Source organism: Lissotriton helveticus, chromosome 9 (assembly GCF_964261635.1).
Source record: "Lissotriton helveticus chromosome 9, aLisHel1.1, whole genome shotgun sequence".
Lineage (NCBI taxonomy): Eukaryota > Metazoa > Chordata > Amphibia > Caudata > Salamandridae > Lissotriton > Lissotriton helveticus.
In genome coordinates this window covers 935357593-935429681 of record NC_136070.1, presented here as the reverse complement: position 1 = coordinate 935429681, position 72089 = coordinate 935357593, and the positions used below count along the sequence as shown (strand labels likewise).

At 45.1% G+C, this 72089-nt stretch overlaps 1 protein-coding gene across 2 annotated transcripts; it reads left to right on the top strand.

Moving 5' to 3' along the window:
* Nucleotides 1–15743: 15743 nt before the first annotated feature.
* On the top strand, nucleotides 15744–70707 carry ABHD14B (abhydrolase domain containing 14B). Of its 2 annotated transcripts, none has more exons than XM_078661162.1 (4): nucleotides 15744–15852; nucleotides 40174–40408; nucleotides 61325–61566; nucleotides 68376–70707. In XM_078661162.1, exons 2-4 carry the CDS (start codon nucleotides 40201–40203, stop codon nucleotides 68556–68558), a joined length of 633 nt encoding a protein of 210 aa, XP_078517288.1. In that variant the 5' UTR covers nucleotides 15744–15852; nucleotides 40174–40200; the 3' UTR covers nucleotides 68559–70707. The 2 variants fall into 2 exon arrangements, with proteins under 2 accessions (XP_078517288.1, XP_078517289.1); XM_078661163.1 differs by having other exon boundaries at nucleotides 15758–15846.
* Nucleotides 70708–72089: the final 1382 nt, after the last annotated feature.

Here is a 72089-nt window from a genome sequence, read left to right as displayed (position 1 = left end):
CGGTCCGAGAAGCGCCAATTCTCCATGGGACCGTAGGCCCCAAAGCCCAGTCAAGTACGCATGACGGAACTCCGTATGTGGCAGCACCGATGCCGGCAACATCCCCCAGGCAGAACACAGTCTCACCAGCCAGGAGGAGAAAGACACACAGTCCGACAATTGGTGAAGCGCCGCCGGGGCAACCCAAACTATGGATCGATGTTGTTTCTCCCGCCGCCGTACAGGTAAAGACCCCGACGAGCGACTCCCAAACACAACGGAGCAATCCAAAACGATGTCACGGACCGGGTCCATCAGCGTCTCCACAAACGTATGCACAGCTGGAGCGTTCATCACTGACGCAAAGGCGGGCACATCGGCGCTTCCTTGTGATTCATCCCTACCCAAGTGGATCGGTGGGACAACAATGGCGGCCATCCTCCTTCCCAGATCCCGGTCGTCCCGGATCAGAGTCTCATGCAGAGTTGTTAACGCAGCCAAAACATCACTGGGCGTGGGCTCTCTCTCATGTCGCCAGACCCCAGGGCTCTCTCGCATATCGGCTTCTCTGCCCGGGTGAGGTATACGGACGAGGGTGCTCTCCGCCATCTTAGCTGCTCCGGCCTCTCCTTCTCCACCTCACCACGGGACCTGGTCTCACAGCAAGGAGGAATAAGGTTCACAATGGGAATCTCACAGGCCAGGGCAGGCTTCTCAGCGGAGAGTCACCAAAAGGCTAAAAACTCCGCCGCACCCTGGGGGCAGCACGCTGACTCCGGGCAAAGTCGGCAATCGGCCCGGTTACAACACCGGAATGGGGGGCTAAGAATCATGCACCTCCCTCGACCCAGCTGCACCACACTCCCCACACGGTTCTCCGCCAGTCGGGCAGGGTTGGCACTGTCTCCATCGGCAAGCAAGTCTTTAGTTTCCTCCGGCCGAGACCTCACCACCACCAGAGGCCGCTGTTGTTGCAGTCGCGGCCGGCCACTCTCCGCACTCGAGACCCCGGTCCCAGCTCCGCGAAGGCCTCAAAACAGTCGGGGACACTCCAACGGGTCCACAGCAAGCAGAAGCCTCAGGAGCAAGCGGTAAGTAAAAGCGACTCTTCGCCTACATGTAGATGCCGTTGTAGCTCAGGATAAGTGCCAGGATGTATGTGCGGGGTGAGGAGGCTCACAGAGCCGAGCGGTTACGCAGCCATCTCGATCGCCATCTTGGCTCCTCCTGACTCTCACAATAGTGGCCTAGATTCTTAAAGATAGAGCAATATCATTTTCTATTGAATCTGTCAAATTAAACAATAGATTTTTTAACAAAAGTTATTCTGAACTAAAAGTACTAAAGTATTTGAAGGTGCTTTTTCATATGCGATAGTGAAGAAAAAGGATTATCGGTAAAATAAAATATTTACCTGCGTTTATACAATTTGTTTAAGAGGGAAAACCACAATTAATGCAGGTTTTCTGGTACAAATCGGCCAATAAATGGGTCTCAATTTGTCTGTTCTTTGTAACTCAAATGGTAATGCTTTGTTTTTACCTCTGTGCATGATGAAGGAGCGAGGTTGGCAGAAGGGCTTTAAGTGGGATGAAAAAACTAGGGTGTCTCTCATAGGGGTGTGGTTAGTGTAATTAAGCGTGTGGCTTAAAGACACGTAAGCTAAAAATCTGTGCTTAGCATAGTGTGCCGCTCGACTTGTATTTTGCTGTTTCTGTCATTGCATCCAGATTTATGATACAACAAGCAACATCATACCTACAACCAGTCAGGATTATTGGCTTTGTCAATGGTTGTTAGTTGCATAAGATAAAGAAGCAGCAACTATGGTTTGTATATAATGTTGAAAAAGCTTCCGCTTAAAGCACTGGTGAAACCACAGCATTGTTGCTGCTTCTGAGTTTCAAAAAGAGAAGGGAAATCCAGAGAGAAAATTACTCTCTTTAAAGGATTTGCCTTCCCCATCAACGCTCAACTGGCATGATGTCATGCCGTAACTGCTCCACTAGTGAGAAGTGAGCAGTGTGAGCACGCGCACATCGGTGTGCCTGCTGTTTCTGCAGTCCGGAAAAAACAAACCGCCCATGCCAGGGCACAAAACAGAGCCCGATAGGAACTCGTTTCGAGGCCCCCTTTAAAAAACTGCTGGTGATCAGCACCGGTGAGACCCGGCCCACTTAAAGCCCAGGGTGGCAGGCAGAAGCCTCGTAAAAGCTTGGCTTGTTATGGGCTTGAGGTTCCAGCAGGACCTCGAGGTGAGTCAGGGTTCATTCAGGATTCAGCCCGGTTTTGTTTATCCTGCTGCGGCTCGCCCACCCCTAGTAAGCAAAGGGCGGGCTTTAAGTCCCTTGTAAGTAAACAAATTGTCTCACAAGCGACAGAGCATGCGCTATTTCAGGCGAGATTTAACAAATTACAGTGCATACTGCTGCCTCCAGGGTGACCAACCTTCCGTAAATTTCACGGACAGTCCGTAATTTCGGCCGTCTGTCAGTTGTCCGTGAAGGATTGTTTAACGGACGCCATTTGTCCGTAATTTTAACCGGGCACCGGTCCCACCACCCTAACGCCGGCATAGCTTCCACCCACCTCCCTTCTTGACTCCAAGACTGTTCCAAAGCTCAGATACCCAGCAGCATTGGAGAGGCACAGCGGGATGGCAACCCTCACACCTTCAGCCCTTGATGAGCTGTTAAGAGGTGCTTGAAGGTGACTGAGAGGGAGGGGCTGCAGCTTCAGGAGCAGGGGCATCGATTCAGATGCAAACAGCCCTGAATGCGTCACGTCTCTGCAAATTAGAGGGGCCTCACACATTCCCTTCCTATGAAGAAAATAGGCAACGTCTGTGGGTTTTTCAACAGAAGATTGTGGTTGCCCCTAGATTAAATGCTGTAATTCTTTGAAATGGCTCAATCATTTTGCACAGGTTTGGTCTGGCTGTGACAGGCAGTAGGCCTGATTTTTATTGATTCTGCATAAAATTGAGATGCCTCGTGGTCTCCTGTTTAGCATAGCCCCATCCACAATGTGAGTTTGCTTGGCAGGAAATGAGAAAAGTAATACAGAAGGAGGGGAGAAACCCTGACGACTCCTTTAAAGCGAAGGCTTCCCTAACATTAAATCACAGTCACAAACTGAACTAAATCTACAGGCGAGAAGAAGTTAAAACCCAAGATCTTAGCTGAGGCTTGTTATTTGTAAAAATAGCCTCCTTGCATCCACAGATCTAGAAACCAAATGCCAGTACATGCGCTGTCCCACCACTGCGGCCCTTGTGCATGCAACAGTGAGCATTTGAGGTAAGAAGATGCATCTCTCCCATAGTCATGAAAGAACACAACACCATATCCTTCTCCAGGCACAGACTGGATCACGCATATTCGGAATCCTCTTCGGCTACTGGTGCTGGTACAAATGTGTGTCAGTAGGCAGCCCTGATGATCATGTACTCTCTCTCCTCTTCATGCTGAAGTCACTCGTAGCTTTCATAAATTGCAGACGAACACCGCAGAGTGGTTGGAGCTGCAATATTTAGAGCCAGAAGGTGCTAGCAGTGGGTGGGCCAGCTATGGAGCCTCTCACCAACCCCTGGCTGTGCAAACATCCTAGAACCGGCCCTGATAACACCGAGGCAGCAAGTGGTTCTCTTCACCGAGCTTAATTACTGTCACTAAATTGTAAATAAACCTCGGTTCTTCAAACATGCAGTCTATAATGTAATAAAAAAAAGAAATGGCACAATCGCACCCACACTGATTAACAAAGTATGGAGGACAATCAGTTAAATCAGTTCTCTTGGAGTATCTCCTTTAAGTACTGTACATCACAGTGGGGGATGGCAAAACTAACATTTAGGAAAGAGCCTGTCTTCTCGTTGTCTTGTCCAGGAGGGGGTGAGGAGCCCAACCCCACCCTGGAAGAGACCAAGATGATACTAAAATACTGCATGCCCACCCCTGTGCCCACCCTGGTGGATCTTGTTCCCCCTCCAGTGTTGGCTCTTGTCCCCCCCATGTGGTGGCTCCTGTCCGTCCCCCCCCCCGCCTGTGATGGCTCCTGTCCCCCCCCTGTGGTGGATCCTGTCTCTGCCCTGGGTGGCTTCTGTCCCAGTCCTGGAATGGCTCCTGCAGCGAGGGTGAAGCTCTTGATGGGCCTCTTCTCAAAAAGGCTCAGCTCAAAATTAATATTAAAAGGTGGGCGAGTGAGTAAGTGAAGGGATGGGTGGATGGCTGAATGAATTAGTGAAAGGGTGTATGGATGAATGAATGATTGAATTGAAAGATAATGAGAGATGATGGATGGATTGATGAGTGAGTGGAAAGGTGGAAGAGAGGAAAGGTAAATAGCTGGATGTATGGGTGGAAGGGCAGCTGGATGGGTAAAAGGGTGGCAGGATGAGTGAAAGGATGGATGCGTGAAAAGGTGGATGATGAGTGAGTGGGTGGATGGATGAGTGAAATGATGGATGGATTGATGAGTGAGTGGAAAGATGGAAGAGAGAAAATGTAAATAGCTGGATGTATGGGTAGAAGGGTAGCTGGATGGGTAAAAGTGTGGATGGATGATTGAAAGGATGGATGGATTCATGAATTGATAAGTGCAAGGGTGAACGGATGGACGGATGAGTGAAAGGGTGGATGTAAGGATGGATGAGGGAGTGAAAGGGAGGGTAGATGGACAAAAGGATGAATAGATGAGTGAAGGAGTGAAAGGATAAATGGATGAGAGAAAGGATGGATGAGTAATAGGGTCAATGGATGGATTCAAGAGTGGATGAGTAGATGGATGTGTGGGTGGATGGGTGGAAGGAAGGATGGCTAAGTGAAAGAGTCGATGGAGAGAGAAAGGGAGGATGGATGGATGACTGAAAGGGTAGATGGGTGGAAGGATGAGTGACTGGGTGGATGGTTGAGTAAGTGAAAGGATGGCTGGATGGGTGAAAGGGTAAATGGCTGGATGGATGAGTGAATGGATGGATGGGTAGAAGAGTGGAGGGATGAGTGTACAGATGCATAGGGTGAAAGGGTGGATGGATAATGGATGGATGAAAGGATGGATGAGTGAAATGATAGAGGGAAGGATATATGATGGATAGGTTTGCAAATGGTTTAATATGTTTGGATATGGCTGGGCTTACTTATATACTATTGCGCGACCTATAATGTGTCTGTAAACGTATTCAATTGTCCTGAAGTTTTGTCCTGAATTTTAACCTGCTGTCCTGAATTTTGACCCTTTGTCCTGAATTTTTACACTCACCATCCTGAATTTGCACCAATGCCAGTTGGTCACCCTAGCTGCCTCTGGTGAGTTCTAATTAAGCGCACTGTGCCCTAAAAAGTAGCCAGTTCATAGATCCCCTGTTCTATGGGTGAGGATGCACTTTGTTCTTTTACCAGCAACTTACGAAGATGAACGGAGAGACAGCTTCCCCTACAGTGCGAAGAGTTTCACCCTGTAACGCCCCACCGGCACTTCAAAACAATAAATCTCATTTGAGGGAGTTTCATTTGTATATCTCAGCCAGCAGATGGCGGTGTTCCCTTACTTTAACGCTGGTTTAAATGTGTTTTTGGTAACCATTGACTTTTGCTGTTGGTGGTGGCTTGTACGATTCATTAGTAGTTTGAGCTACCTTTCCTACTATCACTATAAAAAAGCTATGAGATAGAATAGAGTTCTTAAGTTTCACGAATTTTTAAGAATAACACCTAATTATAATATTTAATGAAATCTTGGAAATTTATGTTACACAACCGTTGACATCAATCATAACACGAGGCGTGGCCAGTAAAAAAAGAAAGGCTAATACAAATTAATGTAAAATGAATAAAACAGCAACTACCACTTCGCTAAACGTACTCTCGCGGATTCCATAAGTAGTAGAGCAGCAATCTGATGTGTCCAAAGTGGATGCTTACATCAACTGAAGCATTCAATAGGAAAGCGATCTTCCATTACGGCCGAATTGCCTCCAGTTGTCTTTACAACTCCTAGAAGCTGCTCTACACACAGCACAGCTTTTAAAAGAGATGCCTTAGAGAGTTCTAGTTCTAGCCCTTCTTATGAGGTGTGACAGCCTCTTGTGAGTGAGCGGTCAAATGTGTGACTCTCACTCACAATGAGTGAGACTTGAGATTTGTGAGATTATGACTACCTTCTTGATGTACCAGATCTTTCCCTAACCACGAGAGGAAGAGCCTCATCTCAAGAAACAGGTGGCTCATTTGTACCATTTTTAGAAAACAGAATGCTCACTTGAAATTTTCGGGAATCTCAAACTTCTGTTTTTCTTTCTATTTCTATTTTTAAGCCCACTTCCTGTCTGGGGGTATATAACCTACGTGGCTATGTAGGGTATGACGCGTCTGGACTTGACATTGCTTTGGCCACAGGATCTTTGATCCCCCATTTTCTCCAGCATTTAGTAAGGGAGGCAGTGTCTGCTGCATGGTTAGTGTCCATGTCTTTGTTTTTAGTGACTCTCAAATTAAAATGAATGCAGCTTCCTGTGGCTGTGCTTTTGTCAGCATGGTACAACAATGCCAAATCTTGGGTTTTTGAGAATAGTGTCTCTGCCACTGATGCTTTCATCTCCCTTCTCTTCCCACTGACTCTTCTTCCAACTAATGACGTAGGCACTGGAGCCAACTACTGCATCTAGGGTGTGGCACCCTGGTGGGTGGTACTCCAGGATATAAATGAACAAAATCTAAGTATTTAGTAAAATATAAATTCTTCTAGGTGAAAAGAGAGATTGCAGAAAAATGTACTAAGTATCCAGCATTGAATAGTGACATAAGGCACCCAAGGGAATTAGCTGAAAGGGTGAATATGGATTGGGATTTGAAGATGGTGCAGGCGCCTTATAATGAGATGGTGTTGATGGGAGCTTTGCGCTGCTGTGCTAACCACGTAGGATATCCATTCCCAAGGGTGATGGCGGAAGATATACCTTTGTTTTTGATGGAACTAGTTCCTTGAGGAGATCAGATGTTCTGTCTGATTGGGATGGATACACCAGCTGGGGCACTAGAGGATGGGCAATGTCAGGAAAAACATTCCCAATCTCTGATGTCCAGTAGTCAAGACCACAGCCTCTAATAACCTCCATCCAAGAAGTTGTTGGATGTGAACTTATCTCCCTCTAGAAGGCCTTTATGGGAGTTCCGAGACAATGACAGAAGTAATTGCGCAATTCGTGACCTGGAACCAAAAAGGCGAGAACAGTTAGCTGGTTTTAGGCGTAGATAAAAGAAATGATGAGATGGTCTTCGGCAAAGGAGGAGTTGCAAAGACTGGCATGCCACCTGGATGGAGAAGGTGATCGAAATGAAAATCAATAGATTCTTCTCAGGCTGTGGATGGAGCAACAGAAGAGCAGTCCACCCAGGTCAATGACCGCCTTTAGGACATTTGTGACAAGGAGAGGCCAAGACCTCCCCAAGAGTGACGTCGATCACATTACACATTGGTGAAGCGGATCCCCCCAGCATAAAGAGGGATTCTTAAAAAGCAGGGCCGGAGGAACAACAGCAGGCACTTGCCCTGAAAGTTAGCCACTTATCAATTTGCTATTCCGAGATCGAGGTGTGGACCCATCATATTAACTCAGGGATATTCAAGCATATAGTGGACATGAGACTAGAGATTTCAAGAAAGCAATACTGAAGAAACGCGAACTGCTGTTCACTTTCTGTTTTTAGTGCGGAGAAGAACAGTTTGTCCATATGTTCCAAACCCAAATCCATGTGTCAGAGAAGTATTAGGTATACTACACTCTGGAGTAGCAGGGAAGCGACACAGCGGACCAAAGGGGAACCAATCCGGACCTCTGAAGAAGAAAAACCTGAACACCAACCAAGGCACCCACAAAGCCTGCTTCAGCTCCTCAAAGAAATACCATTGCTAAGCTGGAGACACCAGAAAGCATGAAGAAATACAGGAGTATGCTGCCATACCTGGTAGCCTTCAAAATGGGTGTTCCAGTGGAATCAGAGGGAGGCCAGTTGCAGGCTACCCTAGACACTGACTCCCAAATTTCTGTCATCTCTGAGATCATGAGCAAGCAGTACCTCGCCAATTGCCCTTTGAACCACTAACAACAGTAGCCATCAGTGGAGAGGGAGAGAGATCGCTCTTGCCCCTTCCTGAGGTACATACACTATAAGAGGGCAAACCAAAAGAGATTGCTTTGGCACATAAAATTATCCTTCTACATGTGCACTCTTAAATGCCAAGTGCCTTCTCTATATTAAATCAGAAATATTTGGTGCTTCTGCCAAAATGTGGCATGTTACGATTGGACAAAATGTTGCAAATATCCTGGGCAAACACTCACTATCGTACTCAGCATGGCTCTAGATGGAGCAAGGCAGGAAAGCACCATAGATGGGCCCTGTTGTGCAAAGTCACCATGCCCAGAGGGCAAGCCATCACCATTCTTACACAAGGATGCCAAATGGTCGAAAAAATTTCTTCTGTGTTGAAGGTCGGCTCCAAAAGAATTGTCCTGTTGAAACTTCAACAAGAGATATCTTGCCAGGGGGTGTCTTGGTGAAGAGCTTCATAGTACCCATAGGACATGGACACATTTAAATATTCCACCACCAACCTCGAACCATATTGGTTTGAAGGCCTCTAAATGGCAACGATTTTTAATGAAAATCAGCATTGCAAGATGGCAGAGTGGCTTGGTGTTTTTTAATAGGCAATTGAGATTTGGGAGAAGCCAGTAATGTTCAGCTCCAGGTCCACCAGAACCCTTCAGTGAGAAGCCCTGATGCATTGCCCCTGCAGATAATAAAGAATTGTGGTGATATCTGCTGGACCTCAGAGCATCTATGGTCATCCAGCAATCCCCAGATATTCATGCCTTACTTTATGTATCAGTCCATTAGAATAAGAGTGAGGAGCACATATGCATAGACCGCCAAAGGTTCAATAATCACACAATCTCAGACTAGTATACAGTGACGAAAGTAGATGATGCACTGGACAGCCTCACTGGAAGCCTTTGGTTCGCTTTCTTGGCTCTGTGACAGAATATTGGTTGGGCGTTCACTTGACCACTGGTTTTCTGTGTGTTTAGAAGGATGCCACAATGACTTTCTGACCCCCAGTCTTGTTCCAGAGATAAAAGGGATGCACCACTGGAAAAATAAAACTAATATAAGTACTCGTCTACCTAAATGGCATGACCATGTTGGGAAAGTCAGGAGCATGAAAAAACCCTGAAAATCCTAGTTCTGCAAGCGCATGTTTTGATGTTGTTTCTAAGAAGAGGCCAGTTCTTCTGATTTATTGTCAGGTACATGGGATACATCTCCTCAGATAAAGGAGTTGAGGTGGACCTTACAAATATCCAAACTCTTAGGACTTGAGGGTACTCCAGATCTTCCTAGGATCCTGCAGTTACGGCTGAGACTTTGTACCTAGCTTTGCTGACATCAACAAACCTCTCCCTGAAATGACGTGGGCATAACATTAACCTTCAAACAAAGTGAAACAGAAAAAGCCCAGTCATTCTCATGAACAGTCTTATCACAAGTTTCGAGAGCTCTTTTGAACCAGGTGGTCCGTTAACTGTGATCTTGCTTTTTAGGCGATAACTGACATATTGTCTCAATCACCTTTCCTTGCTTTAACTGAGCCCCCACTGCCATGTAGATGCTGGCTTTGAATGTTTAGGTGCTGTCCTAGTGGTGGTGAAGGAGAATCAGGCTAGTAGCTAAACCTCTCACAGTCTGTCATAAAGAACTTCCAGCCAACAAGGCTGAGTTCAACTCTTTGTGGTGGACTGGGACTGAGAAGTTTTGCAACTACCTCTGTGGGGTCCTTTCATGGCTCTCAATCCTTTGAAATATGTAAAGACAAGCTGGATCCCTCTGGGCACCAATGTGTCACTGCTCTTTCAGCAAACGCCTTTCAGCTTCAATATCACTCAGCGATATAGACAACCAGTCCATGTGGTCACTGAAAGTGAGATCCCAGAAGCTGTGTCTGACACCTTTCCAGTGACCAAATGCAACCCATCTGGATTGGATCTGACTACTGTACCATGCCTTCATAATTAGGAAATGCTTGCTGCCCAGCTGAGACATCCTATCACCTCAATCATGCTTAATGCAAAGAAGATAGAAAAACAATGTCATCTATCAATGGCACACACCTGGAGATAAGTGCCATCATTCGAGTCTTAGATTGCCTGACTATTTATGGAAGAATGTTCTACCTGAGAGTCAGAATCCTCCATCGCGCATTTTCTAGAAACTAGACCAGGAGTTTTGAGCGATGGTGTTAAAGTCTAAGGATCATTCCAATGGACATCTTGAATTTGATTGAATCATAGATTTAGTAAAGAAATTATATTACTGGGCCCGCCAAGCCTACAATGTGGTTCAACACTGTAAGACGTGAATATACTACATGGTTGGAAGAGGCTACCCCACAGAGGTGCCACAGTGAAGCGTATTTAGAGCTGTGGACTCACAGGCTTTGCATGCATGGACTTCCTGGCTCAGGCTTCAGGCAACAAAGGTTTTGAGAACATCTTTGTGATAACCAAACACTTTACCACTCTGCCACAGCTTTACCCTGTAAAAACTATCACATGTCCACTGTAGTAAAAGTCCTTTGGGAGACATACTTTATCCAAAATACATGGGCAGCTAGACTGCAATCTGATCTAGGTCAAGACTTCGAGATCTACTTCATCAGGTCAGTGCTATAACTGATAAGGGTTATGAATCGAAGATCAACACCCTACCATCCACAAGTCAATGAACAGACTACTCGTTTTCAACCCAACTCTTCTAGGCATGATAGGCATATTGAAGACACCTCAGAATACAATGAATATCCTGTATGTCTCCATGTAAATGCCTGCCTATGACTATACTAGGAACAAAGCCACTGGGATTTCCTATGTTATTAGAAGTTGACCAGAGTGCATGGGTGCCCATCAGTATCTGCTGTGGAATTATTGGCTACTGAAATGGCCCAAAACCTTAGCTGAAGTATGCGATTGAACTAAAACGACCGGTACAGAATGCATACAAGTGGGAGGAGTTTTTTTCTTATCTGAATGTAGAACTAAAGTAGATACCATGTAGCTTTGGTTCAGTTCATGCATGTTTCATTTGCATATTGTTAGCATCCTCATCACTAGCTTCAGAGGGTGTAGCTATCTTATTGAGTGGCATCCAGAACTCAGCAGCAACACTCATCCTCAACCTTCCTAGAAGAACCAGCATCACACCTCATCTCAAAGCTCTCCACTGGCTCTCCATCCAAAAAAGATAGCTCTTCAAACACCTCACACATGCCTACAAGTCCCTCCACAATTGTGGACCCTCCTACTTCAACAGCCGCATGACGTACCACCAACCAGATTCCACTCCTCCTCCCTCGCCCTGGCCCACGTTCCCGACATCCGTGGGAGCTGCTGCGGAGGGCGTTCCTTCTCCTATCTCACCGCTAAGCCCTGGACCGACCTCCCATTCCACCTACACACCTCCCCATCGATTGAAGTCTTCAAGAAAAAGCTTAAGACTTGGCTCTTCGACTGAGGCTCACAGAAACCCAGCGCCTGGAGACCTACCAGGGTGAAGAGCTGCACTCTACAAAAACCAACTGATTGATTATGGACACTACTGGGCTAGTATAGAACTGCATTGCCATTATTTTCTGCATATGGCATATTCTCCACTTTAGGCATGCTGGCGTTGCTGTATCTGTTGCTTCACACAAATTCATTTGCTTTTCAGATTTTGATCTTTTGCATTGGCATAGCTGTGATACATTTGGGAATCTGGCCACAGGTAATGAGGGATAATATTTTGTTGCATATTCCGGAGTACGGACTGGGGATGCAAAGCACTTCTGCCAATTGTGTCTCAGCACTTATTGAGTCTCTACTACAATGAAGTCACCCTACAGACCTTGGGTCTTCCTGTACAAAAGTTTTTTGCGTTTATTGAGCCTGCAATTTGCAGAATGGACTAAAGCACATTTCAAAGTAGAAAAAGTCTTGCCAACTCATAAAAGGGCTTTTACGATCAATTACAAATCGCATACAGGAGGCGCATGGAAAGGCGTCTTCTCCTATTTGGGATTCAAAATGGAATCTTGACACGGAAGTTGGGGTGGTACCTAATTCACAAATTTAGTGGAAGCTATCACTGTGGGATAGATTGTCATTTCTAAATCATGTCAACGAACTTGGGGGGAGCAGGCAGTGACCCAGTGACCCAATGTCTCCTCCATCTCTTCTCAAAAGGGAAACTTTTTTATAACACATTTTTATTAATTTTGGTATATTTTAGACATCTCGAATAATAAAATAGTAACAGAAATTCTGTGGCGTATAAGTCCCCTGTTTCCTTCCCAAAACTCCCCCCAACTGTCTCCCCCCACCAGCCCCCACACCTCTAGTTACATATGAAAATTGTCTATGGGTCATCTCCTGTATGCCTGGACTTCCCAGTCTATTGGCGCTGTCTGCATTGGGCTAGGGTCAAGTGTAATGCTTCTGTAGTCAGCTAATTTCTTCCACATTTTGGTCGTGATTATGGGGACTGCCACTAGCTTCGTAGTAAGAGATCTCTCTGCTCATGCACCAGTCCAGACCTCCCCACCAGACCTCTATGGAAGAAGGGTAGTTATTTTTCCATCTACGAGCGATGTCCTTTTGGGCAACCGTGAGACCTAATCAGATCAGTGTTAGTTCATACTGATCCAAATTTAGGTCCGTAGTGATGAGAAGGAGGTCCAGTTTTGGGTTGAGGGGCATAGTCGTCCCCAGGACTTCACCCAAACAGGCAAACACGCCACCAGAATCTTTCCAAACTCCCACACGACTATGTGGTGTGTACATGTTCCCAGGGGCGTAACACAGGCCCCTGCAGCCCCGCACTTCTGCTGAGGAGCTCTAGATTGAGTCCGGTGGGGGCCCCTTCACGTACACTGCAGGGGGGCCCCCTCAAGGTTTGTTACGCCACTGCAAGTTCCCCTTCTTGGGTGCCGCAGCGGAGGCCGGGGGGAGAAGCAACAACTTCCATCCTCCAGAGTCTGCACCTCATAAGGTAGGTCTAGTGTAGATAGTTCCTTTGGATTAGTCAGAGTAGAGTTGCAATCACTGCATGACGCATGAAGGCCAGGACCTCCGACTAGTCCTCATCAGCCATGAGCTAGTCCTCATCAGTAGTGTCCTGCTGCACATGTTCTAGCCGCTTCGCTGCGGGGCGAATTCCGCCATTGTGCAGGGACATTCCAATTCCGGGCGTGGCTCGGACGGCCCCCGGTCGTCGTGTGCACACACCCACCGTGACTCATGAGCACGGAAGAGGCTGATGTCTCAGCAGGCACATGTATACCAGCCACTCCCTTGAGGGCTGACCGTGCACCCACCCCACAGCCATCCAACACAGGTGTCACCAATCAGCTGACCCTGCCAATAAAAAGAGTCTGAGCGCACGTGTTCGAGGCCAGTTCCCATTACCATAATGCTGTGCCTGTGTCGTTATTGTGCCTGCATGTGGGCCTAGGGCCCAAGACACTAAAGCACCCAAGTCACACTCAATGTAAGCCGAAGGTCCCTGAATGAGTTAGACGTGTGGTGTACAGAGCTCAATAAATCTGTGTCCCCTTGTGGTCTCCCAGGAGCAATTTGGGGAGCAATTTGCCCTCCAAGGGATTATACTCCATGAGGTCTTCTAGACCCGTGACCCCCAATTCGCAGCGCCTAAGGGTAATATTCCGCTGTCTAAAAAACACTCTTGTGAAACTTTTTTTTAAGGCACCACTTATCCACTTGATGGAAATGGGCTGCTTAAAAATACAATATTTCTCATTTGTTAATGCAAACTCAGCGATGGTGGTCTGTTGGCACTTTTAGGCTTCAATCCATGCATTCACAGGCAATCACAAGAGGTTGCAAATCATCATTAGACAGGTTGTTTTGAGACTCCAGAGAATGTACAATTTGCAAAGCAACCACTGCTACTTTGGCTGCATCGCAAATTGAATAAACATTTACAAGCCAGTCAGTTTGCTAATGGGAGCAGCACATCAGGTCCTAGGTCTCTGGAAATGTCTGAGCATACTGTAAAGTTAGATACACGTTGAGTAATTAGTACATTTATTTTAGTATTTATAAGTCAGGCACATGCAGGAGAGCGACCTGCCAGTTGCCTCCAAAGTCGTCACATAACATTCTAAGAATTCTCATAACGGGCATTACTAACAAATACATCATTATATTACATACAATCTTCCATCTGCCAAGGTTATCTCCTCTACTTTTTATTGACTTCTGATGTATTCCTTACATTGTTTCTTTTTTCTGCATCATGGACTTGTATGGTATCACCATGTACCTCAAATAATATCTCAGGTACTTGTACTGTGTTTGATCTTCAAATGTTCACATAGCAGTCTGACAGCAAGACTTCCTCTTGGTACCACTCGTAATCATTTAGGGAATTTCGACAACCCTTTTTTCACTCCACCATTTGTTATATATGGTACTACAAGCTGGGCCTTGCACATGTGTGGCAATGTATTCAGGATTCTGCTGGGGCGTGTTGCTGCATTCCGGAATAATGAGCAAATTGACTAATCTTCCTGGGTCCTACTTCCTTACCCATAGCGCTTAATTTTTTTTTTTTTTTAAGTTTCTTGTCATAATTTGTATATATACTGAGCGCAGGGTGGCAACATGCTTCACAGATCACGGCATAGAAATAAGAGTGAACAAGCAAAAAAGATGAGATAAATCTTTAAAAAAGGATTGGTATTTTGAATAGCAGATTTGGGATGGCCAGCTTCAAAGAGCCAGTACAGATTATGAGAGGTCTTTAAAGAAGAGCCGCTTAGTCCCTCTTAAAAGTGGCGATTGATGTAGTCTGTTGGATGTGAGTCAGTGTAGCATCCCAGATCACTGGTCAATTTCCAGAAGATAACTATTTCATATTGGAGGATTTTCTGAAATTACATTTGGATAGGCCCAATTTGAGCAGAGCTTGGCTTCTTAAAATTGTTTATGCCAGAATTCTGAAGTGTTTGTAAATGAAGCATGCAGTCTTAAATACAGGTCGATGGTCACAGGAAGCCAATTGAGTTTTGAAAGAACTGTTGTAATGATCTGAAGCCTAACATAAGTGTATAGTTTGAGATGAGAGGAAACTTGTCAAACCAGTTACAAAGAAAGTTGTTATACATCATGAAGTTATCCTTTGATTTTAAAGGTGTAGTGCTTAGAAGGTTCTCATTCATTTCTAAATAAGTAAGCAAAGGGTCCAAAGATTTTCCTACCAGACTACCTTACTAGAGAGTGCAGAATAACATAGCTGCCTAGTCTTGATTCTTACTATGCCATCACTCTTCACTTCTTGTCTCATCCTCTCAATTTGGCAAATTCTATTTCAGCCCCGCTTTCTAAAATTGTCTTTGCGTGTCTTCAGTTTGCTCTATCTTTCTTCTTGTTCTGCCCTTCTCTCTCTTTCTGTTAGGAAAAGTCTAATGAGAGAAAATACAAGTGTCAAATTACCATAAAATAGTACTGCGGTCCACCACCTGCAGCCACGGGCACACTAAGCCTAGCCCTCAATCGCTTGCAATGGCTAGCTACTCAGTTATGCTTCATAGGGCTACTCCAACACTCAAAAAACGTGTTTAACTCCAACTGTCCAGCAGGTGGCGCTGCAGCCTCCGCTCGCATTTGAATTGTCTCTTTCTATTCCACTCGTTCTCTCTTCACAGCTCCATGTCCTTGTTCCATGCTATGAGGTGCAACTCGTCTCCTCCCTCTGGACTTTGGATACAGCACTGGACAGAGGAGGACGTGCAGCTTTGAAGGCCCCGGAGGTACAGGTTGGTATCCTAAGCATGAATACTGGTTCCACGCAAGTATCATGGAAAGCTGCACATGGCTAAACTCGAAAAAAAATCTAAAAAAAAGTTTTGCTGAACTCCAGGAAAGTTAATTACCCTTTGCTTCTGCTGCAGGTTTATGAGTTTGGGTAGAATGTTGTAATTGCAGTACTGTAGGTGGTACACAAAGAATGCTTTTCAGTGCATGCACGCAGGTGTAGTATTTCCCTTGCTTTGCTAGTGGTGTGCAATTAATTTCTAGAGGAGGGACTACCTCTGGACTAAGGTGGCCACTTTTCTAAGAAAAAAATATCGGCCATTTGTTCACATTTTAAGATTCTGCAACGACCTGGTCATGATACCTTAATAGGACTTTATAGAATACAGTCTTTATTCATTGTTAACATGGCTTTTCTGTTTTTGTTCACTTTAAAAGTCACAGATCATTAGGCCGGCTGCAGAACACTTTATAAAGTGCTTTTTTTCCTTATATTTTTTGTTTAAAGTATGTGTTGATAAAGGGAATAAATACCTGCTTCAAGTGGTGTTCCTAATTTGTGTACTGGCCAGGTGATTGAAATACTGATCTTTCTGGTAAAAAAAATGACCAAGTGGCAACTCTACCCGTGACACGATTTGGTCCCAGCACAGTCAAGTTATCAAAAAAATTGTCATGCAAATCAGGCTTTTAATTGGTGCAATTAATTAGCAGATTAGGGTACTGCATTTTGTGACATGGACAGAAATATGATATTTTAAAAAAAGCACATTATAAAATTTGAAACTGCAGAAGAACACAGAAACTATACTGTGAATGAATTAAAAGGAGGTTTCGATTTGGATGTTCGCTACATAATAGTGCGATATCAATATTACAAACAAGGTTGCATTATATTGTTTTAAAACTCTTTATAATCAAGATTTTTAAGCATGGCTTGACAGCACAGCTGTTTATGTAACCTGTTGTTTCAATTCTTTAAAATATATATAGAGTGGACTATGGTTCCACCCAGTGCAGTATCTTTTTCTCAGTATATTTTTCTCACTTTCTACTTTTGGCTGTTTGGTGTATAATTTCTCCTTCTAGGAAGTGCTTTCATTGGAATGCATAAGGGACTTATTTTACACCTGTGAAATTCACAGAAGAATATTCAGTGGTGGTCCAGTAGGGTTGTTATCAATTCCAGATATTTTAGGATAATCACTCATATTGTAAATGGTTTCCATTTTGTTTGTATATTATTTTATCTAATGTGAATATACTGAACATCTGGCATGGATTATGCCCTCTTGGCACATTAAAGCCATACTTGTTGGCTTTGCCAATGCTTGTTACATGAAGATCCACCCAATGACTCCTGGGGTAAGGTTGGCAATGTTGGGAAAAGAAAAAGCACAAGTTGAACTCTGTTATAAACAGGGTGAACACTGAAGCGAATGTCACTCACTACAACGTATACCACTTTGTCGAATCGTAGGACTAACTGGATCAAATTAGTCATCAAATACCAAACTATTGTAGCAATTAATGCTTCATTTTTTAGAATGCTTACATAGCACAGCACTGTGGAAAGCCCTTACCTCGGCAGCAGAAATTACAGTTGACCATTAGAGTTGGTTTGAACTGGGTCCAACGGCAACACTTGGGTTGCTTTGACTTTGGGCAGTATATGTCAGCAGAACATATGAGAGACATTCTACTAATTAAATAACATGGCAAGTGGAACTAACTGAAGTTATCGAGTACTAAAGTGCAACTCCATAGGAGCTCAGTAAATGTCCAAAGGTGAACATCCTAGATTACTGATGAGCAAACTGTGGCCAAAGCCTGTAGTTCAGCTCTCCAGAGTAGAGGGGTTGCTCACAATTATGTTTGATTAGTGGGGTATACAGGAAGTGAGGAGAGGTGATAAGGTATGTATAGAGCATCCCTAAGAGTGAGGGCACCATGTTGTTATGGGAGGTTGACTGTAAGCTTCAAAGGATACTGAGCACTATTATAAATATCTGAGAGGAGTGGAAGGTGAGTATGTGGCTGGAGGAGGCCAGAACTTCCATGAATGTGTATTGCGTATTGAGCGATGAACTGGAGGAGTTGCTAAGAACATAAATTGGTACTTGTTTTTTTCACCTTGAGTTCCTTTGTTAGTTGTTGAAGGGAAGGGATTTGGAAGGATTTGCTTGATCTTGACTCTGTGTTAGTCATAAAAACTTGCTTGGAGGGTACTTTTTAGCTGTTTGAGCCAGAACACATAAACTGTGCACACATCAGTGTTTTACTTTCGAGAGGAAGACTCTTGTCTGACAAACAGGTTCTCATGTTTAAGATAAAATAAAATATTTAATTAGCCTTCCTTTATTACGTTTTAATAGAGCCTTCACATAAAACACATGGAATGCAAAATTGACATCTAGATCAATTTTTATGGTTTTGAGGAACACTGCACACCACTGTCAATGCACTCAATCCTTTGCTATTGCAGCCGTCAACCAAAGATGGGAAGAAAGGTGATTAGGGCACTTGGAGATGATGGGGTTTGATCCCAGTCATACATTGGTTTCAAAACCTGGCCGATGATTATACTGACTTGTGCAGAATCTTCTTTAGTGTTTGCATTGTTTTTCCTATATATTCTCCCAGGTTGCTAAGATCACAACGTTTTCACATTGCTAAGATCAAGAGGTTGCTAATTCATTGGAGTGCAGGTTAGCACTTACTCTGTTTCCCTTTACATTCACCCAGCCATTACCTTATTTACCCGTCCAACCCCAGAGCTGAGCAGTTGGTATTGCTGAAGTAAGGGCCTAGCAGCAGACACTGTTCACCTGAATCTAGTGCCTCTCAAAAGTACCTAATAGAGCACTATCTCACATGCAAATAATGTTTCTTTCTTCAGTTTTAAATCCTCAGATTGCATGCTATCTCAATTTTATTTCCAGTATATTCCTGAAACCCTGTTTCAAAATTGTCTCTGACTTAAAACTTTTGATTGTTGCTTCTCCTTTTTTGATTGAATGACCCTCTCTTTACTTTCATCCTATGCGTGCGTCCTTTTTTTGATACACCCTAAGGTAAATCACATACCTCTGTGCCTTTATCTCCATCATTGCATTAAAAAAAATGCCAACACCTCTTTCTTGGATCACAATTTTAAGTTCATACTTTATTAATGTTTAGACAGTCTTTAAAACATACATTCTTTAAAATCAATAACATTTTATATATAATTACACTATATAAATACCAGTTCATCATACTTCAACTAAAATCACAAGCTCTCCTTGTTTGAACCACAACCTAAGAATACCTAATCTCCTTTAACCTACCCACCTTTCCCACCAGTCATTTGCATAAATTCACCTTCCCCTCCTGGTGATAATACCTAACTCCTGTTAATGTAATCTACCACAGGCAAACTAGAATAAATGCATAGAATGATTTGATTTTCTAAGAGCACAAGACAGATCCCAATAACCAATACCACTGGGTTAACCCCTAGTCTTGGGCTCTGGAGCAGCGTGCAATTTAGTGTAAAGCATTTCTGAACCTCGTTAGGGGTATTAGTAGCTTTTTAAATGAAATTACAGAATAGTTGTTTTTCACATTTTATTCTTTATCTCATGTGTATACATACAGAAACCAATCCATTTTGCTACTTTCTTTTGCAGCCATGGCAAAGCAATAGGTCTGGCTTTAATGGGCTAAACATGTGCGAGCAACACAGGCGGACAGTATGTGTGCATTATCTTATTAAAGCCAAACCTATTGGTTTTCTAATGCTTGTTTCCTAAAGCACAAATTAGGAACTCCATAAATTCAGTGATTCCCAAATTAGTGAGTTAAAGAAAATGAGTCCTGAGAAAAAGTGCTCCACTATGTATTGCACACTTTGGTCCCCTAGGAAAGAAGGCAATTGAGCTTGTATTTCTTGCTCATGCCGACTGACATTTGGCAGCTGGACAGTTTTCACCTGACATTGTCAACATTTGTTTCTAGAAGCTGCATCAACAAACCAATTCTTATAAAGAAGGATGAAAGGCACTTAATATTTCCAAAGAGATTAACCGCACAATTACCCCAGCGCCTTAAAGTTGTAGGGACCATGAAGCATTATAAAAGGTGAGGCTGCATGTTTTCCCTACTGATCAGAATGCTGCAGGGTGAGTCTGCAAGCGAGAGCTGAGGCTCTTTCTCTCCTAGGCACACCAGGGTAGCTTAATAGAGCAGCAAAAATGATAATCTAAAGATTGAGACTAGATACAACAGAACATAGCCATTGCAATCACAAAACCATACATTTCTGAACTTGATAATTCCGTGAAAATGACTACCTCTTTAATAAACATCATTAACTTATGGAGGGGTAACAATAAAAACTCACCAAGAAAGCTGATGATTTTAGAATTGATCTTATATATGAACAGACCAACATAGTTGTATTTGCATTCTAGAGGCGGTGTAATCACTGGTGCAGGTTCTCTTCTACAGTGTGCCTTCCGGAACAGTTCGGGAGTTTCCAATAGGGGACATAAGGCCTGGTTTATCCTAGGACATGTCAATACAATTGATCACTCCTGAGCAGTCCATGGTGCTGACATAATTTTACATGGGAGCCTATGCTTCCTCTGGGTCATTGAGGAGGGCGTCCATTTGTTACCTTTGGGAAGTGCTCCAGCGTGTCACCCTGCTGATCTTACCATCCAACATTTGACATATCGTGCACAGCTGTAAAGCTTTCAGAATGGTTAGGAGTGAAAACTAATTGGCACATTTGATGTTATCACAAGAAGTGCTGTCACTAACCTTTAACATCAATGGCTACTTGCAAAGGACCATCAGGTAAATTACAAAATAATTCAAAAGGAAAATAAATTGTGTTCCTTTTATTAACAGCCGTAGGAGTTCGGAGTAAATTTGAAAAATATATTGTTTACCAGAAGTGGAGAAGAGCTTAGATATATCTAAAGTGGCAACTTCCATCTGCTGAATAGTGTGCAGAAGTGATCCCCTTGTGCTGGGATATGCTTGTTCATAGCCCCATTAGCACTCTGGAGCTGGTCAAACCACATTTAGAGCTCAGCTTCTAGCCCTTCTGGCTAGCTGTAACAATTAACTTGCAGCAAGTGACAACTCAGTCTGGCCTCCAAATGTGTAGTTCTGTGGCTCTAGGTTTCCAAGCCAACCAAGCAGGGTTGATATCCCACAGAATCTAAAAATGCCGCCAGTGATTGTATTCAGTGAATTCTAATCCTGGAATTGTCAGTGACTAGGGATCTCTTTTGGTCTACTGTTTACGACTCACTGGTACTTTGAATATGGATATCTCCATCCCATTAACAATAGCAAAATAGTGTCAAGGGCTCCAGCTACAGGAGGGGAGTCACAGAGGCCAGGGTCAGCTTTACCGTGAAACTGCATTACTTTTGGGACCTACGATGTTTAAAGTTCACACAAAGGACATTTTGTGTCCATCAAAAACTAAGGAACATGGGGTAATCTGAGCAAAGGATAGTCATATTGGTTATGGGTGGTTTATAAGAGTTGGCTCAGGGATCCCTCTTTTAGGGCTCGGAATAAAGGATGGTGTTCATGCCACACCTTATGGTTACTAGTGGAAACCAGGCTGGGAGGGAGGCGTCTACAGACTCGCCGAGTAAAAGCCCTGCTTCCTCTAGTAGCCGCCTTGCATTTGCCAATGGGTCCCCTTAGCTGTTCCCGGTGTCTGGTTAGGGCTTTGTAGGCCTTCACGGCGCACTCCTGATCAGCTCTTCAGTATACTTTGAGGAAACAGCAGTAGGGCACAGAGCAAGGCCTCATGCAAAGCTTCAGTCCTAGTCGCAGCCTTCAGGAGAGGGCCAGCTTGTAACTAGAGACATCCAGGAAGGTGCCTGCAGGTCCAAAGGTGAAGTTCTACTGGGAACTAGTGTGTGGTTTCAGCGTCTATCTAAAGGGCAACAATCCTCTATAATTCCTAAAGAAAAAATGCTGTTATGAAATTTGGAGTTCGCTTTGCTATTTGTTGAAGGATTCTCATATCCCAGGGCTGCCTGCCTGACAGCGTTGCTCAACTGTGCAGCATTTTCTGCGGTATTACACTGATGAGCCGCGTTACAGTCACGGCTCCAAGGAAGCTACTCTGGATGGATTCTCTGTGTATTTCACCCAGGTAGCTTTTAAGTAGGTGGAGGAGTGGGGAGGGTTGGCACTATTGTTTTTTCCATGAGCCGCCGCATCCCTTCTTTTTGCAATGCCCTCACGTCTTCACGATCATCTAATAAGGAACGGAAAAGTAGGGCAGTGTTTGTGATCACGCACTGTTGAAGAATGAGAGGTGTTCATGATCATTTACTGGCAAAAGAAAATATGGTCCCCATTGTCCTACTGGTCCCTGACATTTCTAGCAGGAATGTCAGTATCTTCTCAGTGGTGCAGCCTCGTAATGCCCAGAAAAATTGTAAATTACTGCCATCACAAGGACACTGTGGTAAACGAGTTGAGGATTTGACCCTCAAGGGAAATGGGCAGGAGGGGCCATGCTGGATTCCTTCTTGCCCCACAAGACAAGACAACAAGGTTGTTCCTGTGAAGCACTGGAGGCTGTGCTTCATTGACCTCTTTCATTGGGGGTCATCCAATCCCTCGTAAAAATGGTAAAGCAAGCATTGGTGTAACCAATAGGTCAAGGCTTTAAGGTGCCTAACACACGCAGCGCATGTCCATTAAAGCCAGACAATAAACTAAAGGAGACATTATTGCGGTCTCTTTAGTATTAAAGTAGTTCTTTCTGCAGTTTAGTGCATTTACTGGAGAGGAAGCAGAAGGATAGACTAATCCAACCAATAGCATTAGGTGAGAGAGCTCTACTCCACTGAGGTGATGGACAAGTCTCAAGGTAATGCCTGAAAGATACTGGTCGTAGATTGCCAATGATTGAAAAAAGGGGCTTACACAAAATCCACAGATGCATATTGCAGTGGGTCCGCTATACAACTGCACTTTCAAAACCTACACCTAAAAATGCCAGATAAAAAGTTAATGAAAAAGAAATAGCAGGACTTAACATCTGGATATATGGATTCTAATGCATCCCTTTTGTTCTTGTTATAATCCGGAGCAGGTAGTTTAAATCGTTGGCAGTTAACCTGATTTATTAAAAAGCTTTTTCTTTTTACACCTAGTTGTACTGAGCTTTAGTAAAATGATTTCAGTCTCTTCCTATTTTTCTCTCACGTTACTGCATTTTAAAGAGCGGCCAGGTGTATGAAATTCAATTCGACTGCGTTTGCTTGGTGAGTTTTCCTAATCCTGTATTTAAAGTGTCGTTTCAAAGGAAGAAAAACTGCATGAATATCGCATTACATATATGCAATTTTTTTTGTAGATGCTGTTTTTTCTCTTACTCAAATGCACTAGGAAGGGTAGAGGGACAATGTTTGCTCATGTGGGTCTAGCCCCGCCTCTTCGTCGCACTAACGTTTATAAGCTTTACAAAAATGTTTTGCAAAATGGGCGAAACCATTCGCTCTCCAGATAGCGACAGAGAACGAACGAACGAGCAAGGTTTATTGAGGACAGAGTAGGCGTGGAGGGGATAGTCAGTCAGCCAAGGAGGTGAGAGGTAAATGAGCGCAGGCTTCGCTCCAAGGAGCAAAGAAATGCACTTTAGAGAATCTTGTTTTATTGTATAAGAGGCATATCAAATGATTTACTGTACAATTAACGTGTGTGTAAGTGTATAAAAGAGAGGGATAGATTTACAGTAAGCGATGGAGAACCTGGGAACATATAATTGACGTTGTTCCGGACAGAACACGATATTAGTCGACATTTGTATCTCACCTTTACATTAATTATATTTACAATTTTGGGCGCAGGGAGATTTAGTTATTTTCCTAGATACCTCTTAATTTTTCACCCAATGCTGAACTGAGATTAGAACTAAGGACTCGGTCCATGGACCTCCGTTTATTCTCTGTAAACCTAGAATACTCTGGTATCTGCCTATATGTGTCTGGGAAGTTCACATATAAAACAAGCATTGGAAATGCAATAGGTCTCGCAGCATTAGAGTTAGTGCTTTTAGAATTGTTTATGGGTTTTTTTGTAAATCTTTAGCATTTTTGTTTCCTGTAGCCAATGCTAAAGAATTAAAAAAAAAAAACATAAACATTTCTAAAAGCTCTAACTCAAATGCTCCGAGACCTATTCCACTGTGTGAGGGTGAGGGGTTGAGGGTGAGTGAGGGTGAGTGAGGGTGGGTGAGGGTGAGTGAGGGTGAGGGGTTGAGGGTGAGTGAGAGTGAGAGTGAGGGTGAGGGTGAGTGAGGGTGAGTAAGGGTGAGGGTGAGGGTGAGTGAGGGTGAGTGTGAGTGAGGGTGAGTGAGGGTGAGTGAGGGTGAGGGTGAGTGAGGGTGAGGGGTTGATGTTGAGGGTGAGGGGTTGAGGGTGAGTGAGGGGTTGAGGGTGAGTGAGGGTGAGGGTGAGTGAGGGTGAGGGGTTGAGGGTGAGTGAGAGTGAGGGTGAGTGAGGGGTTGAGGGTGAGTGAGGGTGAGGGTGAGGGGTTGAGGGTGAGTGAGGGTGAGGGGTTGAGGGTGAGTGAGGGTGAGGGTGAGTGAGGGTGATGGGTTGAGAGTGAGGGTGAGGGTGAGTGAGGGTGAGGGTGAGTGAGGGTGAGTGAGGGTGAGGGGTTGAGGGTGAGTGAGGGTGAGGGTGAGTGAGGGTGAGGGTGAGTGAGGGGTTGAGGGTGAGTGAGGGGTTGAGGGTGAGTGAGGGGTTGAGGGTGAGTGAGGGTGAGGGTGAGTGAGGGTGAGGGGTTGAGGGTGAGTGAGGGACCGCAAAGCTATGGGGGGCAGAAATACCACAGGAGGGGGCTATAGCATAAATACCACTGGGAGTTGATAGAGCGGGAAAACGGCCAGAGATTTGCAGGGCAGAGAGAGCACCACAGCGAGACAGCAAGGTGCGAACTGTGTGAGATATTGTGACCGGCGCACGGTGGGGCATTCCCAGGGTAGAAACGCACTGGGACAGTGGCAGGACAGAGAACCCGCGCGAAGCTGGAATGGCAAGAAGATCTCTGGGGTTGGTATGGGTTGAGTACCACTAAGGCTGGTAGGAGGGGTGTACCACGTGAGACTGGGGAGTGTGAAATAGGAGCAGCTTTGTGAAAAACGCCGGAGGGTGGTCCGTGGAGAATTTGGAGATTATTGAAAGCATGGCGGCGCCCCCAGATGTTCTTGTTCTGCGTACAGTGTTGTGGACGTGCAAATAGCCGGAAATCCGTGAATTGCTCACGGCAGCAGCGGCGGTGTTGCAGGACTCCTGCATGGTGCTTGCCAGAACTTGGATAACTTCAGAGAATACGGATAAAGTACATTTCAATGCACGCAGGAGACTCCAGGAAAAGGTGCAAGGCGCACCGAAAATGGAACTGCCTGACAGGATGCAGATTTAGAAGGTCGCGTGCCAAATGCAAATAATTAAGACAGTGCTGCATTCCGTAATGTAGCCCGTGAAGCAGCATGCTGGAACAATGACAGAGGGATCTGCTTAGCAAAACAGTCATTCCAGGGAAAACAGCATGACCAGGCGAGAGCAGAATGCTGTGACGCACTTAAAGCAGGCATGGAAATTCTGCCAGGCTAACTCAATCTATCTTCGATGATTCAAGTCTCTTCTGCAGGTAAAGATTACGAAGCGGACGGCACATGAGCGTTTGTTATAATGCAAACCGCTCGAGCTAACTCGACAGACGTCTGAAGCAGGACCAGGGCGCCTAGAAGACCACCCGAGGTGATACACAGTGGTATGCAAGGGATGGCACCCACTCATTCGATCTCACGCAGGTTCACATAATAACAGCTCTCTAACACTCTAGGTCAAATTTTGAAGTGCATATTAGGGAGTCAGGGAGGAGATATGGTGGTGGTGGGGGGGAGGGGGGGTAGTGTTGCTAAAGGAGATTTTGAAAATCGTCAGGTCATTTAAGATATAAATGCGCGAGCGATAAGGATTAACACAACCAAGAATGGGGAAATGAAGCAAAATACACGCAGAATGGGGCAAGTGGCAAGACAAACTTGAAACAAAAGGGGGAGGGTAAGGGTTCGTAGGCATGCTATAGATGCCGATCCTGCCACGCCTCTGTAGCAAACTAGAAACTATATGGTAGGCAGGGACATTCGGAAAGATGTCAGCTACTTTAGGCAGTGTTCTATCTACCGTAACAGCATAAAAAATGTTTTTAAAAACGGTTCGACTTAATGGTTTGACGGTAAGAGCTGTAATTTTAAGTACTGAAAAATAGAGCTTGTGCAAAATTCCATGAAAAATAAACTGGAAATCTTTAGATTTATACAGCAGCTGAGGAAATTGCCCACTTATTTTCATTTTTTTCCATTTCAAAATACTTTTTTTTTTCACGCTGCATACAGACATGTAACATAATTTTGTTAAAGATTTGATCCAAACTTCAAGTTACCGGCAATATTTTCCATTATACAGAAAACCATGGCAGTTCACAGCAGCTGTGCTTTAATGTACAACAAATCGGGAATCTTTTTTTATTCCACTGATACATTTGCCTTTTAGCGGAATTGGAAGTAACATTTTCTTAACAGCTAAGGTGTGTTTAAATTGTGCCTGTGGTGGTGGGCCCGCACACTCGATGGTGACCCAGAGCTAAACAGAGAAAGACAGAAAACAAAGAAAGACCGAGGAAGATATAGATAGAAAAACAGTCACAAAGGAAGACAACAAAGATGAAAACAAGACGGAGGGAAGAGAGGGGAGGGGGGAGGAGAAATGCGACACGGCGGGAAGGGGAGGGGGCGGAGCGGGTACAATAAACAAGACGGAGGGAAGAGAGGGGAGGGGGGAGTAGAAGTGCGACAGGGGAAATGCGAGACGGCGGGAAGGGGAGGGGGCGGAGCGGGTAAACAAAGACGGACGTGCGGAAATTGCCCACTTATTTTCATTTTTTTCCATTTCAAAATCCTTATTTTTTTTCACGCTGCATACAGACATGTAACATAATTTTGTTAAAGATTTGATCCAAACTTCAAGTTACCGGCAATATTTTCCATTATACAGAAAACCATGGCAGTTCACAGCAGCTGTGCTTTAATGTACAACAAATCGGGAATCTTTTTTTATTCCACTGATACATTTGCCTTTTAGCGGAATTGGAAGTAACATTTTCTTAACAGCTAAGGTGTGTTTAAATTGTGCCTGTGGTGGTGGGCCCGCACACTCGATGGTGACCCAGAGCTAAACAGAGAAAGACAGAAAACGAAGAAAGACCGAGGAAGATATAGATAGAAAAACAGTCACAAAGGAAGACAACAAAGATGAAAACAAGACGGAGGGAAGAGAGGGGAGGGGGGAGGAGAAATGCGACACGGCGGGAAGGGGAGGGGGCGGAGCGGGTACAATAAACAAGACGGAGGGAAGAGAGGGGAGGGGGGAGTAGAAGTGCGACAGGGGAAATGCGAGACGGCGGGAAGGGGAGGGGGCGGAGCGGGTAAACAAAGACGGACGTGCACGCGCTTTTAAGCTCAATGCGCATGCGCATTGAGCTTAAAAGTCACGGGCACTGCAAGGAATCGCCACGATTCCTTGCAGTGTGGATAAAGAGCGGATAAGTCCCAATACTCTCGCCTTGCTCGATGCGCATGCGCATCGACAGGCGAGACCTAAAAGTTCTTGTCAGAAAATTGTACTCACAACAAGAAAAACAAACTTCCAATTTGAGTCGTGTCAAGGGCCTTATATTGGGCTTGGAAACACCGTACAGTTAAATGGAGTAACTCAGTGGAGACCTTCAATTATTATCAGTACTTTTAAGTAGATAGTAGGGAAGTGCACCTTTATTGAAAACAGGATCTTTTGCATCATATATTTGATTTATTGGAACTGGACTATAGAGTTGGAAACCAAGTGTTTTTGGAGCCCCGAAAAAGCAGGTGTTTCACGAAACACTTGTTGGCTGTTTACATAAGACTAAAATATGTACTAAAGCAATCCTCTTAAGATGGAAAATAAATTATTAAAAATAAAAGAAATATAATAATTGGTACCTCCATCGTGTCTCTCTTGAATTCAAGAAATGCAGCATTGGGGAACTAAAATGTGTCTGCAGTGTGACTTTACACTAGGCCTCATCTCATTCCCTAGTTTTACTCCCTCTTTTGGTGCATGATACTTTTCATATTCATCATACTTAACTAACAATCCCTCACAGTAGATACCATTAACTCCATACCCCTCCCCCGTCCCCATCACTTGGGGTCACAGTTTATCCTTTGCGTAGTTGCAGTAACTACTTTGCAAATCCATGTGCTGCTGGCACTTGGCCTTATTTACTTTATGGTTACCTGCATATATCCGAGGCTAGTCTCATACACCAGTCATGGGTCTGCTGAGGTCGTCTGTCCATAGTTAGACTTTTCCTGCCCATCTCCCCCCCCATATTTTTTTGTAAAGTTGTTGAAACAACCTCTGCCTTTATAAATAATTTTTTCTCGACCGCAGCAAGTGTTCATTTCTCTTTCCCAGTCCTGCGCTTTCGGTGTAATTGAGGAACCTCGGTTAAAGCACCATTTCACTTCTAGCCACATGGAAGCCCAGGTTAACAAGAAGTTTTTGATCAGCTCTAGCGCCTGTCTCATTTCAAATCCCCAGCAGTACCAGCTGCGGTCCAGGCTCAATGCACATCCCCTTTGCACCCTCTAGGCTCCGCACGATCCCTTCCCGGAATTGGTGAAGTTGCACATTGTGTTGCAGAATGTGCACTATTGTCCACATCCTCTTAGACACCTCTTGTTGTTCCCAATTTTACAGATGCGGACCCCAGTGTAGTATTTTAAGCTGCATCAGTCGATAACACACCCTAATCACCACTATTCTGCGGAACTGCAGTGCTTCCTCCCAATCCTCGTCCTCTATTATTCCCACTTCCCTATGCCCTAGGTCTCCTTGAGTGTTTCTGTGCAACGTTTGTTGTGGGAGAGCGATCATCTTAGTGGTCATATGGCCATCCAACAGTCTGCTGTCTAAGGGGAGGTCTCCATCATGTGGAAGTGGGTGGGAACACACTGCTTGCATGTAATGGTGCTATTACCCCATAGCCTCTTGGTAGCTGTAGTTCAGTTTTCACACAAAGTTCATATTATTCTTCAGCTAATGTCATCTTTCGAAATCGTATCTCTATTCACCAGTGTCAGGTACCCTGATAAAAGGCTGTAATGAGCCGCCCTTAAGCTCACGAGCTTTGGAACGCCTTCATGCTATGAGTGGCTTTATCTCTGAGAAAATTGGCAGCATGTCCAACAACCTGCAAATATTCTGTACTGGTGAGGGAGGAATCCTGAAACACTGGTGTGAGATACAGTGTCCTTTTGAATCTGCTAGGTTATTATGGAGTGTACGAAGATTGAGCCTTGTTAACCCGTGGGACACAAACCCATTTTGGTCCAGGGGTGCCAGGTCTAGTATCACTCCCCTCAGTCCGTTGGCTAGGGCCCTAAGCTAAAATTTCAGTATCTATATTTAGTAGGGAGATAGGTTTATACAAGGCCCTTTTGTCTGCCGGCTTCCCCTGTTTGAGTATTGGTATAGCTGTCACCAATCTTACATTTCTGGTGAGTTCATAATTCCCGTGAGCCCCCACATATAACTTATTTAGTGGGGCTGCAATTTTGGTGGACTGCTACTTTAGGAGTTCTGCTGGGAGAACATTTTGGCCCGGAGCTTTCCCGGCATGCAACTGAGAGAGTGCAACCCTTATTTCGTTCTCGTCAGATCTGCCTCCAGTCCCAGTGCTTTCTGGCGCTCCAGTATCCTAGAGGGACAGTATCAGACAAAGTTGAGCAGATCTGACCCCTGGGCAGGCCTCCTCCTTGCATAGAAGTTACGTTTATATTTTATCATGACCTCAGGGATTGTTTTACTGCTGAGACACACTCTCCTGTAGGCCCTAGGAGTGTGCTAATGTATGTACCGAGCTGCGAGCCAAGCTAAAAGATTACCCGCCTTATTTCCCACTTCATATATCCTCCTTCGTTGGGTTATATGTATTTTCTTAATGTTATTAGTCAGTAGAGCTCTGTATTCTTCCGCTTTCAGAACTATCTTTTGAGTCAGTTCTTCTGTAGAGATTTGAGCATGTTCGTCCTCTAACTCGTGGAGTTCCCTTTCCTCCTCCTCACACTCCTGCATTGTCTGTCTTTTATTTCCTACCTCACCCGATATTAACCCCCCCACCCATATGGTGTCTTTACAAGCCTCCCATAGGGTAGCCGGCTAGTCCACAGAATCAGTGTTTTCTTTAAAATATAGGTCTGTGACTGTAGTCAGCCTCTCAACTACTAGGTGATTGATTAAGCGCCTGGTGGCCAATCAGCATTCACCTTTCCCCCTCAGAACTGAGGAGGTGTTTGTAATGTAATCTTTAGTGGGGAGTGATCAGAGATTACTTGCACTATATATTCCGACTCTGTGAATCTCTGGAGCGCTGGCAATGGTGTAAAGAAGTAGTCTTTTTGGGTTTATGTATTGTGGGCTCCCAAACAATAGGAGTATCCCTTGCGTGATACATGGTGTGTCCTCCAGACTGCTCCCAAACCCAGTGCCTGAACAAAGCCCTCCAGTTTCCCTATGTGGGGTTGCTGCACAGGTCTCCTGTGCGTTCTCTCTAGTTGTGTATACATAATCATGTTAAAGTCGTCACCCGTGATATGTCCGCCAGAACGTGTCCCAGGGTGCGATGGGTGTCAGGCTGCAGCCCTGATGGAACATACACATTGAAAATGTCCATTGTCCATTGTCTGTCCATCCCATTCACCTAAAACCATGGGATATCGTCCCAGCATATCCGTCCACACTTTCATCCTTGGAGGGCGATGGATTTTTTGATTAGTGTTGCCACCCCTCTAGAACCAGTGGTAAATCCTGCATGACCGCTTACACTGTATTTCCCTCGCCCCAGTGCTGGTTCATTATTACCTTTTATATGTGTCTCTTGCAGGGAGACTACATCTGCTGAGTATCTGCAAGGGCTTTGATCACTGTTCCCTCTTAATGTTATGGCCCAGGCCATTAACATTCCAAGTCAACAGCCTGAGGGTGTGCACTGCCATTTTTGTAGGTGTTTGTCCATTATTTCCTGAGTTACGCCATTGCTGGTCCCTTAAGAATAATAACAATTGAAACTTTTGAACTTGTCCCTCCTTCAAATTCTGCCACTCCTCACCTCACCATGTCGTAGCCTTGGAGCTGGCCACCACCCCAATTCACAGTGTACTGATCTCCCCTTTAATATCTATGTCGTATAGAGAACTACCATGCCCTGTGTAGTGGTCCAATCGGTGTCCAGGTTAGCTCAGTTGGGAGTATGATTGTTCTGTCTCCGTCTGCTCCCGTAATTTGTGCCCATTCATCAGGGCAGGGAAGAAATGTTCAAATGTTTCTCACAGTTGACACCTGGATCTCATTGGCGGTTCAGATCATTTCCTCTGAACTCTTTGGTGTCACCATTGGTGGAGGTGTGCTCTTCTGCTCCCCGACCCCTGAGTCGGAGAATTCCTCTCCAGAGTCCTGGCACTCTAGGCATTTCCCAGAAGGACTTCCCATCTATTTCTTGTTTCCCAATGCTGTTTTTGGTGGATCGCTGCTACCACAGTCACCTTTTTGGATTCCGCTTGGTCCTTTGATGGGTCCAGGTGAGCACCCTTCCGCTGTCTTTGCCACCGTTTATATTCCTGCCACCATGGCGCTGATGCTGCTCCTCTGTCCTTCTTCGTGGGTGCTGGATATCCCCGCCACTCCAACTATTTCCACATCTCCTCTGGGGTTGCAAAGAAGTAGGTTTCGCCTTGTATCGTTATTCGGAGCCTGACGGGGAAGAACAATGCACATTCTATGTCCAGGCTCTACAGGTACCTTTTGACATCCAGGAAGGTTTCTTTTTGCTGCTACACCAGCGTGGTGTAGTCTGGGTAGATGTTAAAAACCGCCCCCTCCTCTTGCCATGGTCCATGTGCCCTCGCCCTTTGCAGCATTGCGTCTTGGTCTCGATTGTTTAATAATCGGACCACTGTGGCCCTTGACATTGCTCCTGGCTCCGGTGGTCTTCCTTGGGCTCTGTGGGCTCGCTCCACTGTGAACCATTTAGAGGTCTTACCCTCCAACACCAAAGAGTATGGCCAATCTACTAACAAAGTTCCATAGATGGTCCCCCTGCCCACCTAGGGAGTCCCACTACCCGTATATTATTGCGGCGCGATTGCCCTTCTGCGTCATTGACTGTCTCCTTTAAAGTCATCATCTTGCTTTCCAACGGTTTTAAGCAGGACTCGTGGTCTCCTACTGTCAGTCTGATGTGGACTAGGGTGGATAATGCATCTGTTACCCTGTTCACATGTTTCCTGTGGTCCTCCCTGAGTAGGTTAACATCCTGTATGACTGCCTTGATCATGTGTTCCAGTGCCACTTTGTATCTTTTATGGCCGCTAATCTAGTCGCTGTGTGTGATTCCATCCGACAGTCCTGTGTCGCCAGCTTTTGTGGAGCAGCTGCCCCTACAGTGCACAGCATGATGTCCACTTTTGGCGGCCGAGGTGGTTTATTGCACACCATTCCAGCCTCTTTGTAAGTCAGTTTATATCCTTCCTCAGTTGCCTCCATTGGGATGTGGGGTCAGGGGAGCAACGCCTCTCCAGACAGTCTGCCCTTTCCTGTGCTGGGCAAGAGTACTTCGGGCAGTTTGCACTCTGCCCTCCTTATCCACTTAGCCCTTGCACCCCGGGCATGTGCACCCCTATTCACCTCCCTCCCCCCGACATCTCCCCTGTAATAGCTTTCCTCCTGTCACACTCTGTACCTTCCTTACTTAATCCACCTTATTGCGACCTGCAGTCATTGCCCGCCAAGCAATATGGGAGAGTGAGCCAATACGGTATCTCCATGCACCCTCTGGGTGAAATGCAGCTCTCGGTGATTCCCTCCCAATAGTTGATTCTCTCCTGGCCAGTCCCACTATAATCGCGCAGACAGGACAGGAGCCCCATCTCAGTCTCCCTGGTGCTGTCTCTCAACCTGATGCGAGAGATCCACTGGTGCTCCACAAGCGAGGGTTGGGTCGCCTCTTCACCACATTCGTCTGCCCTCTGGTGTTCCTTGGGCACCTCTGGAGGTGAACTGGAGATCACACCCATCACCCGATATAGCCGGGCAGCTTTTTCCTCTTGCAAAAGATTCTTCCCGACTGCCAATCCTCTCAGCGGTGTATCTGTTGGTGCCATCTTGGCCTAGGCCTTTACCCGTCTCCTCAGCCGTCCGCACAGGTCGAGCCCTCTCCTCCAGCCTACTCGTTCAGGCTGATGCTGCTGGGTGGCACCCTGAGCCTTATTCCACTTTTGCCTCAGTGGATCTCGGTTATGGGGCAGGATAAGTGCTCCTGAACGGGCTGCAGATGCTGGAGCTTAGCGGTTACACTGCAGCTGCCATTTGTCCCAGGCCATGCCCCCTACCCTCACACGTTCGACCACTTGACAGCCCTAAGTGACTAGAGATTGTTATATTGAGTCCACAGAGAAGCATCACAATTCCAGCCCCTGGAGTCACTATAAAGTGACCAGGGGGCACTACAGAAGTAGACCTGCAGTGGTCACTTATGAGCTGTTATGCATTGAGTTGTAGTAAATTACAAAGAAGTCCCCTCAAACCCCTCCCACACCTCCCCTCTCCCCTGCATTGTCAGGAAGCACCTCTTTTGAATGAATATTTTGGATTTAGCTATGTCAAATGTGCAAATAGGCCCATAAAGGAGTGTGGCTGGCTAACACATTGGTTTTGGTGATGCTAAATAAACCAAGATTGATTGCGGAAACTTTGACTGTTTAAGGAATGCATTTGAGATAGGTAAAAAAAAAGAGGAAAGGAAGAATTCACAGGATTGAAACATAACTGGTCATATTGTGGCTTGACATCTCAACAGTTGCCAGACCATTTTGTGCGCTTCAGTAGAGGGGCTTTGGCTCCGCCCACATGTTGGTAGTCAGCAGTACAGTGCTTTCCCTCCAGCAACTGTGGTCATTTTGTTTATTTATCCAGTTACCTAAGCTTAAACTGTAAGGGGCACACACAGGACATTGTAATACTATTAAAGTGTCTTAGAATACCTAGATCATTTATGGTTTTCTCTGGCAGCAGCAGAGGTGAGAGGAGGGTAGTCATTAACCTTCATGGAGTTTTATGTCTGGCTTGACAGTGCAATTGTCACTTGACCTTTAAGCCTACACCAATATCATTATGAAGTTCCTTTCCTCTTCACAAATACATGTCAATTCCCATGCTATTTTTTGTAATGCTTCAATTACCATACAACATTCCTTTAAAGCCAGACCTATTGGCATTGCCAATGCTTGTTTTGAAACTTGAGTTTGCAACATGTCCAAATAGGCATGCCACCCAATACCCCTCTGACGTTCACCTAGACACAGTGGCTGGATGCCAGGTAATGAGACGTTAAGTAGGAGTGGAAGGATTGGGAGGTCCCAGTGTAGGGAGCAGCTGCAGAGAACCATTGGAGGAGTTCCAGGCCTTGCAAGTGGGCCCAGGAGGAAGGGGCGGGCAGAGACATGGGTCGACCACAAGCATATAATAGAAACAAGAGAAGGATGAGTAAACAAGTCTGCAAACAGTCATACTAGACACAAAAGTCCTACAAAAAAGGGACGCTTCCAGTCCAAATGTACAACAACAGTGCTAGTATTGCCCATGGATTGCCTCTAAGCTCCTGCTGTCGCACAGACCAATCGCACAAACCATGTAACTTCACATTTTTAAAAAATGTCACAATTTAGCTCTTAATTCTTTTTTTTAATTTTTTTTATTTCATTCCTTTTTTATGTTAATCATCTACTTAAATTAGTGAGCAGTTACTTCGAGGGCCTGAAGCAGCTCTCTAATGCCACTCCTTTTGACCAGGCGAGAATGTCTCACTTCCATGATACCTAATTCGGTGTGATTGTGGTGCAAGTGGATGGGGGCGATTGTAGTATTGTGAAGCGGGTGGTGGTTTAGTGTCTCAGTCATGTGCTGCAGACAGCCAATTGGAGGATTCCCAGGCTATTCAGGCACGGTCAGACGGATTGGTAGGCAGGGACATGGACTAGCTACAGAACTGTAATGGAAACAAGAGACAGACAGGAGTACACAGCCATCAAAAAGTCTCCCCAGGCACAAACGTTCAACAGGACCTTATTTGAAATATGCAACAAAGGTGTCAACAATCCCCCACATTACACTGGGCTCTTGCTGTTGCCCATATACTTAAGCATCGCAATATTGGGCCACTTAGGCCCACATGCATCAACAATGCCATTTGCGATTCCTTATTAGCGAAAAATAAGGATTCGCTAATAAGGAATAGCAAAAGGCTATGCATGAAGAAATCGCAAAAAAAAAATTCGATTTCTTAATATTCCTTAATTGCGACTCGCAAATTGCGAGTTGCAATTAAGGAATACCTCCCCATTCATTCCTATGGGCCATAGAGGCCCATAGGAATGAATGGGAAGACATTCTCAATTTGCGAATCGCAAATTGAGAATGCAATATCAAGGGTGCAGGGGTGCACCCCTGAAATTGATCTGTGCACATATGTTGCGCACACACATGCCCTTAGGGCATGTGTGTGCGCAACATGAAACTTTGAAAAATGCACAAAAGGGCATTTTTCAAAGTTTTTGCAAATTACCATGAAGTTGAACTTCATGGTAATTTGCTACTCCTATTAGTGAAATCACTAATTTTTTGACTTTGATGCATGGCATTTAAGGAATCTCAATTTGGGATTCCTTAAATGCAATCGCAAATTAAGGTACCTCAATTTAGAGATTCCTTAAATTGCGATTTTTGCATTCGGGATGATGCATCCCAAATGCAAAAATACCGGTTGCAAAGGGGCAGATTCTGAGAATCTGCCCGTTTGCGACCGGCTTTTAGCTTGATGCATTTGGCTGTTAGTTCTTCTTATATTTTATATTTAAATTTCCTGTCTACTTTGATTGTTAACCATTTCAAGTATTCACCTTTGTCACATACACCATATAATGTTGTTGCTTTTTGCTAAGTATGTAAATTGGCGAGATAGCCACATGGAGGTTTTGTTGTTGATAATTTGAATTGCTGTCAAGGACCTCTGTCTCAATTGTGCCCTCTAACTAATCCCTGATGCCAGTGCTATGTTTACTCTGGCAACCAGCAACGACTCCTTTCTCATACTGCGCTAAAAATATTAATCCAGCTTTTTGTGAAAAATGATATATGAATTTCCCAGCGTCTCCCTTCTGTCTGGGCTCACATACCCCAGGCCTTTGCCTTATTAAAATGTCCATACAACCTGGTTTATTTCTTTCCCACGGTCAACTTTTTGATCTCTCATTCCTATGTGAAGCCTTTCAGGATGACGGTGCGGGTTTTTCTCTGTCTCAGTTTTCGGGTGTAATAATTATATAATCCCTGTCACTGGTCGTATGGGCCTTTGATGGTCGATGAAGAGAAATGAGGAGCCATCATCTACATAAACAATACATCATTAAGGATTTATTATTGAGTCAATAAAGAGAGTTGGTGTCGGTTAACCCTTTGAATGCTCATGACGAGCTCAGCTTGTCATGAGCAACGGCGCCGTTGCTGACCGCGCCCGTTCCGTGGAACGCTCGCATGCTAGGCTGATTCCCCTGCAGTGCTGAGCGTTCCATTGGAACGGGTGTAGCCATGACGAGCTCAGCTCGTCATGAGCACCGGAGCGCCGTAGCTCACGACGAGCTAAGCTCGTCATGAGCACTGGGGCGCTGTACGCGCCCCCCGCACCCCAGCACAGCGGGGGAAACAGCCCCGCACGGAAGGGGTTAAAGGGTTTTAATTTAAAATCTTTTAAGTTTTCATCTATTTATCAGACATTAATCTTTAGATTTCAGCCTTAAAAGTTAATATAATCTATTGATGTATATTTTATTATTAAGTAGGATAACATTTTCATCCAGATCAGTCAAAATACTAATAATACAAAAATTGCGTTCCATAAAGGAAACTCCTTATTCTAAATATAATTTGTATTAAGAGAAGAAAGGTGTCAGCAGACAATTCAAGGAATATTCTAAGTAAGCAGCCTCACATGAAGAACTCTGAGACTCAAAAGGTGAGTCTTTGGTTAGAGAGTCAGGGAATTCTATGTTGCAACATTATTTTCATTTGTCTTTTCCATCCTCCACCAGAATATCCTCCGACTCTTGGGAACAAGTTCACTCCCTGCTCTCTCACTAGAGCATAATAGACTTTCAGACATTAGTCCTAGGAAGGTTACATAATTGTTTTCTTGTGATCCAAAACTTCTTCCAATTAATCATTCTTCCTGTCGTTATTGCCTCCTCCCAATGACACCCTCACTACCAGTTGTCTAATACAAAACAAGTGTCTATTCACCAACTAACAGTAGGCTTCTGAAGTTGCAATTTCTGCAGCAAAGAGAGGAACACAATTTTGCACAAACAACTATAAAGTATGAAAAACAGGCCTTTCTGTGTTAATGCATTATTTTCCAGTTAACATGGCATCAGCAGTCAGGGTAACTTAGTTCGGCACTTTATCTAAACTCAGGCCTACAATAGTAAAGTATGGTTACCTACTACAAATTTTGCATTTTAGCTTGTATTATGTTAAAAGTAAACTTGTGCACATTATTCATATAATTGTTTGCGAATTTTGCTGCAGCAAGGTCATACCCTCACATCTCCCTTTCACTGCTGCGGTATATATTTCCCTTTCACTACTGCTCCTTCGTTAAATACTCGCCCGCTGGTTGTTCTATCACTGACGCCACCCACTGATTTCTTTCACACAGTCATCTTGTGATTTTTGTCTTTTCTATCATTCTAATGATTTCTGTCTCACTACCACACAAATAGGCCCCTTGTACATTTGTACCAAAAACGTTCACGAACACTGGCAAATCTGAAAGTTCACATCCAACGCCATAGCCATTGCCTTTTCCAAAGCTTGTTTAATTTGGGTTGCTAAATGATCACCAACTAGAGAAACTGAACCCAGATTGTGAAATCTGTGCATTACATACAAATGCCTAAATGCTAGTTAAATTACCTGAATGTTGCCACTATCCATGGGAGGCCCTTGTAAGAAGGAAATGGCTGAACTTTAATAATATGCTCCTGGTGACCGGAGTTTTCACAGTACACTTACCCTGTCCATCCTACCACTCTTCACAGTGAATAGTAGCATACTCTATACATATCCAGGTGTATTCAGGTGGTGGAGAATGACCTCAGTGTCTACACCACAGGTGTTCAGTTATAAGCAGAACTAAAGCTTTGTAGACAGCCTTGCACTAGTGGCATCACCATAGTGGCTCCGAGATAACACACACAGCATGGCACTGGAGCCTCAGAGCCAAGGTTGCACCAGTATCTGCATCAAAGGTTCTCAGTGCAAACAGTATTAATGGCGGTCTGCATGTCTATCCCACTTATACCCTCTTTCTGGCATCCATGGCTGTGTTGTCTTCCAGGTCAAGGGCCATTCGATTATTTGGAGTGGGAAGGTAAAGTTCAGTCCATGCAAGGGATCTTCCTCCAGTGGTTCTCATTGTGCCTAATGCCCACTGGTCCATCTTATGGCATCCTCCTCAGGAACTCTCCCATTCTCTGGTGACCATTCAAGGACAGGGCCTTCCCAAGGAAGGCCCTCTACAGTGTGCTCAGCACTGTCCCAGCTAGAAGTGCTCGCTCACATTGCTGTCCAGATAAGTCTCTCAAAGTATATTCTGGTTCAGAAACACGTTACACTCTCCCACCCGCACAATTGGCCGGCCAGTCACTCACACCAGGCACATTGTCATACAAGTGCAAAAAGATAAAGAACAATTGATGGACAGAATGCAGAACAATGTCATAAATTCAGCCCAGTACAGAGATCTGGGCCTAAATCCATTGTTTTTTGGTCTCCATGCCATTCCAGTTTGAATCCAGCCATATGCAAATCAGTCTTGACCCTGCTCCCTTTTTGGAACAGTCCAGCCTGAACTTGCATGGCAGGTCTTCCCTGGACTAGAAAAAAGCATCCTAGGACCAGTTTCGGGGTTTCACCCCTCATCAGCCAGGCTAGCTTGACTCCAGTGGCATGTAGAGCACTGAACCCACATGTGGGCATACCCGTCCCACTCGGGTTCACAAATGCAAAAAGAACAATCGATGGACAGAATGCAGAACAATGTCATACATTCACCCCAGTACAGAGACCTGGGACTAAATCCTTTGGTTTTTTTTTGCTCCCCATGCTATTCCAGTTTGAACCCAGTCATATGCAAATCAGTCTTGACCCTGCTCCCTATTGAAACAGTCCAGCCTGAACTTGCATGCCAGGTCCTCCCTGGGCTGGAAACAAGCATCCTAGGACTGGTTTCGGGGTTTCACACCTCATCAGCCAGGCTAGCTTGACTCCAGTGGCATGTAGAGCACGGGACCCACGTCTGGCATACCCGTCCCACTCGGGGTGACAAATGCAAAAAGACAAACCCAGTGCTTGAAGGCCATTCGACTACACTCCCTTTGGGAGGGGGATACTTCCTATTTATCCCCCACTCACTTAGCTTTTTAGAGCTCCGCCACCGAGTACAAAGCTAGTTTTCAGCATCCTCATGAGAAACATACCATTGGCCTACTCTCTTCACTCAGCTACATATCCACTCTGTAGGCAGGAAGTGTCATATTTAATAGAAAAACTTCACCACCCTGGGGCCAATGGCTGGCAAAGCTAAACAGTGAATGATTATTAAAGTGGGGGATATGCAATACACACATTCCCATGTGCTATATGTAGTCTGCACCATTGCAGGGATTTGGATATGTTGAAATGCCTAGCAGTGACGTGCATGATGGTGACGGGGTTGCAAAAATCCATAGCATTAAAATCTGACCACCTTCCAGTTTAGGTTTTTAGCATTCTCTCCACTCTATGGTATAGTGAGTAATTAATTTCAGCATGCATATAGATATCTTGCTCCTGTGTTTTTTTACTTGTTCCACTGGAGATGTTCCCATGTCCTGCATGTGTAGCCTTCTCGATCAGTTTGAGTGCTTCTCCTGATACTCAAGGTGTTGGTTGCAGACTCCTTCTCAGTGCAATTAAACTTCAGATCACTCTCCCTTTTAGTGAATGCCCTGGGGTGAATTTCCTTTTAAGTGTAAATTAATCTTTTACAGCATGTTTCAATATCCATTCTGTTTACCTTGCACCATTTAGATTTGGAGCCAGATAGAAGTGCCCATCATGAGTGGAGTTCGGATGTCAGATGGGACTATTGAGGTAGATGGGCAAACGCTGTTCTACCGGCAAGCCGAGCCTGCCCATGGTGACCCCGCACTGAGTGTCCTGCTGCTTCATGGCATCCGCTTCTCGTCTGAAACTTGGCTCACCCTCAAGACTCTTTCCATCCTGGCAGAAGCGGGATACCGAGCTGCGGCCATCGATTTGCCAGGTACGTATGACATCTTAGCAGATTTCATGTGATAGAGTGAAATGGCTAAAGGGGAGACATGGAGCCAGGTGAGCGGAGTTGTGATTCCTGTAGACCCCAAAAGGAATAGCCCAATCACCTTGGTTAGTTAAATACTACCCTACAACTTAAGTGCTAGCGAAGCCAAATATATATCATCTCAGTAAATTCAATACAGTACTCTTCTTGAATGAATACTCAAAGATTTATCACTTAAAAGCATCTTCAAATTGTTCCTTCAAAACACAATTTCAGTTCTCTCTGGATTAGCCACTGTGCCCAAGTTCATTTCGTGGGGATTCCCTTGTCAGGAGACCTATATGTGCACGCAATCTGTAGGACAGGAGGAGGAGAAAAAGTAAATTAAGAACTAAGACCTCTGACTTCTTAGCAATAAACTTAAATGTTTAAATATTAATAGTAAAACAATATCTAGTAATTTTGTCAGTTTTATACAAGGCGAAGACTATCATATTGCAGTGTACAGTTCCTTCAAAACTTGAAATTTATTAGAAAATATACAACGTATAGGGTCCTACAACAACATTTGGTCCAACTCTTTTCCTTTGAATGGAATGATCTCTAATGACCTCACACAAGTATCTAATTTGTTTATCCTCTAATATCACATAGCGGAAGGGAAACTCGACCTATGCAAAACAGCCTAATTTGAAATCTGTCACTAACCAGCAATATGAGATGTGCATTTAGAAAAACCTCTTATTTCTGCAACGGCTCAGCTAACTGGAGTAGCTCTGCAGTAGTGTGTGGTTCTGAATATAAATGCCAATACATATGGGGATAATAAACAAACTGTGTGGGACTAGACTAGTAGAGTCATACAGCCTGATTAAGACTTTGGCAGAAGAGTACTCTGTCGTTAATGTGACAGATATCCCTCACACATTAATAAAAGTGTGGTAATATATAATATATGTGTAATAGGGCAGCGGGGGTATCTGTCATGTTTGTGATGGAGTAACACGTTTGCCAAACTCTAAATCAGGCCCTTGGTTCCCACAGATTAGTCTGGAGCTCAGAACAGGCTCACAGTAATGAACACTGTCCGAGGGGGATCCTTCCTCCCATATAGTGGCCGCATTTGGCCTTTATCACTTGATGTATTCTCTTTAGCCCCTTCACTGCGGTGGCTATTCCGCCGCAGTGCTAAGGGGGCGGGGCGGCCGCGCGGCTGGCGCATGCTGGTGACGGAACCGCTTCGTCACCAGCCGCGGTTGCGCTGTGCTCATGACGGAGCGGTTCCGTCACGGCCCCGCCCGCTCAATGGAACGCTCAGCACAGGCGCGGAATCCGCGCAGGTGTGCCGAGCGGGCCGTGACAGAACCGCTCCGTCATCAGCACAGCGCGACCGCAGCTGATGACGGAGTGGTTCCGTCACCAGCAGGGGAAGGGTTAAGGAGACTGAACCTCTGTGTTCTTCTCTGCACTACTCCCACCCCCCCAACCAGGCACATGTGATGTGTCTGAATGGTTTCTGAACAGGCGGTAGACTGTTTCAACTGTTTCCCAGATTGAATAGTGATGTCCAATACTATGTTTTAAAATATATATATATATTTTTTATGCAAAACATTGCAAGCATTTAGCAGACAAGTAATTTGCATATCGTCATAAAAAAGTACAGATTGCACATTATTAAACAGTACAAGTGTATCCCACCCTCTGCATCACAAATCTTGGCAATTGGATATGGACGGTTAAAAGGCAAGATATCAGATCCAGCTTAAAGGAGGGGAGTATCCATTACCATGTTCGAGCCTGTTCTTTGCTTCTGACTAATCTGTGGATTTTAAGGGCTGATTCCCAAATTGCAATTTGTAATACGTTTTGTAGTACTACAAAACATACCACAAAGTGCTATTCAGAAACTCCTTTTAGATATCTCGCCAGTGGAGACCCTGTGGCGGACTCTGTATCCTGCTTCTTGCCGTCCAGCCCAACAGACAGCTCGCCGGACCCGCTCCGCGGATCCCGCTTCGCAAGGACAACCAGCGGGAGTCTGCAGTGCCTCTGGGATTGTTAAGGGGGGTATGGGCACAGCAGCAGGGCTGCGAGCGGTGCAGCAGGGACTCCATATCCCAGGAGTCTCTGCCGGACTAACGCGCACCACCTGAGCCGCTCTCCCTGCTTGCTCCGCCCCCTGCTTGGGAAGGTAAATACCCCTGTTGGAAGCATACCTGCGAGACACTCCTTCTAGATATCTCGCCAGTGGAGACCCTGTGGCGGACTCTGTATCCTGCTTCTTGCCGTCCAGCCCAACAGACAGCTCGCCGGACCCGCTCCGCAGGTCCCGCTTCGCAAGGACAACCAGAGGGAGTCTGCAGTGCCTCTGGGATTGTTAAGGGGGGTATCGGCACAGCAGCAGGGCTGCGAGCGGTGCAGCAGGGACTCCATATCCCAGGAGTCTCTGCCGGACTAACGCGCACCACCTGAGCCGCTCTCCCTGCTTGCTCCGCCCTCCGCTTGGGAAGGTAAATACCCCTGTTGGAAGCATACCTGCGGGACACTCCTTCTAGATATCTCGCCAGTGGAGACCCTGTGGCGGACTCTGTATCCTGCTTCTTGCCGTCCAGCCCAACAGACAGCTCGCCGGACCCGCTCCGCGGATCCCGCTTCGCAAGGACAACCAGCGGGAGTCTGCAGTGCCTCTGGGATTGGTATGGGGGGTATGGGCACAGCAGCAGGGCTGCGAGCGGTGCAGCAGGGACTCCATATCCCAGGAGTCTCTGCCGGACTAACGCGCACCACCTGAGCCGCTCTCCCTGCTTGCTCCGCCCCCTGCTTGGGAAGGTAAATACCCCTGTTGGAAGCATACCTGCGGGACACTCCTTCTAGATATCTCGCCAGTGGAGACCCTGTGGCGGACTCTGTATCCTGCTTCTTGCCGTCCAGCCCAACAGACAGCTCGCCGGACCCGCTCCGCAAGGACAACCAGCGGGAGTCTGCAGTGCCTCTGGGATTGTTAAGGGGGGTATCGGCACAGCAGCAGGGCTGCGAGCGGTGCAGCAGGGACTCCATATCCCAGGAGTCTCTGCCGGACTAACGCGCACCACCTGAGCCGCTCTCCCTGCTTGCTCCGCTCCTGCTTGGGAAGGTAAATACCCCTGTTGGAAGCATACCTGCGGGACACTCCTTCTAGATATCTCGCCAGTGGAGACCCTGTGGCGAACTCTGTATCCTGCTTCTTGCCATCCAGCCCAACAGACAGCTCGCCGGACCCGCTCCGCGGCTCCCGCTTCGCAAGGACAACCAGCGGGAGTCTGCAGTGCCTCTGGGATTGTTAAGGGGGTATCGGCACAGCAGCAGGGCTGCGAGCGGTGCAGCAGGGACTCCATATCCCAGGAGTCTCTGCCGGACTAACGCGCACCACCTGAGCCGCTCTCCCTGCTTGCTCCGCCCCCTGCTTGGGAAGGTAAATACCCCTGTTGGAAGCATACCTGCGGGACACTCCTTTTAGATATCTCGCCAGTGGAGACCCTGTGGCGGACTCTGTATCCTGCTTCTTGCCGTCCAGCCCAACAGACAGCTCGCCGGACCCGCTCCGCAGGTCCCGCTTCGCAAGGACAACCAGCGGGAGTCTGCAGTGCCTCTGGGATTGTTAAGGGGGGTATCGGCAGAGCAACAGGGCTGCGAGCGGTGCAGCAGGGACTCCATATCCGAGGAGTCTCTGCCGGACTAACGCGCACCACCTGAGCCGCTCTCCCTGCTTGCTCCGCCCCCTGCTTGGGAAGGTAAATACCCCTGTTGGAAGCATACCTGCATGACACTCCTTCTAGATATCTCGCCAGTGGAGACCCTGTGGCGGACTCTGTATCCTGCTTCTTGCCGTCCAGCCCAACAGACAGCTCGCCGGCTTCGCAAGGACAACCAGCGGGAGTCTGCAGTGCCTCTGGGATTGTTAAGGGGGGTATCGGCACAGCAGCAGGGCTGCGAGCGGTGCAGCAGGGACTCCATATCCCAGGAGTCTCTGCCGGACTAACGCGCACCACCTGAGCCGCTCTCCCTGCTTGCTCTGCCCCCTGCTTGGGAAGGTAAATACCCCTGTTGGAAGCATACCTGCGGGACACTCCTTCTAGATATCTCGCCAGTGGAGACCCTGTGGCGGACTCTATATCCTGCTTCTTGCCATCCAGCCCAACAGACAGCTCGCCGGACCCGCTCCACGGGTCCCGCTTCGCAAGGACAACCAGTGGGAGTCTGCAGTGCCTCTGGGATTGTTATGGGGGGTATCGGCACAGCAGCAGGGCTGCGAGCGGTGCAGCAGGGACTCCATATCCCAGGAGTCTCTGCCGGACTAACGCGCACCACCTGAGCCGCTCTCCCTGCTTGCTCCGTCCCCTGACTTCCACTTTCCCTATTTACCTGGCCAACCACACCGCGGCGCGGGAGTACCCGGGGCTAAGCCCGGGCAAAGGGCGGGCCGTCCACGGCCGTCAAAGGCCGACTAGGGCCGGGCTGGGCCATCTCCCTATCTTCTGGAGAACCAATAAGTTAGTTACAATGCCACTTCGTTCAGGCAAAGAAAGGAAAGTAACTCTTACTTCAACAGGAGGGGCAATGACGGGCACATTGGATGACTTCTTTACTAGAGCGACGTCAATTGTAGCTAAGGAGATAGCACTTACTGAGAAGAGACTTTCTCTTGACTTAATCACGGGTAAGCGGTCTTCCTTGGGTGCCATCGGGGGTGCTGCTTCCCAGGTACCTCCTACAAAGACGAACCGTTTGGTCACCATCGTGGATGTCCATCCTGTGGCGGAACATATTATTTTGTCTAACGATTCGGGGGACTCCAACAATGTTAGTATTGACATGCACTCCAGCTCACTTACCGATGCCTCTACTCCGGATCTTACATCCAACCCCCCTAGTTTACTAATGCAAGAGTTGCCACCGCGTATTCGCAAGCCCAGTAAAAGGAAAAGTGGAGGTGGAGGTTCCAGGGGTGGTCGGTCTAAGCTATGCAAGAAGAGTGACGAGGTTCCTCCTGTCCAGATACGTGCTTGCCCTTCTAGCATAACTTCGCCCCCAATTACTGTGACCGAGGGTACCCCAAGCAATCATAGTGAAAATTCCGGCCTACTATTTAATATAGAATGTCTTGTGAAATCGTTGTTGTTACCATTGTTAGAAAGAACTAGGCTGCTTTCTACTAAGTTAACTGAAATTGAGAAACGAGTTTTAGCTAATTCTGTTAAACTTGACGGTTTAGTAAGAGGCTCGGGGGGGTTGCAAACTTTACTCCAATGCCGATGGTGTGGGGCAGGGTACGGATTTGATGGTGGTTAACTCAATCCATGTACAAGACACCACTATCCAGCCTCCTAATGCAGGTCCTAAAAAGAACGTAGGTGGAGCAGTAAGGGCCAATAACAAAGCGGGGGTAGGACCAAAAGAGGGGAGACCCTTGCCAGAGACGACCATGCTAAAGAAGCCAGTTGGCAGCAATCCCTCAAGTTACCCGACCGTAGAAAAGAGGTCGACCTTACTAAGCCCCCCTCGTGTGAATCTCCCCCCCGAGGCCGTACCCTATACGATCGTAATGGTAGGGGTCTGCCCATTGGGGGGGGAACAGAGGGTAGAATCCCACCAGGATTTGAAACACAAGGTGATACACTGGTTGAATAAGAATAGAAGGCTCCCTCCTGCCTGTAATGCTGATATTTTGGGAGTCAGAAGAGTCAGTTGGCTGGGCTATTCAGAAACTACGTTAGAAGTTTACGCCTCTGTAATACCCTATACTTATGTGTGCAGAGTTCTTGGCCACAAGTGCAGAGTCTCTGCACACGTAAATATGAGTTTTAGTAGCAAATGAGTGGGGGGACTGAAGGCAGCAGGTGATAAAAAGGGGAGTACGTACTAAAGAAAGGATTAGGGAAACATAAGAGGGGTTTAGAAAAGTTGCGGGAGGGGTTAGGGGTGGGACGTAATCCACCCACACAAGTGTCAGCCAGTCGCTTGACACAGGGGATGGAGACATGCAACTTAATCTCTTGCAGTAAATTTCCACTTGGACTTTGTGAATACCGAAAAGTTGTACATTTACTCCAAATTGTAAATTACTCAGAGGTGCAAGTTACCTTTGTGAATCAGGCCGTAAGCGCCTACTAGTCTAGTCTCACAGAGTTAGTTTCTCTCCTCATGTGCGTTGCATTAATATTGAGTGCACAAGAAATGTACCATTTCGAATTCCTGTATGCCTGCCAACTCACACATTGTCATCCTCTGTCACACAATATCTAATCACACAGTGAGGAGCCAATTTCACTCGGTGGGAGGCCGTTTGTGCTGAAAACCACAATCCATGGTGGGTTTCCAGTAGGGGTGTGTGAAATTTGTATTTGTGTAATTCCGTGATATTTCAAGCAAACAAACACAAAATTATGGAAAATGCAAAGCTGGTATTTGAGAGTATATTGTAGTTCAAAATGAGTCCTTGTGACCAGCTTTTCAAGCTAAAAACATATAGCAGAAAACATAAGCGCGGCAAACAGCAGCTGCTCTCGTTGCAATCGTTAATGCTATTCCCATGTGTTGCAAAAAGAACAATTGTTGGGCAGAATGCAGAACAATGGCATACATTCACCCCAGTACAGAGATCTGGGCCTAAATTCATCTTTTTTTTCCTCCCCATGCCATTCCAGTTTGGACCCAGCCATATGCAAATCAGTCTTGACCCTGCGCCCAATGGGAACAGTCCAGCCCTAACTGCCAGACCAGGTTCTCCCTTGACTGGAAACAAGCATCCTTGGACCGGTTTCGGGGTTTCACCCCTCATCAGCCAGGATAGCTTGACTCCAGTGGCATGGAGAGCTCTGGACCCAGGTTACTCGTTTTGAATGGAAGTGTCATTCGTTCTCACTTCCTGGATGTGTATGTTTCGTCGCAATGGTGTCTGACTCGTTAAACTTCAAGGAGACATTTCAGCTAGGTAATGGGATGGTCTTGGGTACACACTGATCAATCCCGAACTTTTCAATATTCCTAAAAATCGGAATGAGCGACGTGGAAGTACGTTTCTGCGAACGGAATGGACCTTTGAGGGAGAAAATGCATGGAAAACTGCAGTGTTCGTATTTTGATTTTGTTGTCCACTAGAGGGCACTGTAGATACTGATTTTTATTTCATTTTTATTTTTTAGCTGAACTAGTTTTCGAATTTTGTTTGTGCAAAGGTTAACAGGGGCATGTCGCCTGACCAGTATTACATAATATGTCCATCAGTCGCACATGTATCTTTAGCTTAAGGGTGTTATAAGAGGTTTCATGACTGCATCCACTCTGCATGGGTAGAAAACCCCCTAAAACTCGAGGATTGGACAGTTCTTTCTTGCATCTGACAGCTGCCAACAATATGGTCTAAAAACAGTTATAAAAACTACAAACCCCGACAAGAGTAGAAAAATAACGGCAAGTCCCATGAGATGTAGTAGCCAACACCGGTAGTCCTTCATAACAGTGCTCGGCTCCTGATGACGTAGATAACATGGAAAGCGACGTTAAGGCACACTGCACGATTCCTGCTTCAACTCTGAAATGACAGCAGATTAACATACAACAGTAAACATGCGCAAACCAGACCATTAAACCGGGGTAGGGCAAACAAGAAAAGCTATTTTTTTTGCATAAAAGAAAATGTGTGCACAAAAGAATATACAATGTGTATTTATTGTAAGGCAATATCTGTGATCAATTATAAAACAGTAACCACCTAAACAAGGGGGAAGGGGGGAATTAACACTCACTACAGCGACCTTAATTGAATTTAGAATTCTTTTTATTTCAAAGTTTTTTTTATTAAGAATTTTTACGCATACATTTAACATCGCTTTCCCTTCGTCATTCACATTAGCTAGAATATTGTATTTTCTATCACTGGACCCTAGGCAAAGATTATGCAAGTTCAAAGCGTATCCGCTACAATAGGGAAATCCTAATGCCTATGTTTTTGCCTTAAACGCCGTGGCCCCACTGCCGACTTACTGCCTCCTGATTGATTACTGTATTGGTGTGCACCTGTATATCCCAACGACCTGCTGCTATGCTCATATATGAATCGAATGTTCTTCTCCCTGTACTGTATCCGTCCTACCCTAATTGAGATACACTGAGCTTGTTCGTGTTAAACATATTTAAGTAATGCTTGTCCTTTCCCACTCCTATACCTCACCTATCCTAATTGTAAAGTGCTCTCATACCTGACAGGGCCATGTTCGCTCTGTATAAAACTTTATAAATAAAAAAAATAGAAAAATACTTCACTCATCCATTTCAAGTTTAAACGTTTACAAGTATCATCAGATGAGCAGTCTTCAGTTCTCATACTGTCTTCCAACCTAGCAGCCCCTCCCCTCCCCCAACAAGGAAAATTTAAATGCCATAGCACCTCTGACAGAATTGTCACTGAAACGCGAAGCATCACTGCCTGCCTTGCCTCCATCTAACCCAGCTAACTGATTTAGGTGGAGATACTCTGACGAACCTTTTCCAGACAGAAATTGGCAACCGGCCGGAGAAGACTTTAACTCTCTAGTCACTCACTCATCAGTGCACAAAAAATGGATAACACCAGGTTCATTATCAAGGAAGAGTAAATCACACTCCTTGTGCTTGCTTTCATTTTTCTTGATAGGGTGAAAGAGTCAGTTTCTGGTTTAAAACACCTACTTGTTAAATGAAAGGCTTGATGCCTGGGCCCTCTTTGACAAGATGCTAGCTGCAGGAGCTTTGTTCGCTGGGCTGAAAGCTACTTTCTAGACGAGGGTCTTCTTAGCCAAGACTCGAAAATTCAAAACAACATACATAGGGCAAGAAACCTGGGTTCTGCGGGGAACAGTGAGCCTTACGAACCTCAAACCTTTAGTCACCAAAGGTTGCTCACCAACTGGATGATCAATTATCAGAAGATGCCCACCTGAAATAGCTGAGCTGTAACTGTTGACACTTCTATGCCAAAAGAGCCAGAACATGTAAGTTATAGGTAATATTGTCCTCTCAGGTGGTCAGTGTCCCATTCCCAACACTAGTGTGACCATCTACTGCATGTAGCATTATAGCGCCTGAGTGTGGTCTGGTTACTGTTGAAGAAAGCGCTGGCAACTGTCAGTGACTCAAGGAAGCTACCAAGTGCAGGAGACTCTTTCTGCTCCACCAAAGGGTCATGTAGACTCTCCAAAAGATTCAACAGAAGGATCATGGCATCATAGATCCAGAAGTACTGGAAACCATATCTGGGTCCTCCACATTGGGCAGGCCAAAACAAATTGGACCTCTTGGTATCCTGATGTTAAATGTCGCCATTGCAACCTGGAGTAAAGCATAATTCAGTTCATTCCAAAGCAACGCGTCTGTAGCAGTCGCTAGTAGATCCATTCTCCAACTGTAATACAAAAGGAATCTGAAGTCAATTGAGATGCAAAAAAGGTGCCCCCTGTAGGGACCCCCACATTTTTGTTAGATTCACAAATGGTGTCTTTTTCTACTTCCAGTCATTATGTTTCCTGAGGTGCAAGAATTTCAAACTAATACCCACTTCTCCTTGCCCGGAGAGTGAACATCTGTCACAGAAAGCTGTGAGAAAGACAGTAGTGTTAAAATTCCTCTGCAATCTCAGCAAGAATTCGAGACCAAACTTTTAATATCTCGAACTGCTGGCACACTAAACATCTGGAGAAGGGGGCAACAGTGAGCCTGCTGAAGTGTCAGAGTGGATGGGGAGAAACTGAAGAGTTTCTATCATGGAGTGAAGGCATGGATGGGCGATTCCAAAGCGAATACCTGGCAAGATGACATGGCAAGGTAAATACCGGGCCACTCAAAGTGTAACTGTGGTTAGAGAACTACAGCAGACAAGAGACGACTGTAAGCAAGGACAAGAAGAGACAGGAGACTGACAAGAACAGGGTTTGATGTGCTGGTATATGATAAGATGTCTCTTAGAAGCTCAGGAAAACCCTTTGGGATTAACACCAGTAGGTTGGTCTTCACAACAGTCATACAAGTCAAGTCATAGTTAGGGGCCGGCTGTACTTGCTGTAAGGTGGACAGAAACTGACAACAGCACTGCAACAGGTCAGACTCCCAAGGACCAGGGCGCAACAACAGAAGTGTTTCCCTTTTTAGGTTTTGCTTGGCAATGCGTACGAAGTACGCATGCGCTAGCAAAATCCTTATGTTTCTCTGTGGGGTCGGGTATCCGCCCCCTCCTCGCCCCCTCCTCCCATTGGCTAGCTCCATAAATGGAGGCTAGCCATTGGGAGCCGGATCTGTCCGTCAAGGCCGGACCAGATTCGGGGGCGTTCCCGCGATTTTTTCCCTCTCCACCCACTACGGATTGTCATCGCGGCGGAGGGTGTGTGTTATTTTTTTTTTTTTGAGTCGGCTTGTTTTCGTCTTTTTCAAGTGTCTGTTGTTGGAGTTGGCTGCGAGATTCGAGTTCCCACGAGGCGATCAGGTAAGGCGCATTTTGTTTATAAAAGTGCGTGTGCGCCGTGATCCTCCCGCCCCCCCCTGTCCGTGTCTTTCCCGTCCCCCCTGCCGCTTCCGTGTCTTTCCCGCCCCCCCCGCTTCCGTGTCTTTCCTTGCTCTTATGACCGGTCACATGGCTTGGCTTCACATTTGACGGTCTTAAACCCTATTTGCCAAACCACTAAAGTAGGCAGAGTAAAGACACGTTTCCGGAACGCCTGCAGAAATACTTAATCCCTGGTAGCTGGTCCGCCCACAATGATGGGCCCGAGCAGAGGAGCAGAATGAGGTGACCGACAATTAAAAGTGATTAATACCCAACTGCATTATGCAACAACACAACAAACACCCGCTACCCGCCCTCAACAAAGACAGGCATGCAAGCAACCTGTGGCTATCTGCAGCATAGGCTTGCTTCGCACTCTCGGAGTCTTGTGTGCAGGCAAATAGGAGTTAAATTCAGCAATCCCAGCATTTTGAGTGGCAGGGACAAGCTCTGCATTCCAGACAGGATGCCATTAAGCAATACAGGCCGCAAGAGCAGGCTTAAGCTGCTCAGAAATGCACGAATCAAGTTGGAAAATGTTGCAAGGCGCCTGCCTAATTCCCACCTTTTCAAACATTTTATTTTGGTGTTTACGCAGGTTGGAGAATTGTTTTGTATAAGGTTCACTGGTCGCCAGCTTTACTTTGTGATGCATCCCTGACAGACGACAAACCCCCAACCCTCTCCCCCCCCCATACACGCATCCTCGTCGTTATCGCAGGAATGCTGAAACTCAAACACAGCCTTACAAAGAAAACCTTGACGCTGTCGCAAAAAAAATAAAAAAACACATCCCGAGAGGATGCTGGCAAGCAGCACCGCCTGGCCTGAACTGACTGCGAGAGGCCCGTCCGGCACGGCCTGGAGAAAAAATATACCAAGAGAGCATCAGCGGCCGATAAGGTGAAAGACGATGGGTAACAAGTCGCATACACAGTTTCAACACAGAAAACGCTTGTGCGTGGGGCTTTCCACAAGGCTTACCACTGGCATCCTCTCCAGGGAAAGATGACCAATGCAATCAATGCCTGCCCTGCTGCACGTGAAGAGATGGGAGCCCGATGCAGCCGGCACACCGACCCTTCAGCCACAGGAAGTGCATCTGGCAGCAGCTTGCACACAGGTCTGACGGCCAAACGGAGGGGGGCCGTGCAAACCTCCTATTTGTGTGTTTTATTGCGAAGAAGGGTCACTACTGGCGTGGCATCGCTGCAATAGGTGGGGTAGGTGTGCAAACAATTTCACTTTCAAAAAGGTAGCACCAGAGCAGGTTCCACCTACCGTAAGACTTTGGGACTTAAGTGTCACTGCTGTGCTATGAAAGTGCAGATGGGTAATGTAGCAGCCACAAGTCAAGGAGGCAGACGACCAATAGGTACAAGTAGAAAAGTCTACACTCAACTAGCAGGCACGTGGCAAGGTACGCAGGACGGTGGTATCCAGCTGCCCCATCAACTGCAATAACCGGGATAAATTGAGCTCTGCTACTAGTTTTGATGACCCAGGTTAGTAAAGTGCTCAGTAATTGTAATAATGGGCCGTTAAGAAAGCAACAAAAAAATGCCCCTCAGGTCTTTCAGTTGTTGGTAAGATTGTCCCAGAATAAGGCGCTGTGAAATTTGCTGTTACTGCACCTATTATCTCCTCAAATAGTTAAAGTAATATGTGCTTTGTGGGGCTCGCAGTGTGGGGGTGCTCTGTGTGGGTGTGTGGGGGGGCTCGCAGTGTGGGGGGCTCTGTGGGTGTGTGGGGGGGCCTCTGTGTGGGTGTGTGGGGGTCCTCTGTGTGGATGTGTGTGGGGGGGCTCTGTGTTGGGGGGGGGCTCTGTGTGGGTGGGGCTCTGTGTGGGTGTGTGGGGGGGCTCTGTGTCCTTGTGTGTGTGGGGGGGCTCTGTGTGGGTGTGTGGGGGGGGCTCTGTGTGGGTGTGTGGGGGAGGGCTCTGTGTGCGTGTGGGGGGGCTCTCAATGGGTGTGTGTGTGGCATTTGCGAGAGATTAAGCTATTGCCATTGAAAATGACAATGCCATTTATTTATCTGTTTTCAAAACCAACACATAAATAAAAAAGTTGTCATTTACAATGCCAATAGCTCTAACTTTTGCAAAGGCAAAACCGTTGCATTGTAAATGCTTGTTTTTATTAGAACAGGGATCAAGCCAAAGGTCACACTGTAAACCGATATGAACAAGGAATTCAAGAATGTACCCAGCAGGCACATGAACAACTAATGCCCTGCTGGTACACTGAATAACACAGGAATTCACAGCAAGGTCAGAACAGTAAATCTGAACAAGGAAACATTCAGATTGACTGGTGCTCTACATGACAATTTTGGGGACATGCGCTTCTACTACCTGACTCTGTTACTGTAGCCTATGTATCTATTCAAAATGTTTTATCCCAAACGCTGAGACCTGAGCAACATGGCTGATGCCCGGTGGAGTTGCAAGACAGCTAATGAGGAGATTGGCCCTGGTTTACCCCAACACCGTCACCTACCCAGCAGGACATTAGTCACAGTCCACCTCGTCTCCCTGCCATGGCTCCTTCCCCTCCCCTCCTTTCTCACAAATTCTCTCAACCTCGTTGTTTGTTTACTGTACCTTACTACGCTATTTTAACTGATACCACTTGTAACGCAATGTTCCTCTGGTATAACGCTCTGATACCTCCGGGTCTAGCCAGCGCTATATAAACTTCTCAAATCAAATAAACTCAAAACTGGTTTTCCTGAACGCTGATACCTGAGCAATATGGCTGATGCCCGGTGGAGCTGCTAGACAGCTAATGAGGAAATTGGCCCTGGTTTACCCCTTGACTGTTACCTACCCAGCCGGACATTGGGCACAGTTCCTCCTCGTCTCCCCACTATTATTCCTTCCTCCCCTGCCTCCTACGAATTCTTGCAACAATGTTTATGTGTACTGTACCTTACTATGGTCTTGTAACTGATGTAACTTTAAATGCAACAATCCTAAATGTAAAGCGCTCTGATACCCTCTTGGGTCAAGTTTGCGCTATATAAAACTTTATAAATAAATAAAGGGAACTACTTCAAACTCAACAAATATGTATTATCAGAAGCCCATCAGGGTAAACATAGAATTCCGGTGTGATGGATATGGGGTGACAGAACATGATGGAGAAAAAGCCAGGAACTTACTTGACATTGTGCGGTGGTCTGTGCCAGCTCCTACAACGCAGGGAATAAAAAAACACCAAAATTATAGAGGGAGTGAGGGATGTGATATTGCACAGTGTAAAGGACAATAGCTGTGCGCCACAGTAGAAATAATACAAGAGAAAAAAAGCCTGTAGAGACGTCTACAATTGAGGAATTTGTTGTTTTTCTCTTTGTTAGTTACACCACATGTGTTTGGTTGGATTTTCTTTGTTTACCCCTTTTCCCCTCCTAATTGAGAGGAAAACTACTACAGAGAAGAATGGAAGGAAGATCCATCTAGGAGAGTTCCATGATGAGGCCGCTCCAGAACTTAAACTATGGAAGAAAAACGGGTACAAAAAGCTAACCTGCTAATAATAAGATGGGAAAGAAGGGAATGACGGGGATATGAATTAGGCAAAAGAATAAAAGGATAATTGTATGTGCTCTAGAGCAGTGGTTCCCAAACTTTTGACTCCTGAGGACCCCCATTGAGTCACCACTGGAAGCAGGGGACCCCCAAGCAATTTGTAGGATTTAAATATGAAACATTAAAACAGTAATTCGTATTACTAATGATTTTAGGAGCATATTTCCAAGCCCCTATCAGCATGGGAACATCACTTTTTGAGACGATCCCGTGGCGATAGGGGCTTCGCCTTATTTACAAGGCAACGTTAAGCCACTTAACGTGGCTTGACGGTGCCTTGTAAATAAGACCCCCTTTCACCCAATGCTTAGTGTGAAAGGGGTGGGCAGTAGGTGTTGCCGTGGGCGTTTCCACTGCAACACCCATTGATTTTGATGCTGTCCCCTATTTACAAGGGCAGCGTAAATGGGAGGCAGCGCCAAAATTAAGACCAGGGAAAACCTGGTCTTAACTTGGCGAAACAAGGAGAAATGCTTCATTTCTCCTCGTTTTTGCAAAACGTCTTAAATTGTTTATGTTCAGGAAGGTGACCCTTCCTGCACATCAACAATCTTTAAAACAAAAATTACATTTTGTAACTTCCATGTGTGCTGCATTAAGCAGCACACATAGAAGTGACAAAACAACATTTCAAGATTGTTTATGTGCAGGAAGGGGGACCTTCCTGTACATAAACAATCTTCCCCTGTTAAGTGTAGCACCAGCGCATGGGAAACACAGGGCTGCACCATATTCTTGTAAATATGGTGCAGCTCTGCGTTTCTGAAGTGGCGAAGTGTGTTGTTAAGCCAAGGATGCTAACGACACTCTCCGCCACTTCTGTTGTATTTTATATTGAAAAAATGTTTAAGAAAACGAAAAAAGTTGATGGGAAGGTTGGTGCTGCATCTCCTTTACTAACTTTTCAATGGTTGGTTTTATTCCGCAGTACGAGGCTCCTGCTCCTGCCAGGGCCAGACTGGAAACCCAAAGCAGCCCTGGCAAATGATTTCAGACCAGTCCCCATACAGTGCACACCATGTGCAGTGAGTGAGCCTGATCACTACAAAGGGGGCTTTGCGAGGCTCTCCCTCCAACAAAATTTGGAAACAATGGTGCAGTCTACAACACATTTATCATTATATCTTGAATTGTATTAGCTTTTGAAGAATAGTAAATGAAGACCTGACTATGCACAAGAATACGACAATCTTTCTGGGGTTTCTTCAATGATTCCCCCACTATCACCCTCCAACAGTGTTTCTCATCTCTCCATAGCCCCTCTGTCATGTGTATTTCATTTTGTATAGCATCTCTAATACCATTGTAGGATGTCAGAGCACTTTACATCACACACATATAGAGACAGTGAATCATATGTGTAAATCAGTGTATAGAAAATATTACATAAGGCAAAGGGGACTGACTACAAGGTGTAGCATTCATATATCATTCATACTTGTAGGCATTTTTAAAGAGTGCTTGGTCTGGAGAAGCACAAACTCAGGATTCAGAACATAACAAAGTGGTTACCATAGACTTTAACAATAAAAATGAATTTCCACCAAAATAAACCTTTTTAGCAGCATCAGGATAATTAAAGACTGGTAATAAACATAAGTAACCAACTTGTACCTTGCAGTTTGCAAGCAGCTGTTTGATTACAGTTTATAGGTCACTGTGCTAGATTACGATTGTCACTTATGAACTGCACTGTAACACAAGAATCTCTCTGACAAAAGCAGGAACCCACTGACCTAAGCATATAAAATACTGTTTTATAAAATGCATGGTACACTGTTCTTTGCAGTAGGCATATTAACCCTCTGTGCTACATTAGACAAGTCAAAGCTGCCACTGGACAACACTCTCATGTCTCTCCAGAAGGGACATTAATCACTGGTGTTATCTTGACACTTTTATTGTTCTTTGAAAACTGCTAATTAAACTAGATACTTTGCAGTGCTTTTAAAACTGCTGCCTGCGGACCCCCTGGGAATGCGTCTGGGACCCCTGGGGGTCCGCGGACCACAGTTTGGGAAACACTGCTCTAGAGTAATGAACTCGCCTGTGCTTTACTTCCTGAGGGAACTCTTCCATCAAAAAGGAAAGACCAGAGGGATAATACATTGCCACGTAATTATGGATCCCTTTGCTGACTAACTTCGTACGAAACCTGCTAAAAGGAACTATTAAAAGACTTCTGATGAAGAGCAAAGTGTGATGCTAAGAAAAATAAAGGGCCGAATGACTTCTGATACAATGTGTGTTGTGTTATCCCTAGTTAACCCCAAACCACCCAGCCAACATCAGTACATGGGAATAAAAAGCATCAGTAGAAAGAAAGGTGAGACTGAAGCAAGGAACACATATACAGCACAATATTGCACTGGGCACCTACAGGAAAGCAGGACACTGCACAAAAACAGAAGTAAAAAACAGGATGCTTCTCGGGTATCCAAAGTTAACAAGTAGAAAGGTTTTCTGCTCAAGAGCTCCGATTGTACCAGTTTTTCCCATAGTGACTGCTACTAAAACAAAACTTAATACCATAGGAATTTGAGGTCAACAGAATTCAGTGGTTGAAGAAAATCTGAAGGTTTCTCTTCATACAGACCAAGGAACAAGTGGTCTGTATGAAGATAAACCTCTTAATACTCTTGCACCTAGTCCAGAAGTAGGTTCCACATATCGCTGCCTACTAGATGTATAAAGTAGAAACTACTGAGCCAATGAAAAAATAATCGTTAAAAAATTCCCACATTTTTGTTGGTTCATAGCAAGATTTCAAACCTTTTTATGCACTCCATTTCTCAAACTTCTTCCAGTTATGTGAGTTATGTTTTAAAATTGAAGGACATCTGGATTTCTGAGCACTGAACACTATTCTCTGGAGAACAACATAATGCTTCCATACCCCTAGATGAAATATGGACCAGGGAGGAATCTCGAAGTTGAGGAACTCTGAGTGGAAATGATAACATTGGAACAATCTGATGTGGTTGGACAGAATATCAGAGGAAGACAAGAAACCATGGACAATGAGTCCTACATTCAACTAACAAGAAAGCATCTGTATGAAACTCCTGGAATTTTTGGGAACGTTTGGAATTAGAGTGATAGGGGAATAGAATTCAGAAGGCCCCGGGACCACAGAATGGACAGAGCATTTATCCCCCAAACTCTCGGGTTTGGAGTCTGAGAACAGAACTTGGGCAAAAGAGGCATTCTCCCTAAATGCAAAGAGATTGAGCTAAGGAGTCCTAAACCTCTGAGTCACCTGGTGCAATAGGGAAGGACACAGACAAGGGAAAACTCCTGCTCAGATGCTCCATGGGCCCATTCTCCAAGACAGTACTTAAGAGATAGGAGATTCTCCACTGACCATAAACAGATCTCCTGAGCCAAATTCGACAAACTTTTCACTTTGGTCCCCTGGTCATGTTTGGATATGACTGGACCATCCCATTGCTGGGTCTGGTCTGCACATTCGAATCTTTCATTGGAGGAGCAAAGTGCAGTAATGCCAAGTGAACCACATGCAACTCCCTCAATTTTTTCTCTTCTCTGGACTCCACAGGCCCGAGCTGATCTACCATCCAAGATCGCCCCCTCATCCTAAACCACTGGCAACGGTTGTTTCTATTTTGGGTGGAGTCAGATTCAGTGGAGGACCTCTTCCCAGATTGTCCTGAATAAACCACAACTGAAGTGATTGATGGACCTCTAATGTTACTGAAACCTAGAACGTCTAATCCGAGATCCTGGATCTCAGAACCATAGGAGTGGATTTGCCGCAGGCTGGAGATACAGCGAACCCAAGAGAACTAGTCAATATTGATGCCTTTTCGGCTACCACTCTCAGCAATTCCTGAGCAACCAAAGAGTGCTTCTGATTCATCATTGGTCAAGTGACACCACTGTCTGTGTCTCTCAGGACAATCCAAGGCAACATGCACCTTGGCTCGACCCTAAAAGAAGTCAAGAGGAGAATAGAATAAAGCAAGTGACAACATCCTGGTCGAAGAAGACAAATAAGAGCTGAGTGCCTTTCAGCAGACAAAAGATGATTTCTCAACACCTAAACGTGCTCTCTTGTGGTTACAGCACTGTTAAGAAACAGATTGGTGATCTGACTCGTCAAAAACATTGAGGAATAGTAGTCACTAAACAAGCTTACAAGAGTGGGCATGGTTCCAAAGCCTGGACGAACTTGTGGAAGAAACACTGCTGACCTGCCAACAATGTCAAGTAGTAAGCAGCACCGCAAGCCCACCTACTCTACAGATGTTACAACTCCCAGATGAAGCATAGCAAAATGTGGCTGCTGATTTCTTTGACCCATAGTCATAAGGAAAAGTACATACTTCTTGTCATGTACAAATACACTAGATTCCATCAGGTAATTTCACTTGTATCGACCAGTGCAGGAGTCGTCATACCGGCGTTAGATGAAATGTATGCAACATGAGGGATACCTGAAGTCCTCAAAACCGACAATAGCCCAACATTCAGCAGCCGAGAATTGTCAAAAGTCAAGTGGGAATGTCCTTTAATGCACAGCACAATTGTGATACGTCAAGGACTGTGATCATCGCATGACATGTTGGAGGAGAAATGTTGCCATTATAACAGCGAACTCCTACAACTGCTATTCTCAAGAGGATAAGTACCCAAACCTCTCCATGTTCAATCTTCAGTCAATATATTCATTGAGTTACCACACAAAATATTACTCATTCCCTATTATAAGTTAATTGATGGCAATCTTTTTTTCAGTACCTATTTAAATTGAAGGACTATTTAATATATAACCAAACAGCTTTTGAGCATTCATTACTTCATACTGACAGAGACCAGTGCAGCTTCATCCTCAGATTCTTTTTTTAGTTTCCACTTGAACTGGATTCCCATTGACTGGGATTTTCAAAATGGTAGTCAGCACTCCAATCCAAGGTGGATGCTGTTTTCTTTCCATTAGTATCCATTAACTGTACCTTGTATGTAAATGTTTAATTTTGTTTCCCATGAATGATCATAATTTGTGATTTAGCAGATTTCATAAATTGCTAATATTTTTAAGGATGCATCACCACAACCTGATAGTTTTACAGTAACTGATCATTTTCCCTTCACAGTGTAACTGGGCAATGTAATATAATATTCCGTGTAGGCACTTAGTAACAGAACATTAATTCAATTTTAATAGCACCCCTTCTCAAGAGAGAGGGATATTCTTCTGTTCAGTGGAGGTCAATCTAGCCACTGAATACCTCTGGAAAGCTGGAGTGAGCGCTTTGGGATATTGGGCGTCCACTGAGTGGTGCTACAGTCACTGAATATCATTGGACAAGCCCATAACCCATTTTTGGAATCTGGTTGACCTCCGAGGGCCCTGTAGCCATTCAGTGTGAATGGAAAAGTAGAAGTGATGAAGAATTTGAAAATATACCCTTTCTGCTACCCAAAAGTGTAATTACCAGTGTTTAAAATGAAGGAGAGTCACTTGAATCCCAGAACCTGCACTGTTATTGATGTGAGTGATGCTATAGTCCCTCGATGTCCCTGGACGCACCCTAAACCAATTTAGTAGAATTTGGTTAACTTCTAACAGTGAATGGAAAAGCAGCAGTGATGAGGACTCTGAAAAGATGCACTTTCTACTAGCTGAAACTTTAGTCACCAGTTCTGATAATGAGGGCAATCCACTGGGGTACCGGATCCTGCAACTGTTATTGAGCCTGATCTGGACTGAACTCTTACACCTGCTGGCTTTGTCACTGTGCAGTATACAGACACGGACAGATTCAGTGGCGACGTGGCACCTCACATTTTCTGCTTCCATGTTTAGCACAACAACCTGCATGAAGTGAAGATGATCTCTTACTTTAAGTTCCTTCTGATGCCAAAACAAATGCCTCCTTTGAAAGGCCATCAGCACTCTTTCTGTTAGAGTCTCTCGCTGGCTAGGATCTAGCTGGAGCCTAGCACCTTCACGTCAATGCCACGGAGGAAGCAAACTCCGCTTGCGAATCCGCAAGTTCATGTGCCCGAACTATTATTTGGAGTTAGGGTTTTGAGCTTTTCAAGGTCTGTATGTATGAAATATGCATGCACTGTAAGAAACTCAGATAATATCTGTCTATATTAGCAATTACAATGATAACCATTCATATAGCACTTATTAATAAGCCTATATTAATGGCAAAAGAAACCCTTTTTAGCAACCTTAGATTAACGAAAGATTGAGTAAAAAGAGTAAGAATGTACCATAACAGTATATTATAACACATTTGTTAAAAATGCAGTCTGTTTTTGACCTATAAGCATATAAGCAATCACATATTTACTTTTGCGTTTCTCCCTGTTGACATGTTTTTTAAAATTTTAATTTTGAATGAACTGTCAGATTCTGCTTCTAGTGACTTTCACCTCCTTTCTGCTGTCTTCCCTTTACCCCAAGTTGTGGGATTCCAGAATACATATTTTCAGTTTACAGCACTACTAGTCCAGTTCTATAATGAGTTTTGTTAAGTTCTGATGTTGGTCTTTGAATTGAGTTATAACCTGTGAATATTTGCTAGGCTGCTGTACCAGGATTTTAGATTGGGTGTCAGACGGTGTTATTGTTCACTTGAGGGGTGATAAAGTATGGAAAAATCCACAGTAAAGTGCACCATGTAAGTCCTATTACTTGCCCAATAGTGTTTATTTTTGTAGTATTTATAGTTCTATAATTCACATTTAAATTAGAAAAATTCTTTACTGCAGTGTCACCTCATTTGTTTTTCAGGTTTGGGCAATTCTAAGCAAGCATCAGCCCCAGCTCCTGTCGGGCAGCCCGCTCCAGGCAGTTTCCTAAAGGGCGTCTCCGAAGCGCTGAAGCTAGGCCCAGCTGTGGTGATCAGCCCGTCTCTCAGCGGCATGTATTCGCTCCCCTTCCTCATGCAGCATGGTGAGATGGTGAAGGCCTATATCCCTGTGGCACCCATCTGTACCGACAAATTCACGGCGGAGGAGTACGCAGCAGTGAAAGTACGCAAAATATTGTTCTCATCAGGTGGGGACGGGGCAGCGGAGTCGGTGAAAGGAGGCTAGCAAGAGAGAGGGCAAAGGTGTCCATGGCGAGTAGTGGCCAGTGGCATTAATATAGGCTAGTTGTATGGGAGCAGACTAGTGGAAGTGCAGTGGTCTACAGACTGTAGGATAATCTTGTGGCATGGACACAGAAGAGTGGCTAGGCCTTGAGGCAATAAGATTGGCTCATGGCACTAGTGTGAAGCACATGGCAGTAGATCAAATGCTTCTGTCTTACAGATCACTGGTAGCTGGATAGGCCAATGGATGTGAGATGGCTCCTGGTAGTTGGAGAGGAACAGTATGGAGTGCAGGACCACAGTAGCGCCACGAAAGCAGGATAGCCGTGGAAGAACATGGTAGTTGTTGAGCTCATTAGTGGAAATGGGAATAGGTTGGTGTCGGAGACCTAGATTAATCTCTGATGAACAGACTAGAGAAAGTCAGATATGCCATTGACTGTAAGGCAGATATGAGGCCGGGGAAGATGGGTGGTGGCAGGAGAAGCAGGCCATTGGTAGGGTAAAAGTTTAGCGCCTTGGTTGGAAAAGATGGTTAAGACTAGGAAAATATGTAATCTGCTAGGAACAGGAAAAAGACCTTGCTCGGCACTTATCTTCCTGATCCTAATCATTATTCTTCTTCCCACTCCCTGCATCTCCCTTTTTTCGCAATGTAAATCTCCATTTCTCTAAATGTCTTCCTTTTCACATTTGATGCATTTTTCCAGGCCTGCTTCTATTGCTCCTTTTCCTACTATCAGTGCATGAAGTTCCTCTTTGCTGCTCAGTTACTTTTCAGAGTTCCTCTTGACAGGTATGTTTTTCTTTTTCATTACAGGTTGAGAGGTAAAATGTAATTTTAATAATGTATTTTTGTCATCCTACATACATAAGATAGGGCTCGTCTCATGGTGCATCAAAAATGTCAGTGTTTGGCTAGAAACAAATGCATTATCAGTCCTTACTCTTTTCTGAATTCTCTAGTTCTCACTGACTTGGTAGTAGTGACCAGAGGCAACTTGACACGGGTCTGATTGAGGTGTCATGGTTAATTGCTGCTCCATCACTTAGAAGAGAGTTGTCCCTCTCTTTTTCTGGTGTTACACGATGTGTGGTATGGCTGTAGATGTTGCACCTGAGCTTTTTCATGCAAGAGCGACATGATATAGTCTGGTGCCACGGTAAATATTTTAATGCCCACCGGGAGGTTCAAATTTGGAATAATCTCCCAGAAAGCCGTCGAAAAATAGGTTTCACAATTTTGCAGACCGGTTAAGACCTTCCCCTCTGGTTCTGGTCAGAGCTTGGAAGGCCAATGTAGGATTGTCGTGCTTTTAAATATGTTCTGGATGGATTGGCGTGTCTCTGTGGCTTGAACTGAGCTTCATGTGGTGGATAAGAACTAGAGAAAGGTATGAAAACATGTATTTCTTCTACTATATGGTCCAGTGGTTTGAACTGCCAGTAGGCAATAGGATAGATTCTAACAGAATGGAGTAGAAAGCCAAAGCAGAAAACCCAAGAAAAAAAAATGAGGACCATAGAGAGCGAATTAGTGGGCAGGTTGAGGAGAGTCCTGCTAACTGAGCGCCAGGCATTACTTTCCAGAGTAGTGCAGCCTGGGATCAGGGCACTGGATTGTATGGTTTCAATGAGCCCATCGGTTTGGGCCGACAAGTTATAGGTTGAAGCAGTGCAGTTTGGGATCCCAGTGGCATGGCCAACACCTACAAGGTGAACTTTACATATCCTCCTGAGTTAGGGGGAAGTGGGAATGTTGTCCATGTGGAGAGCTTTATCCAAGCTAAGCACTGAGGTTTCAAGTTTGATGAATTATTTTCTTATATAAAAGCTGCTTCAATCAGTGATTGTGTAGTTTGTAATTAAGTTACTTAATTCTAATGTAAAATGTCACCCTGCCAAAGATGAATCAAGATGCGATGATTCTTATGGGCAACAGTTTACTTTGAATACATTTAATATATTATATAATTCAAAAATGTAGTAGCTTGTTCACAAATGACTTTCAAGGCCTAATAAAACCTATCCCCCCGTGTTTTTCTCTGCATTTTTTAAATCACCTACATGCAGCGATGTCGGTAAGAGGGTTGGTTAGCATGTGATATGTGTAGCACCATAAACTGAAATAGTCAGCTTAGAAGTAAGGAACATTTGACTCCTCAGTGGCTTATTTTCAGCAAACGAAAATGGCTGTGCCGCCAATCGCTTATTCCATCTCCCGCCTCATGCATATTAAGCGCTACTCTGACCTCGAGTTTGAGGAGGAAGGATCTTTGGGAAACCGCACCTAAGGTACATCTTATATTCTCAGTACTGGGCATTGTCAGTCACCCATGACTTTTCTTAGTGGTATTGGGGCACCCCGCATTCAATTTTTCCATTCTCACAATATCCCATCTTAATATGTTGCCAGTCGATACTAGGTATTTATAGAAACCTGAAGTCCACCCAAAGGACTTTTAATCAGGATTGCCATATTATTGATTTCAGTTTGCTTGAAGCTTGGCGCCCACCCTATCTTAATGTGGGGACTAGAGTCCTCCACTCTGAGACACAGAAATAGAGCTTCAGGGTGGCTCATGTAATGAATCTATCCGTCTGGCATTTCTTATATTATCAGCCTCCTGAACTCTGGACCATTTGGTCTCATCATTATCCCAGAAACTTAAGCTATTCAGCCACCTTCTCCTTCAATGTCTCTTCTTACCACAACTAGCTCATTTGCTTCATATCCACATTGCCAACCGCCTGTCTCCCTTCCTCGCTGAAAGAAACTGAGGCCACTGGTCGAGTGAAGTTTCTCAGCATGCTTTTACTGTTGCTCCCAAGCAGAATGTTGGACCTTGCTGCAGAATGAGTTTCCAGCAAATCAACCCTTAGCAGGAAAGAGTGTCTCTCCTCCCCTTGCACTGCCTATCCCTGGACTGGTGGCAACAGTTCATATTGGTTTGTGCGCCTACTAGCATGCCATCCGCTGACGTCAAGGGAGTTAAGGCTCTTAATGGAAGACTTGCTTACACCATAAAAGCTGAGATTTACCCATTGACCATCCCCTACATCTGTTTGTCTAGTTCAGGTCAAAACGTTGCAGCCAAAGCAACAGCCCCTGACCTACTGATGTCCATCTGGAGATAATCCACAATCTACGAGCATTATGGACTTTTTCGTATCGCATGAAGATTTTTCATGAAGATTGTATTGATAATCTTGTTAGCCGTGCAAAAGGTTTATGGTTCATTACAATTTTTTCAGATCTTCCTCATAAATGTCACAAGCCTGTTTGAGTTTACAATTTAAAATAATTGTATGCATAAATCGGCGTTTGAAGAACTTATCTGTTAAAATCAGTTTGAGGCTCATTTGGTGAAAATACATGTAGTTATGCCTAAAATCTATAAAATGCCCACCTGCCCCCTTTTTCCTATGCACCACAGCATATGAAGGCAGCATTCACAATGTGTGGGGCTATACCTGACATGTTGGAGTTGTAACTGAGCATGTGACATGGCTAGTGGTGTGTGAGGCTGTACATGGGCATGTAAGGATGAGCGTGTGCCTCTGATTCTGTGCTTGCACTATGTGGTCCTGAAGTGCGGTTGAGGCTGTGCCTCAGCCATTTCCCTGTGGCTGTATCCCTGGCGCATCTTGGGACTGTCGCTGTTCTCACCTGCATTGTAGCTAATATACAGTGACATCTGGTAGGGAATGGGGTGGTGATTGAAAAATATTTCAAACTCTGCCATCTTGCCTCGTCGTCTCCCTGCTTCTCTTCCAGACTGAGTCCAGAAGAAGCAGAAAGCACACAGGCTTCCCTAAGCCAATGACAACTCTTCAATGCGGTGTTGTGATTGGTCTGAGCGGCGTGGGTCAGCGCTTAGACGGTGACAGGGAGCCTGGGCATGTTCCACACCAGGCTGTGTATTACAGTCTATTGGGGAACATGCAAAGTGCGCATGACTGTTTGGCTGGCCCAAGATGGCTGGCCAAACCATCACGCGCACTTAAGTACAGGAACCACTCCTCCTCCCTGTGCCACCAACCCACCCGCCCGCCCTAACCCAGCCCTGCAGCAACGAAAAATAAAATGATAACCTTGTTATTATCAATTTATTTTTCCCTTTTCCACTGCTCTGAGAGCAGTGGGGCGACGCTCCTCCGCCTTAGCAGAGGAGCCGCCCCTGCTAATATAAAATTTTATTTGGTGAACCACTTTATTTTTACGTTACTAACCTTATAATTAAGTGATTTCACTTCCTGTTTATTCATCATGATCAGAAGTCGTGATCTTAGTGCCTGTGAACATTTAGGGTGTTTAAGGAGTGCCCAAAGGGCGCATGATGCCACTTATGCTGCCAATGGAATTTTTGGGAACTGGCAGTGGATGCATGCCACTCTTGTTGTTCACAGATGATAGTGCTTATTTTTCCCGTCAATTGCCTCTGTGTTTATATGCCAAAACTGTATGGGCGGCTGTCATTTGACTCTATCATGGCGCGGGTAATTCACAATGTTACACTCGTAGGAGAATAAGCTAATAACCTCATTTGACTTGCATGCATCAGAGCTTTTGAGTAACATTGTTGGCAGTTGAAACCACTTTTCGTAAAGGCACTCACCTCAAGATATGATACCCCAGGCACCAGCTTAAAAGGGATAACAAACAAAGCAGGTCATGAGGGCACCACAAAATGGAGGTCCTAAACCTACAAGCGAATGAATTGACTAAAGATTGTAAAATCAATGGATGAATATTGCCATTACCGCATAATCCAAAATAAAAATAAGTTAGTAAGCTGAAATTCGTATTGCTCTTTCATAAGAAGCTTTACATTTCTTTGCCAGGGTGAATGCTTTCTTGATAGTTATTGTGTCATTCACGTGTCGTGAAGGCTTCACATCAAATGGAGTTGAATATTGTCTCTCATCATCAAGGGTGATAAATTAGGCGGATTGTTTTTTGTGTATCTGACTACTTTGGCTGTAAGAGTGAAAAAGTCTTGTGGTGACCTCTTGCTTTTTGCCTTTGCAAATCAGTCCCGGATTACCAAATAGGCAAAGTAGGCACCGGCCTATGGGCCCCACTCCTTTTAAGGGGCCGTTATAACGGATCAAAATAATATTGAATTGATCTTGAAAGAAATTTACAATCGAGCTTTCTTCATTTACAAGGGAGGCCCTGAAATTTCGACTGCCTACGGGCCTTCGCATGGTTCAATCCTCCACTGTTGACGAATCTGTTTTTTTGCTATGGTTTTTGCAAACCGTAATTTTTGTGGGAGCTGCTTCCGTCAGTCTTAAAACATTTGGTAACATTTTTTTAGACAAATTAATCCCTGATAATTAAGGGAACTACTTGAGTGTGGATGTGTGTTCCTTGTGACAGGGCAGAATTCCATCACCAGGGCTGTATGTGGGATGAAAAAACTGGGGGAGAGGGAGGTCTCTTAAAGGGGCGTGGTCAATGTAATTAAGGGTGTGGCTTAAAACATGTAAGCCAAAAATCTATGCTTAGGATAGTGTGCTGCCTGTCCTGTATTTTTGTTGTTTCTGTCATTGTATCCAGATATGATACAGCAAGTAATATCATACCTACAACAATTCAGGACTATTGGCTTTGTCAATGGTTGTTAGTTGCATAAAATAAATAAGCAGCAACTATGGCTTGTATATAATATCGAAAAAGCTTCCGCTTAAAGCCCTGGTGACACCACGATGATGTTGCTGCTCTTGAGTTTCAAAAAGCGAAGGGAAATCCAGAGAGAAATGACTCACTTTAAAGGATTTTCCTTCTACTACACCGCTCACCTGGCATGAAGTCTTGCTGTAACTTCTCCATTAGTAAGAAGTGAGCAGTGTGAGCAGCGCACATCGATGTGCCTGCTGTCACTGCAGTCCACAAAAAAACGGACCGCCTGTGCGAGGGCACAAAACAAAGCCCGATAGAGATCTGTTTCGAGGCCCCCTTTAAAAAACTGCCAATGCTCAGTACCAGCTAGACCCGGTCCACTTAAAGCCCTGGCCATCACTCACATTGAAGTTCGGCAATTGCTGAAGTGAACTGACATGCTGTATGCTGTAATTGGCAAAAGAAAAACGTGAAAGACACAATAGCAGACTGGTGGATGAAGATGTCTGGCAGAAACCCCCTATAGGCCGTCTTTTGGCATGGGCCAGCTGGGCCCTGGGTACCAATCTGCAGAGGGTCGAAAAGAACTGTCTGCGCAAAGGCCCTCCAAGCAGTAACACCCCTCAACTTTGGCTCCAGTGATTAGTTTCAAGTGCTTCTAATTGTTTTTACTATGCTGCCTCTGCTCTTTTTAGCACTATATGAGCACCCTACCTTGGCCTCCCATCTATCTCTAGGCCCCTGCTGACCCACATCAACACCCCCTTCCCGCCAAACAACTTAGAGCCAGCCAGCTTGGGTGATTCGGGTGAGCTGGGTGATGTGCAGAGATGTGTTTTCAGAGGCCAGTTGCTGGTTTGATGTAGCCAGCCAGGGACTGACCTGTGAAAAAGAGCTGCCTCCTCCTTGTATTCACAGTCATTGAGAGCGAAACATTGTTTCTGTCCAGGGTGCTATAAAGGCACGGGTCAGCTCTGTCTATAAGTAAGTATATTACACATATAATGCACTCAACCATCAGTGAGAGGAGCAATTGGTTATGTACAGCATCTGGGTGACTGCAGTCTGGCTTTAGAAAGATGACATTCTATTTTTCACAGAACCCTATTTTTTTCCAGACACCAACTTTGATTGTATATGGAGACCAGGATGCTCAACTGGGGGAATTGTCACTGAACAATTTGAAGAACTTGGCTAACCACAAGGTGATGGTAATGAAAGGTGCCGGACATCCCTGCTATCTGGACAAACCGGACGAGTGGCACCAGGGCCTGCTCGACTTCTTGAAGACACTTCACTGAATAACCAGTGCTGCACAGCTGCAGACCCTTACATTCCTAGATTCTGTGGTCCTGCATCACATCCTACTCACAATTTGTTATTGAAGAAGAGACTACTACTAATGATTCTTTGCTTGCTCTGTGTATTTCAGCTCTGAGATGACAGGTGTGAGAGTTGCCAGTTCAGTGAATTACAAAGAATGGGGCATATGAGACTCCCCTCTGAATCACACAATGTTGAATGAGGCATGCAAGCGCAGACATATTCCCAGAATTTAGGGGTGTGATGGATGACCAAACCAAGCAACCCAATCTTTTTGTTCTTGTCCAGTTTACAGAACTGTGCTATCCAAGTCCATTCATGCCGGCACAGAACAATGACCTGAAAAAGGTGGGAGAACTGAGATATTCTGGCCCGAAGCAACGCACACGTCCACGAGGGATGCCAAGGTTTAAGGGTCTGGCCATAGCAGCCTCTTCGGTGATCCGGTGAAGTCACCATGAGCAAGGCACTGAATCAAAAAATATTTCAACGGGGACACCTCCTATCTGAGATCTAGCTAATTTACTGCCACATTATAGTGGGATGCTAGCCAGTTATAGGTTCTTCAGACCTTTGTTTATAGGTCTTATCCCTGCTAGTTGGATCCCAGCCTTCTGCAGTTCACTCAGTTGCCCTTGTTCTAGTTACGGATGCCACTGGGGAAGAAGCTACTTTGGTCCTCTGGTTTACCACCACCACCGCTCACCGCTCTATGGCCTAGCCGAATCAGTTTACAAATCACTTGTCTGATCCCCTTGTATACAGAACATCTACAATCAGCTAAACTTTATCAACGTACCAGCAATGAAATCGCAGCGCCCGGATGCTCCTTGGAGCGACAGCGCGCTATATAAATAACCCCAACATCAACATCAACTTTGAAGTTCTGTTATGTGGTATTGATTGTTGCCAAGTGTAAAAAAACAAGGCAGCAAGAAAAATGTACTTCATCTTCTTTTATTATTCGCAAAACAGAAGCAAAGATGGGGAGAATCAAGTAGTTAACAAGATTTACCCAGAAGCTATGTCACAGCAGACATCATAGTCAACAAAGGTTTCCCCAGAGGCTGCCATCAATTTTCATCTTAACTCTAAAGATGCAAGCATAGCCAAGCACACACTGTCTCCCTCCCTCTTGCTTTTTATTTGAAGTTCCGCTAGGGAGTTAATTAACACATCTAAAACAAACAGGCACAAATGCTGCAGAGGATTTGATGTTCAGCATATCAAAATAAACAGGAATACTAAAGAGAGAGGTTCCTGATAGATGGAGTAAGGGGTATTAGATTTAGATTTGTAAGAAATGAACTCCTTAAAAACAAACTCTGAGAGAGTCTTGAGATACCAAAGAAGTGAAAGAGGTAGTTCAACAAGAGTTTAAAGAATATAATGAGTCCGATAAGAAGGACCCAATCCGTAGTAATGCAAATGGCCAAAAATCGTTGCATAGAACTTGGAGATGCTTTTGTGAAATATTCTCAAGGCCTTGCATCATGCACACCCTCCCAAGATTAATATAATTCCTGGAGTCATGAATGAAGACATTGGCCAAAGCCTAAAACACAAGGACGGTGAGTGTGCTGTATAAATCAGTCTTAGGAAATTAACCTTAAGATGTGCGAAGTCTTGCGGGCCCAGTGAAAATTGACATGGTACACAGTCATTGGGTCACGTAATAAACGCCCATTTATTGAAAATCAGGAATGCTGTATAGTACTTTATAGGCTTCGAGAGTCACTGAGTTATACAAAACACTCAAACTGGCTTGTGAGATCCTGAAGATAAGTCACCCTACGAAACATGTTAGTTACTAAGAGACAGAACCCGACAACTCCCTAAATTATCAGATGGCCCCAAAAGAAAATACTTTGGTGCAGCATTCACCCTAATAATTGTAAGGGTCCAAAAACACGACTGTTTACTACTATATTTCATTAAGAACATGGTCATGTTATGTATTAAATGCTTGCAATATACAAAGGATGTCATTGTGTATTCCTGGAGGCACAATACTTAAAAAGCAATTTGCACCGCCTGGGTTGTGATGATCAACCCAATCATGCTCTATTAAATCATGCTCTGCTTTATGATTCATTTAAAGACTGTTGAATAAAATTATCCGCCATACTGTTGTATTTGTGGCGTTCTTTGTTAATGTTGTGTCCCCACACAGGGGCAATTACAGCTGTGTTAGATGCATGAGTGGACCACAGTGCCCTGGCTGTTGCTCGCTTTTCCCTTTTCAGAAAAGGATTTAAATATTAAGTATAAAATAGGTGAAGGACAGAAAATACGACATTTGGGTAGAATGGTATATCCCAGCTACATGTCCTTTTTATTCTACTATTCTTATATTGTGCCATTGAAACCTTTTCCTGGTAACTACAATGATATTCCACGCTTTCCTAATCATTTTATTCCCCCAGGTATCCCTGTTTCTAGGTGGTTCAATGTCATGAGTTACTTTGTGGGCCCTGTTATGGAAAGTATGGCATGAATCTCACTGGTATGGTTGGCATTATGTCACTAGCAGGGGTGTACCACTCCTTATTGAAGGGATGGAACCGGCCAGACTTGGGTGGAAACCTTCCCAGTGATGAAAACTGGCTTTTGTGGTTATAAATGTATTACTGCTGCGAACACCGAGTTCAGTCAAAATACCACCTGAAAATGGTGAAATTTGTCATCAAAAATGAGAAGAGCTAAGTGGTGTTTTTAAATGGGTACAAACCAAGCGGAGCTGACACAACCAGGGACATAGATAGTTGAGCTCACTTTCACGATTCCTCATTTTGCTATTGTTCTTATATCTGTCTAGAATTTTGGAACTGGCTAAAACTCCTTTCGGATCGATCAGGGAAGATAAGATGTTCCTAGAAATTACTCGTGCAAAGTTGGATGATCAGTTTGTGCAGCAGCGGAAACTAATAGCATCATTGGCTTATGACATATTTCAATGCATGTGGAAAATATGTGTAGCATGCTGTCATTTTTAGGGCTCGGGCCTACGTCACACGAAGTGGGGCGGGGCTTCCGAGCTCTAATGTTATAAAAAAAAAAACAATTCAGAAAGGGCTTTGGGCTGCCGCATTCCAGAAAGCGCGCGGTTTTTGCGTGTGGTATTCTGCCATGTGAATGGTAATTGGTCCAGGCAAGGCTGTGTTTAAGTAAGGCAGCACGCCATAGGGCTTTGGAATTTTTTCAATGTCCACTTCCTGCATAAAGTGTTCGGACACGCGCAGAAGAATACATAAATCCTCAATTACCAGCTGTCCGAGGTGCCGGTAATTGAAGGCAGATGGTGCTGGGAGCGTGTGCACTGCTGTGTTTTTTTTCCCTTGAGCTCTGTGTGCGCGCCGGCAAACCCGCGCCTGCTCTTTGACTGAGGTAGGCTAAACAAGCATTGGCAAAGCAAATAGGACTCTCCTATACAAAATCTGTTGGTTTTGTCAGGGATATGTTTAGCCATGTTGTACAGCAGCCTGGCTGCTATGCAGCACAGCTGAAAG

Excerpts from the sequence above, each read along its gene's own strand:
- ABHD14B (XM_078661162.1), top strand. The coding sequence starts at position 40,201 with ATGAGTGGAGTTCGGATGTCAGATGGGACTATTGAGGTAGATGGGCAA. Across the intron at positions 40,409-61,324 it reads TGCGGCCATCGATTTGCCAG|GTTTGGGCAATTCTAAGCAA; the intron begins GTACGTATGACA and ends TTTGTTTTTCAG. Across the intron at positions 61,567-68,375 it reads AGGAGTACGCAGCAGTGAAA|ACACCAACTTTGATTGTATA; the intron begins GTACGCAAAATA and ends ATTTTTTTCCAG.